This window comes from Helianthus annuus, chromosome 10 (genome assembly GCF_002127325.2).
Source record: "Helianthus annuus cultivar XRQ/B chromosome 10, HanXRQr2.0-SUNRISE, whole genome shotgun sequence".
NCBI classification, from domain to species: domain Eukaryota; kingdom Viridiplantae; phylum Streptophyta; class Magnoliopsida; order Asterales; family Asteraceae; genus Helianthus; species Helianthus annuus.
Window position 1 is genome coordinate 21,801,425 of NC_035442.2, and position 72,089 is coordinate 21,873,513.

At 37.6% G+C, this 72,089-nt stretch overlaps 2 protein-coding genes across 2 annotated transcripts; both read right to left on the reverse strand.

Annotated features, from left to right (window-relative positions):
• Window positions 1-7,865: 7,865 nt before the first annotated feature.
• LOC110884166 (probable indole-3-pyruvate monooxygenase YUCCA10) lies at window positions 7,866-18,587 on the reverse strand. Its single transcript, XM_022131849.2, has 4 exons — window positions 17,829-18,587; window positions 8,461-8,694; window positions 8,211-8,339; window positions 7,866-8,128 (listed from the first exon to the last, which is right to left on the reverse strand). Exons 1-4 carry the CDS (start codon window positions 18,459-18,461, stop codon window positions 7,958-7,960), a joined length of 1,167 nt encoding a protein of 388 aa, XP_021987541.1. The 5' UTR covers window positions 18,462-18,587; the 3' UTR covers window positions 7,866-7,957.
• A 39,605-nt stretch (window positions 18,588-58,192) lies between these two features.
• LOC110884165 (probable indole-3-pyruvate monooxygenase YUCCA10) lies at window positions 58,193-60,149 on the reverse strand. The gene is made up of 4 exons (XM_022131848.2): window positions 59,411-60,149; window positions 58,786-59,019; window positions 58,569-58,697; window positions 58,193-58,485 (listed from the first exon to the last, which is right to left on the reverse strand). The coding sequence occupies exons 1-4, from the start codon at window positions 60,029-60,031 to the stop codon at window positions 58,321-58,323; spliced, it is 1,149 nt and encodes a 382-aa protein (XP_021987540.1). The 5' UTR covers window positions 60,032-60,149; the 3' UTR covers window positions 58,193-58,320.
• Window positions 60,150-72,089: the final 11,940 nt, after the last annotated feature.

The following is a 72,089-nucleotide window of genomic DNA, read 5'->3' on the forward strand; positions in this document are numbered from 1 at the left end:
TGTTTTTCAGCATAAGCGCATAATATCTCCAATCCACCTCATCTGGTAATGAATCGAACAGTTTGTCAACAAGTTCTTCATCAGAATACTTGATTTCATGTCTTGCTAATTCCAGCTTCAGATGACCGAACCTTTTTATCATTTTACAAACTGACTCATTCTTGAGACAACCAAACATATCAAACTCTTTCCTAAGAAGTTTCTTTTTACTTTTTACAATTTCAGTACTTCCTAGACATTTCTTTTCTAGCTTTTGCCAAAGATCTTTTGCATTTGAATAATCGATCAAAGATATTATGTCCTCCCGAACCGACTGAAATAACAAAGCCACACATTTTTGCTCGGCTACAAATGCATCAATCTCTTCAGCCGATCTTAACGCTTCACCATTTTTGTTTCCATTTGCATAACCGTTCTTCAAACTTTTCCAACTGGGAAATGCGAATGCCATAAGCCAATCTTCAAACTTCCTAGACCACCGACTGTACTCCTCGATAACCATAAGCTTCGGGGGTTTATTGAATGTTCCGCAGGCACTTTCCGATTCCCAAGCTTCCTTTTTCTTTTCTTTCGGCGGATTTTCATTTTCTTTGCTTGATGAAGTATCATCGTTTCCGGAATTTCCCGTGAATACGTACATGTCGCTGAACGGGTTCAAGAAAATATCATCCATTTTGAATATACCTGCAAAATCAGCAAACACTTAGACAAATTTTCGAGATTTTGAAAAATGTGACAAATAAGTGAAACAGGGTATGACTGATAAGCGAAACCAGCTTGTGACAGATAAGCGAAAGTATCACTTGAACAAATAAGCGAAAGTGTATAATGTTCAAATAAGCGAAAGTCACAGATTCGTATAAGCGGAACTATCAAAGTGTCACTATAAGCAAAACCAACTATGTTCCTTCAAGAGAAACTTATGAGCGAAAGGTCCGAATAAGCGAAACTATATGTCCTTTCGAGCGAAACCTACAAGCGAAACTTTCAAACAAGCGGAACTACTTGTCTGAATAAGCGAGACTATCAGTTTGTTTCAAGCGGAACTATGTATTTTCAAGCGGAACCTCGATGTCCGGATAAGCGGAACCTAGTTCTAACCAGTTTTCACCATGTTTTATTCCGAATTTTAACTTGAAACTTTCTAGGGTTTGTTATAACTGTATTTCACACGTAATAGTCAAAATTCAGATAATTTCATCCGTAGGAACCACTTCAAATCGAAAAAGTATGAGAGAAAGTGAGTAGAAATGAGAGATTTCTGCAGATTCAAGCTGTAGTAGTATGAACTCCTCGTCCTGAGCTCTGATACCACTTGTTGGACCGTGTTCCGACCCTGAATAGTCAGTAGAGAACGTTCATCTTCACGTACGAAGGCGGAATCAACGTAAATGAAGTAACAACAGCTTTCCTATTCAATTCCTTTCCTTTTTATTGCTTTCTGATGTAATTTTGACAGAGTTTTAGTAACAAAGCAATCACGCAGGTCCGCTTCAATGTACATGCATGAATGATCAGGTTTCGCTTCTGAGTCCTATTTATAGTCCCTATGGTTTCGCTTGAATGAAAAGCCAAATAAGCGAAACCTCATTTAACCTAATAAGTGAAACCTTATCTTGACTAATAAGCGGAACCTCTACTAACATGTTCATACAAGCGAAACTACTACAATATACATGAATTTTACTTTCTAGCTTCTAATTTGACCAATCTTGACCTAAGACTTGATGTAGACGAAGTCAACAGACATTCCATGCATCAACCCCGCTTCAATGTACATGCATGAATGATCAGGTTTCGCTTTTGAGTCCTATTTATAGTCCCTATGGTTTCGCTTGAATGACAAGCCAAATAAGCGAAACCTGATTTAACCTAATAAGCGAAACCTTATCTTGACTAATAAGCGGAACCTCTACTAACATGTTCATACAAGCGAAACTACTATAATATACATGAATTTTACTTTCTAGCTTCTAATTTGACCAATCTTGACCTAAGACTTGATGTAGACGAAGTCAACAGACATTCCATGCATCAACACCTTGTACTTTCCTTTTATAGAAACTTGTGATCCTTTATATTCGTATTCCATTTCATACTTTTTAATCCGAGACTTAAATCATAATGAAAAATGTTATCTTTTATATACTTATATGTTATGCTTTATTCATAAATATTTGGTAATTATTCATGTTTCATCTATACTTAATACTTGTTTCTATGCATATTCATACGTCCTTATACTTGTTTTACACATAAAATACATTTTTACACTCTTTTATACTTGCCCGACACTTGTACATTGCATAAATACCCTTGAAATGGCTTAAAATCAGCTAAACACAAGAAAATTGCAACATTTGGGCTTAAGCCCAGCAGCTTCGTACGAAGCTGGCCCAGCCCACTTCGTACGAAGGCCCACTTCGTACCAGCCCAGCCCAAAACTCATTTAAGCCCATTTCACCCTAAAATCCTAATTCTTTCCTATAAATACAACCCATTCTCATTCATTCCAACTTCCACTCCCACTACTTCCACTCTCAAGCTCCTGATTCAAAAACTCACTTCAAGATCTTCAAAAGTGAGATTTTCTTCCATCTTCTTCTACCTCTCTTTAATTTTTAAAAACTTTTCTCAAACATAGATTCTTCCCGAAGTTGTTGGTACATCAGCCTTGCCTTGGTAGCTGATACAAACTCTCAATGGGATTGAGGACCAACATAAGTGGAGAAAATCTATCAAAAACCTTCCTTTTCACAAACTTTTAATCATGAACGGAACCAAAACCGAGCCTCACTGAGTTCACAGCTGAGAAGGTAGCTGTGGATTTATGTTAGGACTGATTTCAGTTGATTAGAGGGTCAGTTCGAGCAAAACCAAGCTGATTTCACCTCAAGAACAGCCCCTTCATATGAAGCCACCAGTGCCTTCGTATGAAGCTGCCAGTGTGTTCGTACGAAGCCACTGATTTCAAACAACTCCTGACGATTTTCATCATCAACTATTGCTATATTTGATGCTGATGATTCTGGACACAACTAATATTTACTTATTCCTGTAATTTCCTTTCTGTAAACATGACCAACCGATTAGTTCCACTGATTTGTGCTTTGGTGTTAAATAACGAGGTGAAATAACCTCCATGCATGACTTCTGTGATACGTATGACTATTAATATACGTATAACTTCCATAACAGACTAACAAAACACTCGAACATAACTAACAGATAGTTAAAAGATTCAGAATAGAAGTTGGTCGACGAACAGTCAGTTCGTACGAAGGCACTCCCTTCGTACGAACCCACCATACTGCCTTCGTACGAACCCAACTCCCTGCCTTCGTACGAACCCACCCTTCTGCGTTCGTACGAATGCACTGTTTATGAACTGTTTGAGATTTCCGTTTCGTATTCTGACTCAGTGTTATTCATCGCTGTTAGTTAGGGTATGCTTCTGTTTTCCACTGTAACTTTTGCTTATACTCTGTCCATAAATTCTGTACAATCTCCAACTCCAACTCACACCTTCATTCCCCTGACCTAAAATAACTCGCCACTCGCGGATAATCGGAAAACACATGCAAATTTGTGAGTACACTTGACCCATTTTCATTTTAACACTTTTTAGGTGCAATATGTTAACCTTAACAAAAATCACGACACTTTATGCTTTATGCAAATTCACGAAACAATCCAAATACATGGAAACTACTTGTTATGCTTGATACATATACTTGGGTGATTCTTATGTGATTCCATAGTCATTAGCTTTGTACGAGCCTCCATTTAACATGTATAGCGCTATAGGATTAACGCACCACCCGTGAACCAGAGGTCATGTTAAATTTCATTCTTTATTGCATAAACAGAGGGTTGACTAGAGATATTGCATGCCATGATATGCTGATCTTGAATAACTTAGGTTGCCATGTGGATTCGTTTTAAACTTTTTATACTTATACTTATTTACTTAAACTTGTGTACTCGTCAATGCATTTTTGTGTTGAACTATACTTTGTTAACATGTTGCAGGTTGATGATGTTGAAACTAGAGTAGTGATGATACCTTAGATACACATTTAGAAATCGTAGGATTGAATATGTTGTATCAAATTTTGTACTTGTTGTTGTATCGATTTCTTGTACTTGAACATGTCGTATTTTGTGTTTCATTGTATTGTAACCTACTTTGAATGAAATGAAATCCGTTTATCTTAATTCTGTTGTCACTTTAGTGTTATGATGCAATGAGCAATCTATTTCGTCTCACTCCGATGATTCCGCCATCGGTTGGGGTGTGACGTTTTTTTTTCTTTTTTTCGACTTTAATTATGTTGTTTTCTTGATGGTGGTGGTGGCTGGGTTGTTTGATGATGTTGGTGGTTGTGTTTTTTACGGTGTTATTAGTGACAATTGTGGTTGTTGTTGTGATGGTGTTGGTGGTTGTATTAGCGGCAGTTGTGGTGGTTGCTGTGATGGTGTTGGTGGTTGTGGACTGAGATGGTAGAACATATGAATGGACATTTGAGAGATGATTTAGTTAAAATGAGTACATAAGCTTTCCGAAATGAGGTATACATTAATATGTTTATTTTAAGATAATGATGATTCTACCATAAGTAACCAATTTGGTAGCGTTACCTTTTACACAGATACTATATGAGTAACAAAGATTAAATCAAAATAAACCAATTTTTAGAACATGTTGAATTGCCATGTAAATATATCGATTTATAGCTAAGAATGACTATCGATAAGTTAAAGAATTCATGGTTATGCTATTTGGTACCGTTTAACGGAACCCGTCGCACTGTGTGCCTCGCCGCATCGCAGCGGGGTACTCATCTAGTTATATATAAATTATAAAATATTTTTAAAGTTATAATTATATCATAAAAGACGCACCCGACTTATTTTATTGCATAAAACATATTGTAAAAAAATATAATATGATATAATTGGGTTAAAGGGTCAACCTGCCAACTTGACCGGGTTGACCCGAACCTGACCCATTTAGCTAAACGGGTTCGCGGGTTCAACCTGAAACTGACCCGAACCCATTTAGACTTAACCCAAACCTGCGAATTTCGTGTTTGGTTCGTGTCATGTTTTCAGGTCATGTCAGAAACTCACACCCTTAGTTTAAAGATTTGTGTCATATCCGAGTATTTTTGGTAACTTAATTATATGTATCGTTATGTTGTTTTATGTTTTTTATCGGCAAATTTAGATCACTGGCATACTACTCGTGCAACCAGCGCAACCACCCGATCATATTCATCTCCACTAGGCTATAATGCCTATTAATACACCAATTCCGGAGAAACCTAATAAATCTGAGAAAACCCCTTTCTGGGAATCGAACTCAATAGCTCATGGTCCCTAAGCCTCATTACATCCATAAGACACCACTAGGTTATAATGCCATATGCATTATGTTATTTTATGTGATGTCCTATTGTGTGGGGGATGGCTATTTTGTTGTCACCTCAACATCATGTTTTATTTTACTTATAAATCAACATTTATTATATATATATATATATATATATATATATATATATATATATATATATACTATTAATTTTAACATTATGGTGTATTAGAAGTTGTACTTTGAGCATATATTCTTGGACAATGATTTTTTATAAAACAACTGGCTGGTGTGGGTTATTGTTTTGGGCCAACTGTCTTTAATTGTGACTCATGTTTTAATTGTGCATGCCAGGTGTTTTAATTGTGACTTATGTTTTAATAATTTTATCTTCTCATTTGAAACCATGTTTTCTCACTCTTACCATTTTCTCTAAAATCTCTCCATGTCTCTCTCTAATCTGACTTTCGAGTCAGCATTGTTGGTTGTTGTTTCGGGCCATGATTGTGGTTGATGTCACCTGAGCTTTTCCCGTGATGGTGAATCACGGTTTTTTCCGATGGTGAGGTTTGGGGTTTTGCTGTTGCCGACGGTTTATGTACTGTCTATGGCGACGGCTGTAACCGTAGTTACATGCGACTACATCGACTATGATTGTTGGTTTTTACAAGGGCTGTCGATGTTTTCAACTATGTTGATGTTTTTATGGTGTTTTTGGTGGTATGATATAACGATGGTTAAATGGCTATGATGGTTTTCTGACCCTCCGATAAGCGTTTTTGTTAACCTTTGTGTGCACTATGTTGTTTTGTTTTCGTTACTGGGTTGTACCCACATCATGGTTGTATCGACTTAAGATTGGGCGATGATGATTATGATTTATTCTTGGCGTGGCAGCTGTGATGCTTTAAATCAAGCAACCAGATTTGCAGCAATGAAATTTGAGTCTGAGCCTAAAATCTTGAGATTGAACATGTGAGGAAGAGGATTGGCTTAATGAAGAAGGCATGAAGGCTAAAAGGACGGAACGTTTAGTGATAGAAAAAGAGTAAATGTGTGACATACAACAAAATTGAAATGCAGATGAAATTACATTGGGATGTGTATGCTGTTTGGTAGAAGATAACTTGGAAAGGACTTGAGGTTTTATAAATTGAAATTTGATTTTGGGGTTCAAGTCTGTAGAAATAAAGGTATCTAATTATGGGATATGAAATGTAAAATAACAGATGTGAGAGAAGTATAAATCAGATTGAATTCAAACAATGAAATTATGGAAGGTAGTAGGTGATGTCATGACATCTAAAGATTGAAATGAAACATTGGAAAAAAAAGGTATCACGTGATGTTCTCGCATCTAAAGTGCTTTTTAAATTGAGTATTAATAATCACACATGGTAAAATCTTATTCTCACATGGTGTATACGGGCCGTATAAAGTTATACGGCAGTTTGCTTATCGGTGTAGCTAAGTTTATGGATGTGTTTAAGAACAAATAATAACCATGTAATGCATGTTTACAACATATAATAAATGAATTGGGTTGTTTTGGTTGATTTGTCATGTTAGCAATTAATATGCAAACAGGTGTACTTGGCTACACTTAATAAATCATGTTTCTGGCAAATGGCTCTATTTAGCTGTTCTTGGTGACTCATGTTGATAATCATCTTGATGTACAGAATTCATTTAAAAACAAAAACCATGAAGCAAGGCGCAACGCGCGCACAGGTAAACTCCTGGTTTATATAATTTTACAACTCCTTAACTATAAGTAACTTTGAATATTTTTGTTTTGGCCACAAAGTTTCTATATGTTTTAGTTTGAGGACCAAATTCTATTAGCTACATTGAAACTTTTATTTTGTTTTTAGTGGATAATTTTCATTTGCACCCTCTCATCTTTCGGTTTGTTAGTTTTTTTCTTTCTAGTTTTTAGTGAATAATTTTCATTTGCACCCCTCTTTAGGTTTGTTAGTATTTTTTTCTTTTTCTTTAACGATTAACAGAGTTTTTAAACGAGTTTTACGTAAAGTGAGTTATTTTTATCTACGTTTCGACGACGAGAATTTTCGTAACGGTGTTTTTAAACCAAGCGGTTGTTTTAAACATTATTTAAACCATTTGGTTTTTTAAACTGCCCGACGCTCATCTCTAAATACACAATTGCAACGTGTTTTTTTATCAACATATAAACCGACCCACTGTAATGCACGGTCGTTGTGTTTATCTAATTTATATGTGTTTTAGTGTAAAGTTGTTCGACTATCTTGACTTTCATGTACAATATAACGTAGCTTTTCCATAACTTTGAATATATCGTCGCCCATAATTTTTGTATCATCACGTTCACGATTTGCTTATTTTGATGTGTGTTTCAAACTCGCCGCAGAGGGGCGGTGGTAACCCACTAGTTATCATAAATTTACAAAGAACAATTACCCAGTTTTAGGGTTGACTAAATTAACTATAAAATTGTTATTAGGGTTGATTAAATTAACTATAAAATTGTTAAACTGAAATTTAGGTATCAAATACATAATTTATATCTTGTTTTCAACACACACACAAATAGACACATATTTACGTTGAAATTAGATTAAAAATGTCATCAGCTATCTTTTGGGCATCCATGGCAGCTCCAATGAGTCCTGTTCCTGCAAGTCCAGCACAGTAAAACCCATTCTCTCCTTTCCAGTTATTTGGAAACATTGCCTTTGATGTTCCATCTTTATTAAAATAGCAATCATTTCCCTGCACATTTGAAATGAACAAAACAAAATATAAATCATATATATCTATATTATTACAACTATACCAAAAGAATAAAAGTTACTTGAAGCCACAAAAGGGTTGATGTCTTGAATCCAGTAGCAAATATAATTGTATGAAACTGGTAACACTTCCCGTTCTCGAAAACAACTTCATCTCCTCCGCTATTTATACTTTTCAGTGCTGGCAAAACCTGTAGTCCAAGATGGTCTTAGAGTGAAACCATATGTGGCTTATATGCTCTACATGTTGCCCCTATGATCAACAAACATGTACATATATAAAACATGTTGTAAAGGTTTAGAAAACTAGACCTGAATCTTTCCAGACTTGATATTCTCGAATACACCCATATCGATGACCGGGTACTTGTTGGTTCTTACTTTGATTAAAAACGGACCTTCTTTGGGTCTTTGCATCCCATACTTGGTTATATCTCCGTACATTAGCTTGCTAGACCACACCAAGAGTGAATCCACCACATTTAGTGATAACTTTTTTAATAAAAGCAATCCGATTGTTACTGACCATTTTGATATGATATGAATCTACAATACCAACATAAACTTGTAGTTAAGTGTCATGGTCCAACACATGCAACATGAGTTGAAAGACAAAAAAAAAAAGTTAGTTATAAATCTTTTGGTTGTGGTGTCTCATTTAAAAAAGTTCATTTTTTTTTCAAGAGTTTCTTCATTAGCAACATGAGAAGGGGGATCTGTTATAGATAATTTATTTGACATTACTTTTCTTTTTTCATCAATATGGGATGGTAGGTCTTTTTACTTTCTCATCTGAAGTTAATTACTGATTTGTAGGGCTGTTCACGAGCTGAGCCGAGCCGAACCGAACCGAGCGGACCTTTGCTCATGCTTGGCTCGTTTTCAAATCGAACCGAGCGGAGCGGCTCATTTAAAATCAAGCATCAAATCAAGCGAGCATTTTTCGAGCACTAAAAATTCCGAGCGAGCGGCGAGCGAAGTTCGAGCGATTTGGACAACCATGTCGCCCAATTTAAATTTGCTGAAAGAGATAGTGACAATGTTGGGTCTCAAGTTTTTATATCTTTAAAAACATGCACATTTCATGGCATAATATTTTTCTTATAAATAACAATGCTGTGGCTGACGAGACGATGATCATATTGCACGAACATTTCGTTGAGAGCAGGAGACAATCAACTTAGGGTAACGACATGAAACATTGAGGCGATAAATAGACTATCGTTTATTGGTTTAGGGTTTAACTTTTAGTTTTGATTTTAATTTTTTATTAGTGTGGTTGGGCTAGTACGTATAGATATAGTTGTAAATTTGTATATAGTTGACCAAAATCTAATAGATTGGTACATATGAAACTATAAATTTAATTTATATTTATATATATGTATGTGTGTGTATGTGTATAGGTGTATGTGTGTATATATATGTATAATTTATATTTGTGTATATATATGTGTATATACATGTTTATAGATGTATGCGTATATGTATATGTATATGTATATATATCTAATTAAAATAATAATTCGAGCCGAACCGAGCCGAGCGGACCTTTGCTCATGCTTGGCTCGTTTACAAACCAAACCGAGCAGAGCGGCTCGTTTACAACCGAGCGTCAAACCGAACGAGTATTTTCCGAGCAATTTCCGAACGAGCGTCGAGCGAGCGACGAGCGACGAGCGATTTGAATGGCCCTACTGATTTGGGACCATAAGTTTTAGGTTTAATTAAAAAGATTTTTAAAAATATTCTGAATTAAAATCTTAAAAGGTAATTTTAAGATGTACGTGTATCTAGAGTTGTAAACGAACTGAACACGAACTTATTCCCGAACACTTACGAAATGAGATTTTATGTTCGTGTTTGTTCATTAAGGAAATGAAAATGTTCACAAACTGTTCATGAATACAAATGACCACATAAGAAATCGACGAAAGCGGTGGAGGCTAGAGGTGGATGGCGGGAGAGGTGCACAAATCGAGTTAGGGTTTCAATCCGAATCGGTTTCAAACCGGTATCTTATGATGAAAATATTCAAACAGGGTTGGCACTCAAACCGTGTTGGGTTCTAACCGATTTGGAGACAGGAGAACGGAACCCTATGAAACTGATTCGGGTTGGGTTGGGACCGGGTTAGGTTATCAAATCAGGTTCAACCCTATTGTCCAACCCTATTAATATAAATTCTCAAAAACAAATAATATACATAAATAACTTAAAATTTATACTTTATTTGTTGTATATAAGTAAGCTAAAACATAATATTATGAAAAAAAACATTACGACACCAAATACATTTTTCGCGGTCTTCGGTAGGTTCGATAAAGGAATAACCCATATTAACGGATGAATGTCATCCTTTTGATTCCATAGCGCTTTAAGAGCGTTTTTTTTTTCTTGTGTTTTTGTGCGTTTGATTTAACCAACACGTTTAAAACAGATGCATATAAACGTTTTGGATGAAAAAAGTCAGCATTTAATGTACTACATAATGGTCACAAAGCCGTTAAATAGTCATTGGGTAATAGGTACTTCCATGTATATGGACGAGTTCGTGATATCGGGTTCAAACCGGGTTGAGTGATCGTGTTGTCAACTGTCGGGTTGAAACCGGTTTGACTGTGAAATACCCAAACGAGTCCTACCCTACGGGTTGAAACTGTTCCAAACCGGGTTGGCTATAGATTGGGTTCAAACCGGGTTCGGGTAGGGTAGAGTTGTCGGGTTCAGTTTTAATCCGTTTTAGGGTTGCACCTCTAGGCGGGAGGGAGCAATTCCAGACCTTGACAAGGTGTGATGAGGGTTTCCTATTTTATTTTTAGGGTAATAAAATAGTTAGAAATTAAATAATATAATAGTAACAAATAGGGTGGTGATTAATTGGCAAAAGCAGAGTCTTTAAACACCTTTGGGATGGGAGGTTTTGGGTTTAAGTCCCACAGACGACAGGAATTAAAAAAAAATTGCGTTAAAAAATATAATAGTTATGATAAAAAAATAAATGCACAAAAATATTTATTGAACAACATAAACAAACGAACATAAACTAATGTTCACGAACACATTACTAAACATTCATGAACACAATTGAACGAGCGAGACATCTGTTCGTGTTCGTTCATTTAACTAATCGAACAAAATTTCTTGTTCATATCCGTTCATTTATTAAACGAACTTCCCACCGAACGGTTAACGAAGTATTCGCTGAACGGTCGGTTCGTTTACAACCCTATATGTACCTATCTACCTATCTTACTATTTTAAGCATTTAACCAATAATTAATTATAAGTTTAAGCTAATCAACACAAAAGAATATATCACTATGGGCACGTATTAAATGGGCAATGAAAGGCGATGAAAACTCAGCCTTTTTTCATGGAGTGTTAATAGTAGAAAAGGAAAGAACCATATACCGAGTCTGTTGGTGAATGGAGAGTGGGAGACGAAACCTACGATTGTGAAAAGGTAGGTTCTTAGTTTATATAGAAAACATTTCTCAGAAAATGTTATGGCAAGAGCAGTTTTGATATGCTCTAACATCAAAAAGATTAGTGAGGAAGCTGGTACTGAGCTCATAACTCTGTTTTCAAGAATAGAGATCAAAGAAGCTGTGTTTAGTTGTGGGTTGGACTAGGACCCGGGCCCGAATGGATGTAAATTTTGATTTATTAAGTGTTTTGGCAGTTTTTTGAGCAGGATTTCAGCAATATTATTATTATGGAGCATATTCATGGTTATGGTATTATTAGCAAAGGTTGTAGCTCATCTTTTATCACTTTAATATCGAAGAAAAGAGACCTGGTGGACCTTAGAGATTATAGACTGATTAACTTAATCGGGGCCATTAGTAAGGTAATTTCAAAATTCCTTGCTAATAGGCTAAGAAAAGTTATCGGTTTGGTAATCTCGAAAAATCAACCGACTTTTATTTAAGACAGGCTCATTCCTGATAGTCCTATGATTATGCATGAGCTTTTAGCATGGATGAAAAAAAGACAACAAAGTGTGTTCCTGCTGAAAATTGATTTTGAAAAAGCTTACGATAATGTAAGTTGAAATTTCCTTTTAGACATTATGAACCAAATGGGTTTTCCATTGGTGTGGTGCATATGGATTAAAGGAATTCTTCTTTTGGCTTAGTCATCTATTCTCATTAACGGAAGCCCTATCTTCGAGTTTCAATGCCAAAAAGGGATTCAGTAAGGAGATCCCATATCTCCGTTTCTTTTTCTTATAGTGATGGAAGCGTTTTCTGGTATGTTTCACAAGGCTGTGGAGGTAGGTGCTTTTATGGGAATCAAAATACCATTTGAGGGCCCATCGGTATCAAATCTTCTATATGCGGACGATGCTCTTATTCTTAGGGAGTGGTCTGGTGGTAACATATTGAATGTGGCTAGGCTTCTTCGCATTTTCCACCTTTGCTCGGGCCTCAAAATCAATATTAAATGTCACACCCCGCTTTCCCGGTGGGCCCGGATGTGGGGTTTAAGCGTGACGATTGTATATTAGTTTCACACGCAACGAAAATAAAGAGTTTATGTATTAAAATACAAGTATCTAAAACGTTAAATTATAATAAAACTTTATAATGCCAAATATTCGATACAAGTATCCCAAAGGTATGATCTAAAATAAAATAGACTTGAGACATCATAGGTCTTTTGCCATGGAGTCATAAATTCCAAAGCTTTTGACCGAGTCTTATCCAGCCTACTATTAAGGTTCATCACCTGTATATTAATCTTTAAAACTACGTCAGCTTCGCTGATAAATACAATTAACCGACTCATTTTGTAAAACATTTAAAATCATTTATGATTCATTGGGATTTCCTTCTTACCAAATTTACATGCTTGTCATATTTGGGATCCAGTGTTCAAAACCGGCTTATGATTAATATGCACACCATATATTTTTGTGTCTGTCAGGTGTATGTCTACACCCCGCACATAATGGTCATTACAATAAATAAATCGAGACGCCCGGATACGATACTATTAACCCTCAAAGGTTTTATGTTAATCAAGCAATACGGATTAAAATCGGGTTATCAACAATCTGAAAGCATTTGCTCATTGCAATACCCGTACCAAGTGATTTTGTACCATATCCACGTTTTTAATATAAAAGTGGTTAAAAATGTTTACTTGTACTGGCTACTCTCACAACGTATTTGGTTCTTTTACACAACCGAATTCAAAGTTATTATCCTACAATGGAAATATTTATCCATTAGAATTGTTTACGGGTCATTATAAGTCCGTTGGACTTGACCGGTTAACATAGATTTGAGCACGGGTCCGCAAGATTAAGCGTTGACCGGATAGAATGTGGTTTATAACCATACGAGTGAAGGATCTCGTGTGTCATGGTTAAATAACCTTACATTCTTATTTGAAAGTTTTTTGAGAAGGTTTTGACTCATTACAACTCGTTCATATGATTTATGCTATTATAATGAGTCGTGCGTGTAAATTCGAGTTTAGATGGTCAAATGGGTTCACGACAAGTTCAACATGTTAAAATATATTTTGTTATGTTTACAAACTATTTTGGTGTCAAAACATTAGATTACATATGTTTTATAATCATTCTTTGATATTTACATAAAGCTGCGTTTTTACCTTTTAGAAATATAAGTTTGACTTGTCATTTGACCTATTAAGACGTGATGATCACGTGATATAATTGCTGGGTATTATACCCTACATTATGATGATCACTTGGATGAATTTAATTTTAAAAGTGACTTGACTATAGTTGTGAGATTCGAAAGTCAATGGAAAAGTCAAACTATTGACAATTCCGGACTTTCGAACAAAACTAAACTATGAAACTGGCTTTTACGGAAAGAGCTAAGGAAGGAAAACTTACTTGCTTTTGAAAATTTCTTAAAACACTCAAGGAAGGCTATTGAAAGCACAAGAGAAGTAGTCTCACACTTTGACTTAGACAGTTTGGAAATGGTGTGAAGGTTACAGAGGATTAAAGGGCTATTTATAGTGAGGAATGAAGCATAGGAGGTTGCCAAGTATCCTAGGGAACTTTAGGAAGCTAATTAGTGGCATAGGAGGTGGCACAACCGGAGTTAAGTGGCAAATGTTGAAGAAAGGTGTAAAAAATGCAGCAAATGTATTTGCCAGGGATTTCTGGGGACCCCTTGCGGACCACAAGGGATTTCCCATATGGTCCGCAAGGACCATCTGCATGCAATAATTTCAAATACCCCTTGCGGACCGCAAGGGGATATTAATACAGCCTGCAAGGACCTCGAATTCTCCCAAAAATTTGCTTTTTAGGAAACCTTAGCCCCTTGACTTGGTATTCTCCTTTTTTGATGATTTTAACCCTTCTACTTCAACATTTTGAATTATATTGAGGGTCTTCAGTGTCACATTAAAAAATCAAGTTTGATGGGGATAGGGGTGGATACGGGAGAAGTGGATAATATGGCGGCTTTGTTAGGATGTTAAAAGGGTGGTAATCCATTTAATTACCTAGGTATCACGGTTGGGGCGAACATGAATAAGATAAGTAATTGGAAACCGGTATATGAAGTTTTTGAGACCTGTCTTACCTCGTGGAAGGCCTGTTCTCTCTCCATTGGGGGAAGAGTCGTCTTCATTAAAGCGGTGCTTGAAAGTCTTCCATTATATTACCTTTCTTTATTCAGAGCTCCATGCAAAGTGATTGAAGATCTAGAAGCGATGATGAGAAGGTTTTTATGGGCGGGAACAAGTAATGAAAGAAAAATTCTTTAGGTGGCCTCGAAAAGAATGGCTTCGCCAAAAGAGGTAGGGGTCTAAGAATTAGTAGATTAAAAGTGGTAAATGACACCCTTCTTGCAAAATGGGTGTCGAGATATAGAGTCCAATAGTCTATGGAAGCGGGTGATAGAGGCTTTGTTGGTTCAGACCCAAGATCACAACATAAAGCTCACTCACGTAAAAGAGAAATAATAAACAAGGTGAGGTTTCTGTAAAAAAAGACCTTTCTCGTGAGAAGTGTGAGAAGGCATAGAAATTGACATGTAGGCATTATGTTTTGGACTTAGGCATAATGTTTTGGTTTGTTTTGGCAAGAAAAACACCAAACATAACAATTTAAAACACAATGCAATGTATTGTGGGCATGAAAATTAAAAAAACAACAAAAACACACTGCTTAACACTTAAAACACATTACTTAACGTTCTTGGCATAATGTTTTAATTTTTAAGCTTATAATTCATTGCATTGTGTCTTATATTTGTTATGTTTGGGGGTTTTCTTGCCAAAACAACCCAAAACATTATGACAAAGTCCAAAATATGATGCCTACATGTCAATTTTTATACCTTCTCACACTTCTCACAAAAAGTGTCCTTTTAACAGGATCCTAAGACTAATAAACAAAATGAAAATGCTTTCTAACTCTTGCTTTATTCAAATGAAAAGTGGGTACACAAAACTTCTGCTACTCTATTATTATAATAAAGAAATACACACATGCATAAACTCAAGCTTTCAACGTGTCGTTTTTCTCAGCTAACTAACGTAAACTTTGCAATTTACTCGGTCAAACATCTAACCACTCCGTTAACTAATATTTAGATCATGTATGAATATACCCACGTTCCCATGATCCATTATTTTCTGACCCGCTAGCTGTTGACTTGACCCGTACCCGATTCGAAACAACCTGAAACATCAAGATTAAACCTAACAGGCTTGTCATAGAAACAAACAGGGATGGTCATTTTTACCCTCTAAAAAGGCTATCTTGGGATGTTGGAATGCGATTGTGCAGACGGAAGAAAAAAGATTGATTGAGGGCCGTAATATACATATATATTAAAGGTATTGTGGGTAATGGTGAGGATTTACATCTTTGAATTGACCAATGGTTGAAGGACGTACCGTTAAAAGAAGCGTGGCCGAATTTATTCTGGTTGGAAACCAATAAAATGTATAGAATTAATGAGTGTATTAACATACAAGCTCAGGATCCGACTTGGGTATGGAAATGGAAGCAAGCTCCGGCTTCATCGCTAAAAGGCTTGATGATAAAGGTGGCAGTTTCAACAAGAATTATCAGGAATGTGTCTATGGGGATGTGGTAGAGTCGATCGTCCACCTGGTTGGGTGATGCGTCTGGTTCTTTTTATGTTTCATTGTCCAAATGCGTGTGTGATATACTTTTTATCTACGTTTCTACGTAAAAACGCAGACCGCCGCAGCATGCGGGTGATTCCACAAATTTTTATTTCATTTTCATATATTTATAACTTTTTTGTATATTATTTTTAAGAAGTTTATATTTTAGGGGCCTGTATTTTATATACGCACATGGTCCACCTATTTTAAAGATTTTCGAAGACGGCCCTGTTGCAACAAAAATTAAATCTAGAACTTTATTAGCTCATGGTGCAAGTTACCGGATTTCATTATCTTTTCCTTCAGGGACCTCATGGAGATTTACAAAACGGCAAGAAGAGGAAAGGCTTAGGCGGAAGTGGTTCATGGCATTAATATTAGGTTTGTTTGTGTTTATGGAAAGCCCGAAACGAGAAGGTTCTCAAAGGAAGAATGGTTCCCACGGATGGTATTTGTAATGATATTAATTCGTTTGGATTTTTTTTTTTGGTTAAAATATAGGTCTAAGTCTGGAGGGTGTGGTTGGAGCACCCTAGGGGCTTTATCAGGCCACGTCAGCGCCACCTAGGATCCACCTCAGCCATTGAGCCCCCTTTAATTTGCATGGGATGGATGAAGCCCCCTATTAAACAAAATTTAAAAACAAAATTATTGGTTTAAATCAAGTGGGCCCCTCCTATAGCGCCCCTTCTGAATCTTTATCATGATGGAGCCCCTCATATAACGCCCCCCTTTAAATCTGAGGGTGTAGAAGGATAGCGCCCCAGGCGCTATAGATAATGAGTTGACGGGGTGGCGGCCCCACACTCTACGGCCTAAATATAAAATGCTTCGATAGAATGAGTGATGTAAATACACGTGGTACATGATGGATTCATAGGTTTTTGGTTTGATGGGTGCCTCTGCCGGATTGTGGTAGGGGCTGGCTGGCTGTTTGTTTCTGTTGGTAAAGCTAAAATCAAGTATGGTCCTCTTCTCACACATGTCACTCTTTAATTATGTCGCTCTTTAATTCGATGTAGACTATATTTGGACGTTATGTATTTCAAAATTACCATTTTAACCTGTTTGTTAAAAAACAAAAATATAAAATAATAAATCACCAACCCTCACCCTATATGTCACCCATATATCTATTATCTTCAATAACTCTTTAATTATGTCGCTCTTTAGTTTTGTTTTTCTAATAACTTCTGTTGTTTGCCATTAAAATAAATTATTACAACTTTTTTCTCGGTACTCCAGAACAGATTTGGAGAACAAAAATCATACTTTATAAGTAGGAGATTGGTTACAAGAACTAAAATCATTATATATCATATATTACCACTTTTTCTCTCCGGCTCAACCAAGTCGTCCTAGTCTAGCACTACTATGGTGTGTATAAAAGATGTCTATCTTCAAGTGATTGAGAATTATAGTCTTACATTATAAAATAGAAACTAATGTAAATTTAAAAGTAAGATTAGATTGTGTGTAAGTTATCATTTTTAGCCGGCCTAATATATATAAAAGGAAGTATATTGAAAGCGTATAGTTACCGGACTTCGAACAACGATGGAGGTTTTCGCACCATACTCGGACAGATCATGAGCAACTTCCATGCCAGAATTACCCGCTCCGACAACCAAAACATTCTTGTTCTCATATTTCTTCCCGGATTTATACCGAGTCGAATGAATAACTTCACCTTTAAACTCACTCAACCCATCAACCTCCGGTATAAACGGCTCACAATTTTCTCCGGTAGCCACCACCAAATACCGCGCCTCATAACACCGAAAACCACCACCATCACCATCAGCAACTATCTTTGTCTCCACCTTCCATATCTTCCTATCTTCATCATACTTTGCAGACTTTACCAAGTTCCCAAATTTCGGTTTAATCTCAAAACGACACGCGTAGTCGTCATAGTACTTCAAGAGCTCGGCTCTCGGGACAAACGTTGGAAGATTAGACGGAAACGGCATGTGTGCAAGCTGACAGAACCGTTTGGGTAAGTGAAGATGAAACCGATCAAATGCTTTCTTGTTGAATAAAGAAGCAATACAATCTTCTCTTTCGAGAAGTATGTATGGGATTGATAATTTGTGGAGGCTTGCGGCGGTGGAGAGGCCGGCTGGGCCGGCTCCGACAATGATCGCCACCGTTTGTTCAACGCCGGTAGTCATGGTTATCGATATTTTGAGCAAAGAGTGTGTGTGTGTGGACTAAAAGAAAGGTTTGGTAACCCTCATTGTAGAAACGTGCATGTCCCGATTTTTTACGTAGCCCTTTTGGTCCACACATTTGTTGCTCAACACGTTTCATGATTCTGGATCTTGTAATAGACAACAAATTTGTACAAACCATTCGTGATAAAGTTGTCCACTGATCTTCAAAAATCATTCGTTTAAAATTAGGTGGTGACATTTTTCTAAATTTCAAGTTCAAATTCTTTCTATGAGATTCTAGGTATAGTTCCTTCCCGCGTCACACTACAAGAAAACTGACCGCCAATAGCGGCAACACTATTAGCGGCGACAGCCAATAAGTCGCCGCTATTGGTCGTATCCGCACCTGGTGTCCCACATTAAACCCTAGCCACACGATTCTATTCATCATCCAACGGCTGGGGTTTGTCCGGGTTAATAGCGGCGATGTATTTAACCAATAGCGGCGATATGTTGTCGCCCCTATTGGTCCGACGAATAAATCAGCAAACGGCGCCAGTTCTTCCCTCCTTTCACTTTCCCAAAACCTTTCGTCTCTCTCGGTTCTTCCACTAATCGGCATCATCTTTTCAAATCGGTTAGTATTATGTTGAATTTGTTATATATGTTGTTAATTTGTTGATTCTTGGTGAATAAACAAATAGAGAAATTATATTGTATTCTAGTCCTTTCTAACTTGAACTCTTTCCTCTTGATTTTCAAACGATTATTACTTTTTCATATGTTAATAATTTTTAAAGAAATTATATTGTATTAGCGGGCATTTAAAATTTACATAATTTTGAATACCCATTAGTCCATTACGTGATTTTGAATACCCATCACACGACTATGTGATTTTAAATACCCATTACGTGATTAGTTGATGTCGTTATAGCATGTGAAACCATACTAAGTGATTACGTAATTATGTAACAATAATTGTCTATGTATTATTACGTGACTACGTGATTTTGAATACCTATTTTGTGATTACGTGATTTTATTATAGTATTATATGTGAAACCACACTGAGTGATTACGTAAAAATAAAAACATGTAATACATAACATTTCATATGGAATACCTAATATTTTAGGTCTAATCACGTATTAAGGATAAATTATATACAAAACATTAGTCAAATCAACCTATAATAACCGCATAATGCCGTGTATAGGAGATTTAATCACATAATAAAGGATAAACAATCAAGTTCTTATTATTAAATGTATAATTATGCAATAAGTATAGTTGTAATAACATCACCAAATCATATTGAATGTGTAATCAAGTAATGGATTTATATTAAATGTGTAATCACATAATGACATATGTTGAATGTGTAATCACGTAATGGATATTCAAAATCACGTAGTCATGAAAAAAGTTATAGTTGTTTAAAAATCATGGGGGGAAGTTGTTCACTTGAGATAAGACTAAATTACCATTCCCTCCAATGACACTTACCCTCCTCTCCTTATCGCGTATGCTTCTTACGAAAATTGTGTCTTGTATAGAATCCAGCCTCCACGTTTCATATATATAGAGATATTATTTCAAAAATTGCGAAGAAAATATAGACAACTTTTTTTGAATGGCAAAGAATCTCACGTGTAAATACTACGTGAAAAAGGGGCTACGACCACATATTTGGCAAAACCGCCCGGCCACACATTTGTAAAAATGTATGGCTAAAGGTCATTCGTAACATTTTAAAACACCTTTAGCCACACATTTTATTATTAATGTGACTATTTATAGCAATTCAAAACCTTCTGCCACATTTTTAGAAAACAAAGTTACATTTATTAGCCACAGCTCAAAATATGTGGCCAAATGTGATCTATGGCCACATATTTTTATTTCATGTGACAAAAAACACAAGTATTTGACACCTTTAGCCATACTTTAAGAAAAAACTGTGACATATATTAGTCACACTAGTAAAGTGTGGGTAAATGTTATCTACAATCACATTATTTGTTTTCATGTGACGAATAACATATCTATTCAAACCTTTAGCCACACTTTTAAGAAAAAAAAACTATGACACTTATTAGCCACACTAGGGATGAGATTGGCATGATACTGGTACTGTACCGGTACCGATACCGTAAATACCGTTACCGAAATTGAGGAAATGTGGATACCGATTACCGTATCGTATTTATAGATTCGGTACCGGTACGGTACCGGTATTGGTACCAGTTTTTCGGTACTTTACCACATTGGTACCGCTTTAGTGTCATCCATTGTTTTACCTAAAAAATATCATGTATGAAAGCATGTTAGAATAAAACTTTACCTAAAAAAATCTTCAAAATAGTATAAACTGAACAAGAACAAACTTTATACTTTATATTAAAATAAGACTCTGCCAAGGTCACAATGGAACATGAGTATAAAGCATATATATATATATATTATATAAATGATATTAGAGATAATAATACATGCAGTTATACTCCAAAGAAATAATTCAAAATTCAAATTATGTTCGTATTTTTGGATAATCTTCAACATAAAAAAATTTCAAAATGTTGTATTTTATACTTATATGAATTCTTTATTGTATTTCTACTATGTCACTAATTTATGTAATTTGTCACTACTATGACACTAATTTATGTAATTGTCACTGTTTGTATTTAATTTTATTTATACACTCATGATTAATGAAAGTCAAATTTTCCGGTCCATGATCTATTTTATTTGTATGATGCTGTTGATAAGAAACCGATGCAAATTGAGGAAAATTTTGGATGTTCAGTGTATAGATGTATGCCAAGTCATCAATCCAAGGAAAGACCAAGATTCCCAAGTCCTGAACCTGTGTGCTTAGTGGGATGTGGATTACAACAAGAAGTCAAGATAGCCAGAGACGGTTAAGAAAATTTAGATTGGTTGATATGGTCATGAGATGGTTTTAATCAAATATTTTACTTTTATGTTGAATATTTAATACTTCTAAAAAGTTACATTTTTAACCTTATATCTGTATACATTTACAACCCATTCGAGATAAAACACACTAACCAATTCATTTTTCAATAAACCATATGCTTATTATGCAGCATAACAATAATAATAATAATGTAATAATAACAATAATAATAATAATAATGTAATAATTAAACTTTCAATTATTGATATATCTTTAATCATTAATATATTATTGGCAAATTGGAAAATAATAATCCCATCTTTCTGAAATTGGCTGATAATAATTCCAAGTCAGTTATTAGCCAATAATAATCCGAACTCGTCCAATCTTTTTGTAAAATAGTCCGTCGTTAAAATAGCTTAAAGGAGTTAAGCTTTTTTCCGAATTACAAAACGATGTTTTAGGGCTTTTGATCCGAACGAGGATACGGGTCGATTGATGTAAAACTTTGTAGGATCGAAGTCTCGACCTAATGAGTCGATCAGAAGAGTTCTAGACCAAACCAAAGGCGGAATTCAATGATTTGGACATGATCGCAGCTTGTTTAACACTAAGAATCACTTTAACTGTCGTTTAGATTGATTTGAAAGTGATTACAGCTTGTTCGACACTTCGGCAGCACTTCGACTCTGGAATCAGAATTTTTACAAATGAAATCCCAAGACCACTATTTATAGGGAATCCAGGTCGCACCAACCATCCCCACACGACCTGGCCAGGTCGCACCAACTTGTCACTTCGTGCGAAGTGGCCAATCCACTTCGTGCGAGGTGGCTGGTCTTGACCTGTTTCTTGATTTTCTCGTAAAACATGTCCTGGTCAGTCTATCTAGTTACAAGACTCGATACAAGACGAAGTCGACAGACATATGCACCAACAAACTCCCCTTGGATGTTGACGAGTCTTCAGTACGAGTCTTCAGTACGTCGAGTCTTCAGTCTTGATCAGTCTTCTCGCTCTCTCCCAAAGTATCTATCTCTGTAAGCATCCTTCAATCTTTCTCTCTTCTTTCTCTCAGAATCCCAATCTGACTCTTCTAATTCTCTTGATCAGATCTCTTGATTCTTTAAAGTCTTCAGCATTAGCAGCTGGCGTGAACGACAGGATTTGAACCTGGCTCTAATGTTTTTGACTCCCCTTTGCTAGCAGACTCCCCCTTAAGTTGTTCCGGGATCGCAATCTGACATAGCTCTCGTTCTTAGATCGTGTCCTGGCTCAAACTCTGCTCAGGTTTAGACACGGGGATCTGCACAAATCTCTACCAAAAAGTAAATTTCATATTATAACAATTTAAATCTCTGCTTAATCACTTGTATTCGTTACATACAATTTTGGTTTCAAATTAATGAACCATTTAATCATTTCAAAATCATTTCTTATTTCAAACAAACTCTCCCAACCCTGTTGTTCATCATGTTTAGCACTCAGAATTTTGAAAATCAGCTTTCCAAACATCAGTTGTCGAAAATAAGATGAAATAAAATCTTTTTGATTTTTCAAAATTTTATGCTAAAAACACATTCTTTATGGATTTTTCTTTAAAAAAAATAGTAAAGAAATATTTACAGACAATATTTTTGTGAGTTTGCGTAAGAGGATCATATCAGTTTTTGAGACAAATCACTAACACCGTTGAGCTTTAAACACTTTGAGTTCTAAACGATTCACTTAGATTGTCAGTATATTTATCCACTTAAATTTTCACACAAAGTTCAATTGTTTCGAGATATGAGATTTAGTGTTTTTAAGCACTTAACTTATTCGCGTGTCCCACCTCTGAATATACGCGTGTCCCACCTCTGAATATACTCCCGTATCCAGACTTCTATATTCAGTCTTACAGGTGAATGCACACTAATGATATCTGTAAACGGGTAATGCGAGACCATGAGAGCTCAGGTTAGAACTTCCGTTCAGACAAAGAGATTATGGCTCGTCTTTAGATCTGTCCCATTTGGGGATCTTTTCTTCAACAGCACATGATTAGCATATTTCATTGTTTCATCATTTTTATGCTGAGGGGGGGCTTTATGATTAAAGCAGTGCAGAGTATTATACGAGGACTAGGCTATTGCTCCCGCAATATCAGAAGAAGTCCTGGTATAATACCCCAGATATCATCACGCACAAAGACCTAGTATGTCAGAAATAGAAAGCCCTTCAAACAAGATTTCGGGGGTTACCCATATATCCGAGAGATGTTCCCCACGAGATAAGTAAGTATTGATATTTAGGTTTATATCTCGAAATCAATCTACTGAATGTATAAAAACCTACTGGCACATCATCAGTGAGACCGTTTATCACATTTTGACTTTCTAATTCTTTAGCGTGTTGTGATTGTCCACTGATGTACTATCATTTCCTCTTTTTCACAACAAAACTCATTTTTAATTTTTCGATGTTTTTGGATTTTTATTTTATCATGTTTTTGGCTTTTTTAAATTTTCAAATTTTTTAATTTTTTACTCCCCCTAAAATGTCACACCCCGATTTCCACGTATCTCACCAGTGGGCCCGGTGGGGGATTACCGTGACGATGTTGGCAACAATATAGTCAAACCACACAATTATATAAATGCACAGCGGAAGCTTAAGATAAATATATAAACTTCAACCTCTGGTTGTAATATCAAATGTATTACAGAAGTTGAATATATCCACAGCGGATCAAAATAATAAATATTTGTTCATTCAGATGCAGCATCGAGTTTGCGAGACTATGTACGATGCTTAGGACGCCTATACCAGCCCATTTCGTATAGTACCTGCACTTAATCTTTTGGGGAAAATACGTCAGTTTACACTGGTAAATACATTCAACTGACACATTTGAAAATGTTTATTAAAATTGATTTGAATGCACAAGGCACAAACTCTTTTATAACTTGGGAAAATTATTGAAATCTTGTGAACGTTTTACATGTTCTTTTATGCGTTCAGTAGCCCGGGTCGTGCCGGGTTAAAGATTTATAGACACACCACATTGCGTAAAACCGTAATATAAAAACCAACGGCTACGTCTTTCAATTTAATGTCGGCAATATATACCGGGTGTACGCCTACACCGGGATGTCGATGGTCGTGGCCATTTCGTAAAATGATGCCAAGGATATCCGGGACAACGGTCATTAAACCCCCCAAAGGCTTTTAAGAAACAAAACTGTTTAAATGAGCCGATCATATTATTTAATTAACCACCTAAGCGATGGAAAAATATAATGCTCAATCAAGCGGTATTAACATACCGTAACCCAAGCCCATATAGGGGAAATAAGTTAAAGTATTTACCTTTGCAAGTATATATCCTTAGTTCGATTAAATCGCCGATAGCTTTTACCGGGGCTCCTAATCTGGAACGAAGGTTTTAATTAACCTCTTAGAATCCTAACGGGTCCTTATATTAGCCGTAGCCTAGACCGGTTGGTTCCGATATATATATATATATGGTTTAATCGCGCGAAAAGGCGAAAACCGAGAATGGAGTGTGATTCTGACCCAACAAGTTCAGAGACTTGTTTTATATGGGTTTATGGTTCACACTCTGGAATTTGGGGTTCAAATAATATAATTTGACCCGTATTGGCTAATTTATGAAAACTAGTTTCATAAGCCGAACCGTGCGCGCAATAGGCGAAACAGTTAACCATGAGAGTCTAACGCTTATTTCCTAAGTCAATATGCCTTAAGAGGTTGTGGTATCAGTAGGATACCTTCCGTGATGCCCGTAACGAGTTTAAGTTAATATCACGCCCCGTAGGGGTTTTTCGGTCATTTTAAAGACTTTTAAAGAGCTTTTCGAGTTCTACAGGAAATCTGAGTTTCCCGAACAGCTTATAAAGCTTAAAATACTTTATTTATTATTTAAAATCAGTAGCAACTGGAATCGGGTCAAAAGACCTTGTAGAACTCAAGTTTTGGCCGAAAAGGGCATATTCGGTATTTACCGAACCGTAGCCATAACCGCAGGTTATGAGCAAGGTAAAAATTATTAAAAATCTTTAAAATTCCCAACATATTATTTTAATACAGTGGGTAAAAGTTTTGGTGACGAAATCTTGGTTTAGATAGGCGTTATGCTAATCGCGCCGTTTATTACAAAAGTTTATTTAAATTACGCTAATTAGCATAACTCTCATTCTAGACCTCGGATTGACGTGAAACTTTAAGGACATGCTTATAATTTAATAAGCAAGGTTATGGTCCGTTCACGTGTCCGAAATACTCGTTTTATTTTCAAAATGGCGTTACGGTCAACTTTTAGGCGATTAACGGAAACACGTAAAAGACTCGGATAACTCATGAACCGATCACAGAGGTTTATACCAACATATGACCTGGTCCTAAGAGGGTCCTAAGGCATATCTATACCTCACTAAAACGGGTCAGAACTGAAGTCAAAGCAAAAGTCAAACTTTTGCGACATTCGGCTCCGAACCGGTTCAATATAGCAAATGGTCGATTCAAACGAGCGCAAACAAGTTTATATACTTATTATCATGTTTTATGATTATCAAAACAGGTTCCATAGCATATACATTACAGATTATGTATAAAATGGCAAAACGACTTTCTGTTGACTTTTTAAGTGCGCGTTTGACTCGATTTTTGACATAGTTAGAGTGGTGATCAGAGGGAACCCTTTTAGGGGTTTATTACCCACAGAAATACCATCTCAAAACTACTTTTGATTCGTCATAAGACTGAACCATCACTGATTTATTTTAAAGTCAAACCGTATTTACGACGGTTTGGTTTTTAGCTATTTACTAAGGAAATGTGAAACCACAAAGGGTTAGATCACTTACAGAAGCTTGAGGGAAGACATAAGAATATAGAGGATTGCTTGAGAGCTCTTGGAATGATCAGATGAGTGTGTTTTGTGTTGTGTGAATTTATGAGCATAATGTGGCTATTTATAGTGAAATTTGGGCTCTAGGATCATTACAACACATGCTACACTGAGTATGGATGATGGGCAGGTGCCCCTAAGTGATATGGGTCGAGCATAGGGTACCCATGCCTCATTTATTGGTTGTTGGTCGTTCAAAGGCTCCAAAAGGCATGTAGTTACAACTTTCTGCATCTGGGCGTTCCACGCGGCCCGCATGGACATTCCATGCCACTTTTACGCGGGCCGCCTGAGTTTAGAACCTCAGGCGCGTAATTGAGGTGGCTCGCGGCCCGCCTCAACTTAAGTCCAAACCTCACGCGGGCCGCGAGAGGTTATGATTTCAGAAATTTTAAATCTTTTGTCATGATTACGAAATCCTGGTAATTAATAACGAAATCTTTCGTAATGATTTACCTGACCTTTCGGGTTTGAAGGGGTAACTTTGCGGTTTGGCCCTCGGTTAATTACAACTAAGGACCTCGTGTTATTTACCCACGTTGTTAAGTCCCCGGTTAGTTTATTAATGATTCAGAAAGCCTTAACTTTCATTATTGACGCTTTTAACCCTTCTCCTACGAATTCGATCGTAACTTTCTCGTTTTATAACGAAACTTCGCGAAATTTACATATTATATTTTAGTGAGTGTATAATACCGTTACAAAGCCTTGGGAACGTTAAAGGGTCACTCAGAGGTATAATTAAACATGTTGACACAGTTAACCCCTGTAGCTTGTAATCTCTCACTTTCTTTCGTGTTTCGCTTTCGTACCATTTATGATACATTCGTTTGAAGGTTCAAGCATTTATTTAGGGTTACTATACAGTATATTTACCCTTGTTGACTTTTATAACCCTCGAATTTATATACTTTCAAGGTTTGTCAAAATTAGTCCTTTATTTAATATCAATGCCACGTGTAAACAAATGACACATGTTAACACATTATTGGACACAAAAATTCGAGGTGTTACATCCTCACCCCCTTAAAATAAATCTCGACCCGAGATTTACTCAAATAAATAGGGGTACTTTTCTTTCATTGTGTCTTCAACTTCCCACGTATATTCGGGACCTCTACGAGCATCCCATTTGACCTTTACAATCGGTACGTGCTTTCTTCGAAGCTTCTTCACCTGTCGATCTTCAATTGACAAAGGTTTTTCTATAAATTTTAAGCTCTCATCTATATGCACATCTGTGTGTGGAATCACCAATGATTCATCGGCGAAGCACTTTTTGAGATTGCAGATGTGGAACACATTGTGAATTCCATTGAGCTCTTCAGGCAAGTTCAACTTATAGGCAACTGACCCGACCCGTTCAATGACCTCAAAAGGTCCTATGTATCTCGGACTCAGTTTGCCTTTCTTGCCGAAACGCATCACCCCCTTCCAGGGTGATACCTTAAGCAACACTTTTTCACCTACTTCGAAGTGAAGATCCTTATGTTTTGGATCAGCGTAGCTTTTCTGCCTATCGCGGGCAGCCTTGAGACGTTCCCGGATCTGGACAATCTTGTCCGTTGTCTGGAAAACAATCTCTGGTCCTGATAATTGGACCTCTCCTACTTCCGCCCAACAAACAGGCGATCTACATTTCCTACCGTATAATGCCTCGAAAGGCGTAGCCTTTATGCTGGTGTGGTAGCTATTATTGTAGGAGAATTCGATTAGGGGTAGGTTCTTATCCCAGTTACCGCCTAAATCGATTGCACATGCACGAAGCATGTCTTCTAGCGTTTGGATAGTACGCTCACTTTGACCGTCCGTCTGTGGATGGTAAGCCGTACTAAAGTTTAAACGCGTGCCCAAAGATTGCTGGAAACTCTTCCAGAAGTGAGACGTGTACCTGGTATCCCTGTCGGAGATAATAGTCACAGGTATGCCGTGTAAAGCTACAATCTTATCAACATAAAGTTGGGCTAACATATCGGAGCTATATGTCTCCTTGATGGGTAGAAAATGAGCTGATTTAGTCAGCCTATCGACTATGACCCATATTGTATCGTTTCCTTTCCTGGTTTTGGGTAACTTGGTTATGAAGTCCATAGTTACGCATTCCCACTTCCACTCGGGAAGCTCAGGCTGTTGTAGCAAGCCAGACGGCTTTTGGTGCTCGGCTTTGACTTGAGCACAAGTCAAGCACTTTGCTACGTGGGCGGCCACAGACTTTTTCAAGCCTATCCACCAATAATTTGCCTTTAAATCTTGATACATCTTGTCAGCACCAGGATGGACCGAATATTTGGAACTATGGGCTTCCTGGAGGATAACATCTCGTAGTCCTCCATAAATCGGAACCCATATTCGTCCGTTTAATCTAAGGATTCCATCCTTGCTAAGAGTCAACTGCTCCTCAGTTACTCCTAACTTTTCATTAGGATAATTAGCTTCCAACACAGCCTCTCGCTTAAGGCATTGATTCGAATAGGTTTTACCCTTTCTTTCCTGCTTAAGGCATCAGCGACCACATTCGCTTTGCCGGGATGGTACCTGATCTCGCAATCATAGTCATTCAAGGTTTCCATCCAACGACGCTGCCTCATGTTCAACTCCTTCTGGTTGAACAGGTGCTGGAGGCTTTTGTGATCAGAATAAATCACAAATTTAATACCATAAAGGTAATGCCTCCACAATTTTAGTGCAAATACAACGGCACCCAACTCCAAATCATGGGTGGTGTAATTCTTTTCGTGCACCTTTAATTGCCGTGAAGCGTAGGCAATAACCTTGCCCTTCTGCATAAGCACACACCCCATGCCTGTGTGTGATGCATCGCAGTAAACTACGAATTCTTCTGTACCCTCAGGTAAGGTCAACACAGGTGCGTTGCTTAGCTTTTGCTTCAGTATTTCGAAGGACTCTTGCTGCTTTGGGCCCCAAATAAACTTTTCTTTCTTCTTGGTTAGGGAAGTCAAGGGCGCAGCAATCCTCGAAAATTTTTCAATAAACCTCCTGTAGTATCCTGCTAACCCCAGGAAACTACGGATTTCGGTAGGCGTCTTTGGTTCTTGCCAGTTCATGACCACCTCTACCTTAGCGGGATCCACTTGGATACCACGCTCACTTACAACGTGACCTAAAAACTGAACCTCTCGTAGCCAGAATTCACATTTCGAGAATTTGGCGTAGAGTTTCTCACGCTGTAGTAATTCGAGAATGCAACGGAGGTGCTTCTCGTGGTCAGCTTGGTTCTTGGAATATATAAGGATATCGTCGATGAAGACTATGACAAATTTGTCCAAATACGGCTTGCAGACGCGATTCATGAGATCCATGAACGCAGCCGGTGCATTTGTGAGCCCAAAAGGCATCACTAGGAACTCGTAATGACCATAGCGAGTCCTAAATGCTGTCTTATGTACATCCTCATCTCTGACCCTTAGCTGATGATAGCCCGACCTCAAGTCGATCTTCGAGAAATAGCTTGCTCCTTGCAGCTGATCGAATAGATCATCGATCCTCGGCAAAGGATATCTATTCTTTATGGTCACTTTATTTAGCTCTCGATAGTCGATGCACAACCGCATCGATCCGTCCTTCTTCTTTACAAATAGGACTGGTGCTCCCCAGGGAGATGAACTAGGTCTGATAAAACCTTTCGCCAGTAGTTCATCCAACTGGGTCCTCAGTTCTTTCATTTCCGTTGGAGCTAGCCTGTAAGGTGCTCTAGCTATCGGAGCCGCTCCAGGAATGATGTCTATTCTGAACTCCACTTGTCTATCTGGTGGCAAACCAGGTAGTTCTTCAGGAAAAACTTCGGGGTATTCAGAAATGACAGGAAGATCCTCGATCTTCGGCTTAGGTTCTTCTATTATCACCTGAGCCATGTAAATTACACAGCCTCTGTTTAAACACCTTGAAGCTTTGAGCATAGATACGTCCTCGGGTAACCCGTACTGCGTATCTCCTTGAATGGTAAGAGATTCACCACTCGGAGTCTTTAAAACTATATGCCTTTTGCCGCAAATGATTTGGGCCTGATTACGGGATAACCAGTCCATGCCTAGGACTATGTCGAAACCCGCTAGTTTGAAGGGAAGTAGAGATAGAGGAAAAGAATGGTTCCTAATGGACATTTCACATCCTTCTAGAACAGTTGAGACGGTTTCTATCGTGCCGTCTGCTAACTCTACTTCGTATTTCATATCAAGGGGTTTGATAGGCATATTAAGTAGTTGGCAAAATTTCTGGTCTACAAAGGATTTATCGGCGCCAGAATCGAATAGTACTCTTGCAAATATATTATTTACGAGAAAAGTACCTGTAAGCACGTTGTCGTTCTGGACCGCTTCCTTTGCATCCATGCGGAAAACTCTCGCATTTGACTTCTTGGTCTCCTCCGCCTTCTTGGCATACTTAGGGCAGTTACTCTTGATGTGCCCCTTTTCATTACAACCATAGCAGGTTGCATCCTTGATCTTTTTGCACTCCACAGTCTTATGATCCTTGGACTTGCATAGTCCACAGGAAGGAGTCTTTGATTGCGACTGTGAGTTCGATGCAAATCTGCATTTCCCAGAGTGGAGTTTCTTGCAGATTTTGCAGTTGGGCCTTTCACCAGTTTGCCCATCTTTCTTTGTCTCAGCCCCTTTCTTGCCGTCACCGTTTCCACGGTGCTTCTTTCCAGATCTTCGTGAGGTATCATCCTCACGTTTTCTCTTCTCAGCCTCCTTGCTCCTTAGTGTCCTCAGACGGACAGCATCTAAAGTTAGAGACAAGGAGAGGTCAGTAACTGACCTGAAGGTAGTCGGCCGAGAGGCCTTTACGCTAGCCTTTATTGCAGGCTCTAATCCCCCAATGAAACGGGCGATTCTTCTGGGTTCTGGTGTCACAAGGTATGGGACCAGGCGAGACATCGTATTGAAGCTCGTCAAATATGCCTGGCTGTCCAGGTTCGTCATCACCAGTGACACAGAGTCAGCCTCGATCTTCTCAACCTCATGCTGAGGGCAGTAGTTTTCCTTAATGAGAGCAATAAATTCCTCCCACGTCATTTTGTATAAAGCAGACTTACCAGATGCCTGCACCAACGCCCTCCACCATGCCAGGGCCTCGCCCTTAAATGACTGGGACACATACTTCACCACATCCCTCTCTGCACACCCGCTGATGTCCACAATAGTGTCCATCTCATCTAGCCAGGTGATACAATCAACAGCACCTTTCTCCCCTGTAAATTCCCGGGGCTTACAAGATACAAAGTATTTGTAGGTGCAACCCTTAGCATTTGATGCATCAGTATATTCTCTATCGCGATGAACGATGTTCTCAGTGGACGAGTGTTTGTCGTCATCTTTCTTGGGTTGAGAGGGTGGTTTGGAGTGTGTCTTTGGTTTAGAGGGTGGTTTTGATACGGTTCTGCCTTGGGACTCAGTATATTGACGATCAAGAGCTGCCTGAACAGCATTGTCAATCAGAGCCTTTAGCTGTGCGCCTGTCAGATGCACTGGCGCATTGTCGTAGTCATCTTCATTTGTATGGCTGTTCTCTCCATTGGGATCCGCCATTGTAACTTGAATCTGTTACAGAAGATAACAAAATTTTATTCAGGAGATTATTATATAATTGTCTTTTATGACAATTTGTCAACCATGGTAACAGAGACCATATTTGGTTAACTTATTACTCATTAAATCTTAGGATTTGAATATATCCTATTTTAGCTATATCAATAACATTGGCGGCATAAAGCCTAATTACGAGGATGTTTTATATTATTAGCCGAGATTTCAGAGAATCAAAGGCATAGAGATTTGAACCGTAGTTCTTTTATCTCTTTCTGACAGAGAGTCATAGACTACCACTGCCTTTTGTCTTTATAAGACAATTATTATGGCCCATAGGCACTACACCTCTAATGGATGTTTCAATATGGTTGGCCCGTAGGCACTACATCACTAATGGATGTTTCAATATGATTGGCCCGTAGGCACTACATCACTAATGGATGTTTTAATAAGATTGGCTCGTAGGCACTGCATCACTAATGGATGTTTTAATAAGATTGGCCCGTAGGCACTACATCACTAATGGATGTTTTAATATAATTGATCACCTTCATTGGTGATTTAACCCACGATTTATAAATCATTTAGTTGGGTTTTGAAATCCTTAAAGGATTATTGTGTAAGAATGACGTGCGTGATTTTAACGAATCACATCTGCCATGAATGTCAACGTGCTTGCAGCGGTTAACAGGGAATCTGAATCTTTTAATTAAGTCCTACCATCTTGACCGGATCTTAAAAGACACCAGGCTAGGTTTCACTCGTAAGATTCTTTATCTAGGCAGATCAATTTAAAAGGAATGGTTTTGATTTATTTCATACATATTAAAACAAAACTCATAACATACATTCCAAAATCTCAAATACAATTACATATTGCCCTAAACGGGTCTTTCAAATAGTACATACCTCCATAGAGGTTTAAAATAAGTGACAAGTCCACGCAGGGACTAATACAAGATAGGTGTCCATGCAAGGACTAAAAGATAAGTCCACGTAGGGACTGAAATACGATAAGTGTCCACGCAGGGACTTATTTCAAAATAGAAATTACATTAGTACAACTATTAAGGGCTAATGGTCACGCTTCTTCTTCTTGCCCTTTAGTAGGTTCGCCAAGCCTTTGAGAAATCCTCGGTGGCTCTTTTTCTCTTCTTCGAACTCCCTCTCCACATGATCTAGTCGATGGAGTATCTCTTCTTGTTCAGGAGGAGAAAATCGTGGTTGTGGCGCGTGTTGCGGAGCTGGGGGTCTGGGAGGTATTGGATACCCATGAGCTGAGTAGTCCGGTGGTCCCATGTTCCCATGAGCTCCGTCAGGGTAGCGCGCATTATATCTAGCCGACACCACATATGGGTCGCGTTCATAATTGTAGTTGTATTGTGCTTGTGACGGTTCGAACGGGTTGTAAGTCGTTGGACCCGTGTAAGCAGGTATGGGTTGGTCGTACCCAAATGGTGGCGAATTTGGTGTAGCTGGTGCGGAGTTCGCCTCCTGTATAGGACTTGAAGGTCCTTCTTCTTGTAGTGGCGGATAGTGGCTACTACTAGAGTGTCGAGGGGTGCTGAAGTGGATACCCCCTCCTCCTCGTGTGGACATACGAGCATTTGTCCTCCTACGCCTTGGCGGATCAGGCATTACTGGTTGCGCCGGTGGCGGAGGTGGTGGCGTAACTGCCTCAAAGCGTGAATCCTCAGAGGGATCCTGTGGATGTCGCGGTTGTTGTGATGTCTGTTGAGGTGGCGTGTAGTACCACTCATGTCGGTCGAACAACGCTTGGAAACTATCTGGTCCCTGATAGGGTGTGCCATGGAAGGATGACCCATCAGAGACTTCTATCGGATGCGTGGGCGTACCACGAGCAGGTTCAGTTGGATCAGTATCTTCATCCATATGGTCCTCGGAGAAGTGATCTTGTGGCCCTAATGGAACAAAGCCTGAAGGTTCCTGTATGTAGTCAGCCGGATTAAACTGACCTATGAAGTATGGAGTAGGGTCGTCGTAATTTCGGTGCGATACCGAACGTTGTAGAGGTATGAAGGAAGGTTGTGGGTTGTTGGGATCATTTTCTGAGTTTGGCCCAAAGGAGTGCCGATAAGATGGCGTCGAGCTGTGCGAGGTGGAATGCCTCGCGGGTTCGTAGAGATCTCTTCGTCGTTGCGGTTCTTCGCTCCTTGTCATTGAAGGATGTCTTGTACCTGATGGTCCAGCTTCGTTGTCGTGATGCGTCACGATATCTCCTCTGCCTCTTCTTCCCCTTCCTCTTCCTCGGAATATAACAGGTGGCATTTCCTGCTCCAAAACTTATTAAATTCCAATAATAAAAGAAAAGACAAAATTGGAATAACAAATTCGAATTTGTCCTAAGTTCTTGTCTAGACTCAAGTATGTGCAATTGTGTCATTGAGATTAAACACAATAGGATAGTGTTTAATTCACTCAACGTTGGCTCTGATACCAACCTGTCACACCCCGATTTCCACGTATCTCACCAGTGGGCCCGGTGGGGGATTACCGTGACGATGTTGGCAACAATATAGTCAAACCACACAATTATATAAATGCACAGCGGAAGCTTAAGATAAATATATAAACTCCAACCTCTGGTTGTAATATCAAATGTATTACAGAAGTTGAATATATCCACAGCGGATCAAAATAATAAATATTTGTTCATTCAGATGCAGCATCGAGTTTGCGAGACAATGTACGATGCTTAGGACGCCTATACCAGCCCATTTCGTATAGTACCTGCACTTAATCTTTTGGGGAAAATACGTCAGTTTACACTGGTAAATACATTCAACTGACACATTTGAAAATGTTTATTAAAATTGATTTGAATACACAAGGCACAAACTCTTTTATAACTTGGGAAAATTATTGAAATCTTGTGAACGTTTTACATGTTCTTTTATGCGTTCAGTAGCCCGGGTCGTGCCGGGTTAAAGATTTATAGACACACCACATTGCGTAAAACCGTAATATAAAAACCAACGGCTACGTCTTTCAATTTAATGTTGACAATATATACCGGGTGTACGCCTACACCGGGATGTCGATGGTCGTGGCCATTTCGTAAAATGATGCCAAGGATATCCGGGACAACGGTCATTAAACCCCCCAAAGGCTTTTAAGAAACAAAACTGTTTAAATGAGCCGATCATATTATTTAATTAACCACCTAAGCGATGGAAAAATATAATGCTCAATCAAGCGGTATTAACATACCGTAACCCAAGCCCATATAGGGGAAATAAGTTAAAGTATTTACCTTTGCAAGTATATATCCTTAGTTCGATTAAATCGCCGATAGCTTTTACCGGGGCTCCTAATCTGGAACGAAGGTTTTAATTAACCTCTTAGAATCCTAACGGGTCCTTATATTAGCCGTAGCCTAGACCGGTTGGTTCCGATATATATATATATGGTTTAATCGCGCGAAAAGGCGAAAACCAAGAATGGAGTGTGATTCTGACCCAACAAGTTCAGAGACTTGTTTTATATGGGTTTATGGTTCACACTCTGGAATTTGGGGTTCAAATAATATAATTTGACCCGTATTGGCTAATTTATGAAAACTAGTTTCATAAGCCGAACCGTGCGCGCAATAGGCGAAACGGTTAACCATGAGAGTCTTACGCTTATTTCCTAAGTCAATATGCCTTAAGAGGTGGTGGTATCAGTAGGATACCTTCCGTGATGCCCGTAACGAGTTTAAGTTAATATCACGCCCCGTAGGGGTTTTTCGGTCATTTTAAAGACTTTTAAAGAGCTTTTCGAGTTCTACAGGAAATCTGAGTTTCCCGAACAGCTTATAAAGCTTAAAATACTTTATTTATTATTTAAAATCAATAGCAACTGGAATCGGGTCAAAAGACCTTGTAGAACTCAAGTTTTGGCCGAAAAAGGCATATTCGGTATTTACCGAACCGTAGCCATAACCGCAGGTTATGAGCAAGGTTAAAATTATTAAAAATCTTTAAAATTCCCAACATATTATTTTACTACAGTGGGTAAAAGTTTTGGTGACGAAATCTTGGTTTAGATAGGCGTTATGCTAATCGCGCCGTTTATTACAAAAGTTTATTTAAATTACGCTAATTAGCATAACTCTCATTCTAGACCTCGGATTGACGTGAAACTTTAAGGACATGCTTATAATTTAATAAGCAAGGTTATGGTCCGTTCACGTGTCCGAAATACTCGTTTTATTTTCAAAATGGCGTTACGATCAACTTTTAGGCGATTAACGGAAACACGTAAAAGACTCGGATAACTCATGAACCGATCACAGAGGTTTATACCAACATGTGACCTGGTCCTAAGAGGGTCCTAAGGCATATCTATACCTCACTAAAACGGGTCAGAACTGAAGTCAAAGCAAAAGTCAAACTTTTGCGACATTCGGCTCCGAACCGGTTCAATATAGCAAATGGTCGATTCAAACGAGCGCAAACAAGTTTATATACTTATTATCATGTTTTATGATTATCAAAACAGGTTCCATAGCATATACATTACAGATTATGTATAAAATGGCAAAACGACTTTCTGTTGACTTTTTAAGTGCGCGTTTGACTCGATTTTTGACATAGTTAGAGTGGTGATCAGAGGGAACCCTTTTAGGGGTTTATTACCCACATAAATACCATCTCAAAACTACTTTTGATTCGTCATAAGACTGAACCATCACTGATTTATTTTAAAGTCAAACCGTATTTACGACGGTTTGGTTTTTAGCTATTTACTAAGGAAATGTGAAACCACAAAGGGTTAGATCACTTACAGAAGCTTGAGGGAAGACTTAAGAATACAGAGGATTGCTTGAGAGCTCTTGGAATGATCAGATGAGTGTGTTTTGTGTTGTGTGAATTTATGAGCATAATGTGGCTATTTATAGTGAAATTTGGGCTCTAGGATCATTACAACACATGCTACACTGAGTATGGATGATGGGCAGGTGCCCCTAAGTGATATGGGTCGAGCATAGGGTACCCATGCCTCATTTATTGGTTGTTGGTCGTTCAAAGGCTCCAAAAGGCATGTAGTTACAACTTTCTGCATCTGGGCGTTCCACGCGGCCCGCATGGACATTCCATGCCACTTTTACGCGGGCCGCCTGAGTTTAGAACCTCAGGCGCGTAATTGAGGTGGCTCGCGGCCCGCCTCAACTTAAGTCCAAACCTCACGCGGGCCGCGAGAGGTTATGATTTCAGAAATTTTAAATCTTTTGTCATGATTACGAAATCCTGGTAATTAATAACGAAATCTTTCGTAATGATTTACCTGACCTTTCGGGTTTGAAGGGGTAACTTTGCGGTTTGGCCCTCGGTTAATTACAACTAAGGACCTCGTGTTATTTACCCACGTTGTTAAGTCCCCGGTTAGTTTATTAATGATTCAGAAAGCCTTAACTTTCATTATTGACGCTTTTAACCCTTCTCCTACGAATTCGATCGTAACTTTCTCGTTTTATAACGAAACTTCGCGAAATTTATATATTATATTTTAGTGAGTGTATAATACCGTTACAAAGCCTTGGGAACGTTAAAGGGTCACTCAGAGGTATAATTAAACATGTTGACACAGTTAACCCCTGTAGCTTGTAATCTCTCACTTTCTTTCGTGTTTCGCTTTCGTACCATCTATGATACATTCGTTTGAAGGTTCAAGCATTTATTTAGGGTTACTATACAGTATATTTACCCTTGTTGACTTTTATAACCCTCGAATTTATATACTTTCAAGGTTTGTCAAAATTAGTCCTTTATTTAATATCAATGCCACGTGTAAACAAATGACACGTGTTAACACATTATTGGACACAAAAATTCGAGGTGTTACATAAAATCAAAAATATGTTTCAATTTTTGATTTTACTGGAAAATTTGAAAACAATAAACTGTACAAACATAATGAGAAACTGATGTGAATTACTTCAATTCTCCATTCTCTTGACTTAAACAATCAGAACTCCCCCTGACAACAAACTATTTTCCCATTATGATTTCAAAACACTTAAGTTTGTTTTAATTAAAATGGTTTTTCCAGAAAATTAGTTTTTTGTTATATCACAAACATGGGGTTTCATCACATTGTTTTCAAATTACCACTTGTAAGTTCACTTTTCCTTTTCTTTAATCACTTTAAATCAACAAAACTAATTTTCAAGAATGATGCCGATTCATGCTCCACGATGACCAACTTGGGAGCTCCGGCAAGTCAGGATTTTATTTTTTAAAGAATCTCACCCATGCCTGAGGAATCATGGGTGAACCATCCTCATTTGGTTTAACAATTTTTTATTCATAAAATTCTTTCACTCCTTTCACCTTCCCATCAGTCATCTTTCCAAAAATATATAACACTTTACCATTAAAAGCCTTTTCAGCATCAAATTCTTCCTTTTCAGAGAAGAATTGGTCTGAAATCTCAATTTTACCAACCTTTGATTTCAAGTTTCCATTTGACAATGGTGGAAAATTTTCATCATCCATTGTTGGAACGGAATTTTCAGTTTTTAGCACAACATGTGACTCCTCTGACTTTGACGAGTCAGATTCATTGCCAGAACTATCTTCAGATTTCTTAACTACCCATTTTTGGTTGTTAAGATTTGCTCTTCTTTTGTAAAAATGATTCGAACTTTCACCAACTTCGAAAGTCGAATTTTTGAACTCTTCAAACTTCTCTGTTGGTTATTCCTTTCTATCAACACATTTTTCTTTCAATTTAGGGTTAGAAGAAACTCCCTGTTTTGTGTTGGTGAACTTTGGGCAATTCCAAGCAATATGTCCAACCTCTTGACATTTGAAACAAGTTCTTCTTTCAACTCTCTGTTCAAATTCCTTTAACAGATTCTTTTGTTTTTCGGCGAGAAACTCCTTGTTTGACTGTCTCCAGAAAGGTTTCTCCTTCTCCTCTTTAGAACTTGTTCCTGAAACAAATTTAGTTTTTAGTTTATAAGTTTTCTCATTTTTATGATTTTCTGGTGGAATAAAACCTAATCCTTTCTTTTTGAAATTACTATTATGGTTTGGTTTCTTTCGATAACCCGAACCAGAACTGTAACCCTTTTTCTTGTTCAATCTCTGTTGATCTCTTGAAGTGTATTTTTTAGGTTTTTCCGTAAGATTTACATCTTTTATTTTAGAAATATTAATTTCTGTTAATTTGAAAACGTTGTTAATCATTTCAGTTTTAACACTTCTTATTGGAAATTCTTCATCAGAATATAATTTGTCAGAATCATTCAAAGTATATGCTACTTTGAATGTTTCGTCATTCAAATTATTTTGTGACATTAGAAAATCTTTATTATAAACCCTTTTGACCGGTGAACTCGAACTTCTGTCTGATGAACTCGATTTTTCAGATTTAGACTCTGACTTTGACTCTTCATCTTTATCCAACACCTGATCGACCACTTTCTTAATTAACTCGGACTCATGATCAGTGTCAGACGCTGTGAAGGTGACATCAATATCATCTGGTAATCCATTGATAGACTCGGATTTCAGATTCAGATTGAGTGCTTTAGCCACCTTTTCAAAGTCTCGGGGGGTATAGCCATCCCACATTGGATTTGGTACTCTGTTATAACTCAAACCAGTTTTCTTACCAGAATTTCCTTCATCATCTGCAAACTTATGAGCTGCAACGGCAGGATAGATTCGATTAATAACATACTCTGAACTTTGATAACTTCGAAGTAAATTGTTCACTCTTTCGGTTTCAATCTTCATTGCTGCCAATTCTTGTTTCAGCTCAGCATTCATCTCAATATATCCATTGATTGCAGTTTTCTTTTGAAGAACTGTTGCTTTCATAAGATTTTTCATCTGAATATCCTCATCACAAGCTCCTTTGTACAAGTTCACTTTGCTGCTTAGGAGATCATATGACTCCTTTATGCTCCTCACATTGTGCAGTAGGTTCTCTTTGAGCTTTTCCAATTCAACTAACTTTGTATCTTTCTCAGCACAATCTTTGCAAGATACTAAACACTTTGCACAAGGTTTTTCAACCTCTATGATGTGCACAAAATGCAACATATAAATTACATCAACTGTGGCATAAATCTAACCCTTTTTTAGTACTAATGTTGGGAAAAGTGTGCTTTTGTCTTCCTTTTGTATTTTCAGGATTAAATGAGCCCAAATGAACAAAAGAAGCAAAAAGACAGCTAAATCTAACATAAATACAAGAAAAGGAACAAAAGTGGCATACCCGACCTCCCGACAGCATCTTCCCAAGCAAAATAAAGAAGACAGAAGACTGAACACGCCCCGTGCTCAGTGAGCACGGGGCCGTACCCAAGTGTCAGCAGAAACGACAAAGTCATAGAAGCTTCTGTTGCCCACCACGGGGCCGTGCCCAGCGGATACGGGGGCGTGGTCAACTTCCTGCAGACGCATTTAATGAAATTGTGAATTGCAATTAATGAAGAGAGAGACGCGGATGGACACGGGGCCGTGCCCAGCGGACACGGGGCCGTGCCCGAGCTTCTGTTCAGCCTATAAATAGGAGTGTTTGGATCACTTGCAACTCATCCCTTGACACACCACCTCTCTCACACTTCACCCACCACCCACCACCATCACAACACCATCATCCATCACCATCATCCATTGTCCATCATAGAGTGTGTGAGTCGTCTCGGGATCCAAGATTGATCGTAAGAGATCTTGACAATCAAAGGCCATGTTTGCCTAAGTCTCTTACATCACTTGGTGAAGACAAGTGTTTAGTGTAATACTTTTTATTTTTAATCTTTTGCACTTTTTAATTGGTTTTGTATTAATGACTTTAATTACTAGTTTCTTATGTTGAAGGTGATTCTTCCTTATCGTTTATCCGTGGTGTCTTGGCATTATTTTACTATCTATATAAAATAAAAGATTTTCACCATTCATATCTCCACAGTCTATATGGAGGTATGTTGGCTACCTGGTCGGGGGTTAAGGGAACAGTTTGGTAAGAGTCTTGCCATTGTTCAGTGTATAGATCCTGCAAAGCACATGGGTCAAATTTAGTAGGACCTCCTTCAATACCCAAAGGTATTGGATGGCGGGGGTCCAAACTCTTTGATCCCCTCATAAGTTAAACTACTATTAAAAATTTAACCCGGCTACTTAGGACTGTATCCCTGCTGACTCAGACTACTTAGCCGAGGGTAACGTCGCCTTCAAAAGAGGGGTCTACCACATTATGCATTAATAACATAATTAATTATCTTTCAATAATCCGACCCTTTCGGATTGTATCCTTGCTGACTCAAACTACTGGGTTGAGGGTAACGTCGCCTTCAAAAGAGGGGCCTACTAAAATAACTAAGATAATCTCTTAAACAAGTGCAAAAGTGCAAAAATAATCAAAGGTTACACTACACACGAGTCGGATCCAAGTGATTCATCTTGTCTATCTGTTTTATTTTTATTTTATTTTTCAGCATTTTACTTAGTTTTATTTTCTTAGTTTAAAAACCTTTTTCTAACATTTTGATTGATTAGACGTTGAGGATAAACCGATACTAAAAGCTCTTGTGTCCTTGGACGACCTCGGTATCTTACCAACACTATACTACGTCCATGATGGGTGCACTTGCCCATATGTGTGTTTGGTGTTAGTAAATATCGTGTTTTATAAATTTAAAACTTGGCTAAAAAGTGTAAAAAGGGCTTAAAATATATACCTAAAACATATACACACTAACACGCATCAAGTTTTTGGTGCCGTTGCCGGGGACACAAGGATTTTAAGAAAGCTTAAAATCGACAGCCTAATCAGTTTTTCAAAACTTTTTCAAAACGCGCGCACATTTTTCTGCATTTTTGTTTAGTTTGCATTTACAGTAGCCTGAACACGGGGCCGTATTCACTGAACACGGGGCCGTGTTGCATATTTTCAGTTAAACACCCAGATACAGAGTCTGAACACAGGGCCGTGCTCACTAAACACGCCCCCGTGCTCAACGAGACCAGTAACTTTTATTAAAACGCCCAGATACAGACCCTGAACACGGGGCCATGTCCACCAAACATGGGGCTGTGTCCAGCCTCTGTTTCCATCTTTATCTTTGTTTTCTAGTCCCGAGACTCAGTTGTGGTCTGTTGAGTGTTCCCTATGGATCAATACTCAGGAGGCTACAACTACACCTATGAGGAGGATGATTACATGAGAGACTATTGCACTAATTGTGGTAACCCGCACTCGGTACAATGTTGTAACTTATTTCAACCATCCAATTCATACAACTATTATGAGGAGCCCAGGTACGAGCCATCGTCTTCATACACATCCTATGAAGACCAAAGGTATGAACCTTCCCCCTCATACTCATATTTTGATGAACCAAGGTATGAACCTTCATACTCATACTTTGAGGAGTCAAGATATGGGCCACCACCTTCATACTCTTATTATGATGAACCATGGCGTGAACAACCCACCTCATATGAGTACTATGAAGAACAAAATTACGACCCTTATCCGTCATATACTTACAATGAAGAACAATGGTATGAACCATCTACTTCATATGAGTACTATAAGGAACCAAGGATCGAACAACCGGATTCAAGCTTTGAGGATCCCGATCCTTTCTCTATCACCGAAGTGGCCGATAGGATAATAGAAAAACTTAAAACTATCGAACGATACATAAAAGAATCTCGCGCAAAGGAAGAGGAGTCCCGCGTGAGAGAAGAATTAAATAAAGAAACGATAGTTGAAAAGTTAAAAATGGAAGAACAAATAAATGAAAAACCGACACATGAGTTAAACAACAAAAGAGGTGAGGCCGATAATGTTAAACTTCAAGAAGAGTCTAATTTTGAAGAAATTAATCTCTTGTCACCTTCTTTTGGAAATCATTGTTTAGTATCAACTCATGCTAAGTTTTTAAAAGAGTTAAACACTAACGCAAAAATTGAGGAAATGGTAAGTGTTAAGTTAACTAATGATCAAACTTCGCTAATAAAAGAAGACCCTTTTGAAATCAACATTACACCGGTTCCATGTTTTTTTCAAAATTCATTTATTAGTAACGTCACCATTGATAAGGATCTTTATGTTAACATAATGCCTAACTACATTTTCGAAAAATTGAGTATTAGTGACTTTGCTCCACTTCAAATACCCATTTTTCTATCCAATCGGAGAGTAATAAAATCAATCAGTGTAGTTGAGGATGTCTTGGTTCAAACATATCAAATGGTAATCCCAACCGACTTTGTCATCCTCGATGACGCTCCTCTAGTGTTGGGAAGACCCTTTGTAAAAACTCACGAAGCTTTGAAAAACCGAAAGTTTAATAATCTACCTCTTCAATTAGGGGCATTCAAAAGGAGCATAGATCTTGAGTGTTCAATGAAATATCCTTTTGGCAACAATGACCCCCTAATTGAAGATGAAGATGAGCCACCCGATACAAGTGAAAAGATTGACCACTTTGTTGAAGAAGAGGTCGCCATAGAACAAACCTTTAAAGTTCTTGATCAAAATGAGCCCCAACATAAGGAGTCTCCTAAAGACCCGCCCCTTGAGCCCAAAGAACTTCCGAAAGGTTTGGAATACGCTCTTCTAGAAAAAGATGGTAATTCACCTGTAATTATTTCGTCTAAATTAAGTAGTGTAGAAAAAGAAAAATTAATTAAACTTTTGAAAAAACATAAAAATGCGATCGCTTGGAAGCTTGTAGATATAAAAGGAATAAGCCCTTCCATGTGCACGCACAAAATTCTAATGAACGATGACTACAAATCAGTAATACAACCACAATGAAGAGTAAATCCAAATGTCCAAGAAGTGGTTAAAAATGAGGTCATCAAACTACTTAACGCCGGACTTATTTATCCTATCTCCGATAGTCCTTGGGTGAGTCCCGTCCAAGTAGTTCCAAAGAAAGGAGGTATGGCGGTAATAACTAATGAAAAGAATGAATTAATACCAACAAGAACCGTGACAGGATGGAGAGTATGTATAGACTATAAACGATTAAATGAAGCAACAAGGTTACTTTCAAATTCCGATAGCGCCTGAAGACCAAGAAAAGACAACTTTCACATGTCCCTACGGAACTTTAGCTTATCGACGAATGCCATTCGGTCTATGTAATGCCCCCGTAACATTCCAACGTTGCATGGTGGCCATCTTCCATGACATGATAGAAAAGACAATGGAAGTCTTCATGGACGACTTTTCTATCTTTGGAGATTCATATGACCAATGCCTCGATAACCTTGAACGAATGCTATCCTAATGTGAGGAAACTAACCTCGCCCTTAACTGGGAAAAATGCCATTTCATGGTAACAGAGGGAATAGTACTCGGTCACAACATCTCGAGCGAAGGAATGGAAGTTGATCGAGCAAAAATAGACACAATTTCTCGATTACCTCCACCATCCTCCGTTAGAGCAATCAGGAGTTTCTTATGGCATGCCAGATTTTATAGACGATTTATCAAAGACTTTTCGAAAATTTCAAGACCTCTAACAAAATTACTTGAAAAAGATGCGCCTTTCATCTTTGACAAGGATTGCAATCAAGCATTTCTAACCCTCAAGGAAATGCTAGTCAATGCACCTATCATGATAGCGCCTGATTGGAAATTACCTTTCGAAATCATGTGTGATGCAAGTGACTTTGCCGTTGGAGCAGTCTTGGGACAAAGAAAAGAAAAGCATTTCCACCCAATTTATTATGCTAGTAAAACACTTAACGACGCAAAAGAGAATTACACAACCACTGAAAAAGAATTACTAGCTGTGGTATTTGCTTTTGATAAATTTCGTTCTTACCTTGTTCTTTCTAAAACTATAGTCTATACAGATCATGCAGCCATCCGATACCTCTTCAAGAAACAAGACGCAAAACCCCCTTTGATCAGGTGGATTCTACTCCTACAAGAATTTGATATTGAAATCAAAGACAAAAGAGGAGCCGAAAACACAGCAGCAGATCATCTTTCACGTTTAGAAGACCCAGCTTTGGAGGCAACCAGGGACGAGAAAATCAACGAAAAATTTCCAACAGAATCCCTGGAAATGGCGGAATATAGACAAGAGCAATGGTATGCCGACTATGCTAACTACTTAGCTAGCGGTATAGTCACAAAGGGATGGCCACATCACCAAAGAAAGAAATTCTTTGCTGATGTAAAGCATTACTTTTGGGAAGATCCTTATCTTTTCAAAATGTGTGCCGAGCAACTCATCCGAAGATGTGTACATGGCTACAAAGCACAAAGGATTCTCCGCCATTGTCATGAAGGTCCATATGGAGGACATCATGGTGCTGCTAGTACCGCACGAAAGGTATTTGATTCAGGATTTTATTGGCCAACCATTTACAAAGATGCGCAAAGTCTTGTCAAGACATGTGATGCTTGCCAAAGATCAGGTAATATTTCTTCCAAAAATGAAATGCCACAAAATGGCATTCTCGTTTGTGAAATTTTTGATGTGTGGGGACTCGATTTCATGGGACTTTTCCCACCGTCAAAAGGAAACAAATATATACTTGTGGCAGTCGATTACTTGTCTAAATGGGCCGAGGCCGAGGCACTTCCAACAAATAATGGAAGAGTCGTGGTAAGATTTCTGAAAAAATTATTCTCTCGTTTTGGAACACCTAAAGCATTAATAAGTGATAGAGGTACCCATTTTTGTAATCATCAACTCGAAAAATCTTAACAAGGTATGGGGTCTATCACCGGGTCTCAACAGCATATCACCCTCAAACAAACGGACAAGCCGAAGTGACTAATAGAGGTTTAAAACGAATACTTGAAAAAACCATAGGTTTAAATAAAAAGGAATGGGCCGATAAATTAGATGATGCTTTATGGGCTTTTCGAACAACTTATAAAACAACTATAGGCACAACCCCATATAAGCTCGTCTATGGAAAAAGTTGTCATTTGCTGGTAGAAATAGCTCATAAGGCCTATTGGGCAATAAAAAATGTAAACTTGGATTTAGAAATTGCAGGTAAAAATCGATTTTGTCAAATAAATGAATTAGATGAATTAAGGAATTATGCATACTCTAACTCTGAAATTTATAAGGAAAGAATGAAAAATTTACACGACAAACACATTAAACCTAATGAATTTCGAGTAGGAGATCAAGTTCTATTGTTTAATTCACGACTTCGATTATTTCCGGGTAAACTAAAATCTAGGTGGTCAGGACCTTTTTCCATCACCCATATTTTTCCTCACGGTGCAGTAGAAATTAAATCTCGGAATGGAATACCATTCAAAGTCAATGGCCAACGGCTGAAACTCTATCAAGGATCCATTGAGGATGAGGAGGAAGAGATCTCGCTTCAAACGGTCGACGAGTAAAGGCATCAACATCATACCTGGTACGTTACGAACAAGCGGGTAAACATCAAAACCGGTAAGTCTTCTAACCAAGTTTTTGGGAAAACAGGGCACTCACACGAGCACTGAAAAAAAAATTTCAAAACTTTGCTCGGCACGGAACCGTGTCCGCTGGACACGGGGCCGTGTCCGCTGGACACGAGGTCGTGTCCGCGCAACTGTCAGGATAAAACCCCTTTTTCATATCAGTTACATCATTCCATACGCCCCGTTTCCCCGAAAAACGCTCTGGTCCAGGCGATTTTCCGCAGATTTTCGACGTCTCTTCTCATTCTAACAACATCAAGGTATGATTCTATCATCATTAGTAGTTAGATTGTTTACTTGCATGTAGTTAAAACATCAAAAATTTGGGGAAAATCTAGGGTTCTTGAAGTTCATCCGGATCAAACCTCAAATTTTGCTTAAATCTATTAGCATTAGTTTAGATTAGTGTTATGGGAAGTAAACCCACTTGTATTGTTGATAGATTTGCCTGATTTCTCACAAAAAACCCAAACCCTTGTTTTTGAACCGAAAAAGATAAAATTGAAGGGGTAAACGGTTTGTTTTGGGAAAAACGGCACTTGGGGTTTCATTTTCGGGGGAAACCGCACCCACTTGGCCAAAAATTTTGAGATTTTCGGGACCGGGTCGAAAAATGGAATTTTTGAGTAACAGACGCCTGGACACGGGGTCGTGCCCGCTGAGCACGGGGCCGTGTCCAGCCCACTGTTTGCAGTTTTTCTCCGAAAATCTCATTGTTTCGTGCTAACTTTTGGTGTATTCTTTCAGATGTCGAAGAAGTTCACAAGATTCAACGCAAATGAGCTCAATGCTAGGGCCAGATATGATACACTTCAAACAAGACCCGAAGAATACCCAAGACAAGCATGCACGGACCTCTTAGCCATGGTGAACCAACTTGACCGGTTTAACAACCTCGTTACCGGCCCACTACGGGTTGCCCTAACCACTCGACTTCGATCGGTACACGAGTGCACTATGGAGTTCTACAACACCTTCACTTTCAATTCAAGGTGCGACCCTTTCGACAATAATGGGGTTGCATTTCGGTGTGGTGGAACTAGGTACTCGATCTCTATGGCACAATTCGGGGCAATAGTTGGGCTGTATATGGAGGAGGATTCGGGAAGTGAAGAGAACACTGGAGGAATGCGAGAGTTGGATGAGAACGAACGCCAAGCCGCATGGGCTCAGATTGGTGATAGGTTCTACAATCCGAGCAGCACTAAGAGCACTAAGCTGAGGGATCCGCTTTACCGCTACATTCATAGGCTCCTCGCTTACTCTCTTAGTCAAAGACATGACAGCAGCGACGTTGTTGGGTTGAGAGATTTGGTAGTCCTTCACTGCATTCACACCCGAAGACCCCTCGTTGTTCCATTTCTCCTACTCCGGAACATGCATCTGAACCGGCTTGCTCATGCACTAACCCCTATTTTCTTCGGGGGATGGGTGTACCGCCTCTTCAAGCACTTCACGAACATACCTAGGTCTTTCGAAAGGAGCCCGTGGTCAGGACGGGTCGATGTACACATTTGTCGCTCCATGAACCTAATCTATGAGGCGGAAGATGGGTCGGTAAGCTTTCAGAGGATGCAAGGTCATGCATGGAACCCGCAAGAGGCGCTAGTCCTTCACGCTCCACCTCCCCAATACCAGTACCAACCCCACGGTGAACCGGGCCCGTCCTCCTCACAAGGAGGTGGTTTTCCTAACTTTCAGAGTTTACATGATCTTTTGTAGAAAAACCTTATGTGCACCAGGAACACCTACAACCTCGCCAACAACACATACCACCGGGTCGGAGCCATTGAAAGAAACATCTCCGATATCTAAGATGACATCGGAAGCATCCGGGAGTACATGGCGGGGCATGGGGGAGGAGGTGATGACAGTGATGAAGACATGGACTAGGCGGGTGGAGTAGGAGTAGGAGCGGATGGTTGGTGATCCCACAGGTTAAATTCCGTTTTCTATCGAACAATTTCCGGCCTGCGTGTCGAAGTGTTGAACAATTTACTTTCCCTAACTTATTTTTATTTTCTGCTTTTGTTTTTATCTTTAACTTGATGGTTTGGATGTTGAACGTTGTAATCTAGGACGTTTGGTATTGTTTGGTGTGGTATTTATTGATAAAACAGGTACATACGAGGCTTAGAGTGCTAAACATTAGTACTACTAAAGCCGGGGTAGGAAAACCGGAGAAAGAAACCTGTTTTTCAACCTTGCAGACTGCCCACACGGGGCCGTGTCCGGCCGACACGCCCCCGTGCCCACCTCCCAGACCTGCTGTTTATCTAATTTATGCAGATTTTTGCCAGACACAGGGTCGTGCCCAGCCAACACGCCCCCGTATCCACCTTCTGTAAGTTTTCGTTACTGGCTGTTGAACACGGGGTCGTGTCCATCCGACACGGGGACATGTCCAGAGTGCCAGTAACATAAAATTTTGCTTTTAACACCCTTTTACACATTTAATCAACCTAAAAACTTATTTTTGGGACATATTGAGGACAATGTGTAATTTAAGTGTGGGGGGATGCTAAAACCTTGAATCATGCAAGTCCTAATAACAAGCCTTACACAAAACTCTATTGGAACTGCTAATCACCCCAAATTTTTTCAAAAATTTTCATTTTCTTTTTACTTGTCTAAGTTTAAGTTGGGAATTCAAGTTCTAACAAGGTTATATTTTTACAAGTTTACAACCGACAGCGTCGTGATAAAAAGAACCAACATAAGAAAATTATGAAACGGCATGACAAGCTTAGTTAAAATTTGATTATATATACTTGATCACATAAAAACCCTTTCCCACAAAAGTGAGTTTTGAGCCTTTATCGAGCATACAAATACATATCTTTACACTAAATGCTCATTTTTCGTTTCTTGTGTGAATAGCCACTTGGTTCGTACTACTCTAGAACTTGCCACGACAATACATTCCCGGTCCTTACCAACTTAAACCCAAGTAAGTAAATGATGGAGGCATTAGGACTAACCCTTTTTCTTTCTACACCATTATTTTTAATTTTTTTTACCACATACCCAAAATCCCCCTAGTTAATCCCTTTGAGCCTAAACCTTTTCATTTCTTAACCCAAAACAAATCACCCTTTTTACCCACCTAAAACTTTTTATTTTATCCCCTTCTTTTAGTAACAACGTTCGGTTTTCTTATGACTTGAAAAAAAAATTACATTTTGATGAAATCAAATAAACAAACAAGTTCATAAAAAATAACTTTGTTTGAAAAAGAATGGTTCATCAAAATAAAATGAAATAAAAAAATTTGAAAATATAAAAAGTCTTTCAAAAACCGACATTTTGTTACGCTTTTCGCCCTTTTACTAACCACTAACCCAACCACCCACCTTTAGCCCAAGCCTAACCCTTCACCCAAAAAGTCCTCTTGATATTTACAAAGTATATAGTTAAAAAGGAGGAGGATTGATTGCTTGGTAAGCTTATGGTAGGAGTAAGTTCCATGCCGCTCTCGAGTGATTTACTAAAAAATACACCTTCGGCCGAGTGTTGAGTGATTCCCCGTGAGGTATGTGAACTTGTATATAAATGAAATTTTAAAAAGGTATGTTATGCCCAAATAAGTAATTTCTCTTATGAAACGTTCTAAATAAATCATGACTAATATGATTGTAAATAAATAAAAAAAATAAAACCTAAATAAAGAATCTTGGAAATCCCGACACTCTATGACAAGCCCAAAAAAAACCTTCTCTTCTACCCATTCCATTTGGGAGTGAAAAAAAAGCCACATTATAAAGAGTTTTGCTTGAGGACAAGCAAAGATTCAAGTGTGGGGGTATTTGATGTGCACAAAATGCAACATATAAATTACATCTTGTGGCATAAATCTAACCCTTTTTTAGTACTAATGTTGGAAAAAGTGTGCTTTTGTCTTTCTTTTGTATTTTCAGGATTAAATGAGCTCAAATGAACAAAAGAAGCAAAAAAACAGCTAAATCTAACATAAATACAAGAAAATGAACAAAAGTGGCATGCCCGACCTCCCGACAGCATCTTCCCAAGCAAAACAAAGAAGACAGAAGACTGAACACGCCCCGTGCTCAGTGAGCACGGGGCCGTGCCCAAGTGTTAGCAGAAAAGACAAAGTCATAGAAGCTTTTGTTGCCCACCACGGGGCCGTGCCCAGCGGACACGAGGGTGTGGTCAACTTCCTGCAGACGCATTTAATGAAATTGTGAATTGCAACTAAGGAAGAGAGAGACGCAGATGGACTTGGGGCCGTGCCCAGCGGACACGGGGCCGTGCCCGAGCTTCTATTCAGCCTATAAATAGGAGTGTTTGGAGCTCTTGCAACTCATCCCTTGGCACACCACCTCTCTCGCACTTCACCCACCACCCACCACCCACCACCATCACAACACCATCATCCATCACCATCATCCATTGTCCATCATAGAGTGTGTGAGTCGTCTCGGGATCCAAGATTGATCGTAAGAGTTCTTGACAATCAAAGGCCATGTTTGCCTAAGTCTCTTACATCACTTGGTGAAGACAAGTGTTTAGTGTAATACTTTTTATTTTTAATCTTTTGCACTTTTTAATTGGTTTTGTATTAATGACTTTAATTACTAGTTTCTTATGTTGAAGGTGATTCTTCCTTATCGTTTGTCCGTGGTGTCTTGGCATTATTTTACTATCTATATAAAATAAAATATTTTCGCCATTCACATCTCCACAGTCTATATGGAGGTATGTTGGCTACCTGGTCGGGGGTTAAGGGAACGGTTTGGTAAGAGTCTTGCCATTGTTCAGTGTATAGATCCTGCAAAGGACATGGGTCAAATTTAGTAGGAGCTCCTTCAATACCCAAAGGTATTGGATGGCGGGGGTCCAAACTCTTTGATCCCCTCATAAGTTAAACTACTATTAAAACTTTAACCCGGCTACTTAGGACTGTATCCCTGCTGACTCAGACTACTTAGCCGAGGGTAACGTCACCTTCAAAAGAGGGGCCTACCACATTATGCATTAATAACTTAATTAATTATCTTTCAATAATCCGACCCTTTAGGATTGTATCCTTGCTGACTCAAACTACTGGGTTGAGGGTAACGTCGCCTTCAAAAGAGGGGCCTACTAAAATAACTAAGATAATCTCTTAAACAAGTGCAAAAGTGCAAAAATAATCAAAGGTTACACTACACACGAGTTGGATCCAAGTGATTCATCTTGTCTATCTGTTTTATTTTTATTTTATTTTTCAGCAATTTAGTTAGTTTTATTTTCTTAGTTTAAAAACCTTTTTCTAACATTTTGATTGATTAGACGTTGAGGATAAACCGGTACTAAAAGCTCTTGTGTCTTTGGACGACCTCGGTATCTTACCAACACTATACTACGTCCACGATGGGTGCACTTGCCCATATGTGTGTTTAGTGTTAGTAAATATCATGTTTTATAAATTTAAAACTTGGCTAAAAAGTGTAAAAAGGGCTTAAAATATATACCTAAAACATATACACACTAACACGCATCACTCTACAATCTTTTCAACTTCAACTATTTTCTCGACTTCATTCAACTATTTTCTCCAACACCTTTTCAATCACAATCGGTTCTTTATCAAATTCTACCTTTACTTCATTCTCTTCAACCTCGACCTTCTCTGTTGGTTTTTCTTCAACTTTTGCTTTATCAGCTTCCATCTGAACTTTAGTCTGTTCTTCAGCAACCCTTCTTGCTTCCATTTCTCTCTTTAGTCTAGCAGCCCTTTTCTCTTTCAACATTTCGATTTTATCTGCAAAAAAACAAATTAAAACTATAAGAATCCAATTGTCTTCTAGCTTTATTAATATAATCTTCCTCATCATCAGTGTCTGCATCACTTCCTAATGACTTAAAAATCAGTATTCTTCTCGGACTGTTCTTAGATTTGACTGATTCTTCTTCAAACATTCGAGCAATAAATGCTTTAGAAACTGAAGGTCTAGAAGGATCATAATCATCCCAGTTGAAATCTTTCGGAATCCTTTCATCTTCTTGGTCTATCAGACCATAACAAGCTCTCTTCTTTCCATCTTCAATTGGAATAGTATTTGAGTGTGAAGATTGTTGTTGATATGGTTGTTGAGCAACCTGATGATAAATTGCTTTTCGATGATAATCGTTGTTTCCAAAGGATCTTGTCTTCCGGTTGCTTCTCTGTTTATACACTCTCGTTTAAAATGTCCTTTTTCTCTGCAACGAAAACAAGTAACCTTTGATTTGTCAAAACCTAGCTGAGATGTAGCAGCTTCACGAAGATCATCTCTTCCTGTGATCTGTTTGAATTTCTCTGCTCTTCTCAAAACACTAGCTAAACACCACTTGATATCCATCATCTCAAGTTCTTCAGAATCAATCTGGTCATAATCCTCTTTAGTGAGCATCAGATTGCCAATTCGTCCAGCAACCAAGCTCTCGTACGACTCTAACATGGTAACAAGTGATGCCATGTGTTGCTTCGCAATATCTGGAGAGAAATTTGGACCATTTTGAATATTTAATGTAACATTGCATTGCAAAACTTGACCATTTGAGCTTTGTGATTGAGAACTTGGTGTTGAGAAATTTGGTTCAAAACTTGAATAACCATTGCTCTGATTTGTATTGTTAGCATTTGTTCCGGAAGTAACATCAGCACTGAACGCAGTCTGAATCTTCGGACTTGGAGTAGTCTCAACTTTGCTTCCTCGATAGTATAGACTAATATCTTGTTGAGCACCCGGACTTCTCATTGTAGCAGTTTTTCGCATTGCTAGCTCATGTTCTTCCAGCTTCTGGATAAACTTACTCAAATTCATATCTTCAAATTGTCGGTTATGCTTTAAAATCAACAGATATGTTCCCTATTCATTCTGTGGTAACGCATCGGCTAGCTTATCAACCCATTCATCATCTTCTTTCTTGATGTCCAATATTTTCATTTCCAGGACAAGATGACAATATCTCTCAATAATCGTTCTTGTTATTTCACCTTCAAGAGCTGTAAACATATCAAAAGATTTCTTTAGTAATGCACGTTTATTTTTATCATATCAACACTACCCTTAAACTTTTTAATCAACGCTCTCCAAATTGATCTAGCAGTTCCCTCATGTTGAAGCAAAACGAAAATATCTTCTTTTACCGCTTATTGGAGAATGTTAATCATCATCTTTTCACTGGTGTATCTTAATTTTTCTTCCGGTCTAAATTGACTTAATGGTTTTTCATTTTCAAGATCATCTTTCGGTAAAGTATAATCTTTCTCTAACGAAACCCATGCATCAAACTTATTTGCTTGCACCCAGTTTTCAAAACGATCTTATAATCCTTTAAAGTCCTCAATGTACATAAGCTTTGGAGGCTTTTGGAAAGTTCCCGTTTCATTCTCGATACCAACAGTTTCTACAACGGTAACTGGAGTAGCTGGGGCAGTAGCAAAAGCGTTGTAAAACTTGTTATCCATGTTTTGGTAAAAGATTTACAAAATCACAAAGTTCAAGCGAGCTGGAGTTTCAAACGAACTGAGTTCACACGATCTGGTTCAAACGAACTGGTTAAACTTTAAAACAACCTGATGATTTCACACGGTCTGGATTACTTCGTGCGAACTGATCAGTCTCACACGACCTGAACCTAATTTTCAAACGACCTGATGAAATTTCAAGCGAACTGAACACCTCGTGCGACTTGGATGTTCACACCGTGCGATCTGATGTTGTTTCAAGCGACCTGATCAACTCGTGCGAACTGGTTCACTAACTGATCAAACCGTGCAACTTGGCTTGTTCAACTCGTACGATCTGGACGATTCTCGAACGAACTGATATGATTTTCACGCAGTCTGGTCCATTTTACCAAGTTTTAGGTTGATTTAGGTCCTGATTTTTTCAAGGATTGATTAACACTCAATTTTACGCATTATATGTGAAATTCAGATCATTTTGACCGTAAATTCGTTAAAAATTTGAGAAAAATGTGTAGAAGAATGAGTAGAAATGAGAAGAAATCAGTTTTTTCAATGAAAACAAGCTGAAATGGTAAGAACTCCTCCTCCTGAGCTCTGATACCACTTGTAGGATCGAAGTTTCAACCTAATGAGTTGATCAGAAGAGTTCTAGACCAAACCAAAGGCGGAATTCAACGATTTGGACATGATTGCAGCTTGTTTAACACTAAGAATCACTTTAACTGTCGTTTAGATTGATTTGAAAGTGATTACAGCTTGTTCGACACTTCGGCAGCAATTCGACTCCGGAATCAGAATTTTTACAAATGAAATCCCAAGACCACTATTTATAGGGAATCCAGGTCGCACCAACCATTCCCACACGACCTGGTCCAGGTCGCACCAACTTGTCACTTCGTGCGAAGTGGCCAATCCACTTCGTGCGAGGTGGCTGGTCTTGACCTGTTTCCTGATTTTCTCGTAAAACGTGTCCTGGTCTATCTATCTAGTTACAAGACTCGATACAAGACGAAGTCAACAAACATATGAACCAACAAACTTACCTCAAAATACTGCCCCCAGCCCACGAAAACGGTGCTTCAATTCGGGTGTTTAACTTCCAATTAACAAAATTCAAGCCATTTCGAACACAATTTCCAGCTAAGTTTTACATCAATCGACTCGTATCATCGTTCTGATCAAAAGCACTAAAACATCGGTTTGTAATTCAGAAAAAAACTTAACTCCGTTAAGCTTATTTTAACGGCGGTCTATTTTACAAAAAAAATTGGACGAGGTCGGATTATTATTGGCTAATAACTGACTTGGGATCGGCCAATTTCAGAAAGATGGGATTATTATTTTCCAATTTGCCAATATTATTTCCCAACACATGCTAGATTTGAAATAAAATTTCATATTTCTTTATTCAAAAATTTAAATGTTCAACCCGTGAGTATTCACGGGTGATAATCTAGTATTATATAAATGATATTAGAGATAATAATACATGCAGTTACACTCCAAAGAAATAATTCAAAATTCAAATTATGTTCGTATTTTTGGATACTCTTTTAATAGGTTTATTGTAGCTTATTTGTAGTGATAGGATTCCAAATTTTTCATCTCTTATTTTTTCTATATATATTTGTCAGTATAAATCAAGTTTATATACCAGACACAAAACTTTTAGTATGTATATAGAAAGCTAAATCTATATTAACGTGAATGCATAAATCTTGATAATAAAGTCATTATTAAGTTCGGTATTAATACCGATATTTACCGAAAAATACCGGTACCGATACCGTTATTTACCGACATCGAATTTCGAAAAATCTATTATCGATACCGGTACCGTTTATGATCGGTACGATACGGCATTGGTATGGTACCGATATGGTACCAGTACCAATATTTCGGTAAAAAATCTCATCCATAAGCCACACTAAAAAAGTGTGGCGAAATGTGATCCACGAACACATTATTTTGATATGTTTTCAAATATTACAATTAGGTTTGAGAAAAAGATTTAAGTGACATGGTTATTGTTGTCTGTAACATGAGGCTTAGATATAGTGATTTTATACTATGCTATTTTGATATGCATTTTCAATCCATGAACGATTATTTGATCATTTGATCAGTTTTCTTAAAAATATTGGAACTAAGTGTGCTAATAAGCATTTCATGGAATACATACGGACACTAGCTTGCAATAGCTTCTTAAGTCTTAAGGTATTATTTTATTGTGGTATCTGTTTGTGTTAATTTTTGCAATCACTTAAAGGTTTTTAACGAGTACCTTACACGTTTTTTACATCAAAACGACCCTAAGGTCTTTCTTTACTAAGATCGTAAACAATCCTATATATAGGGTTAAGTTCATTTATGAACAACCTCTTTGATAATGAATTGTGTGTCTGTGTGAACTAATCCTACATGTCATGTCAGATCTGAGTAGTTGTTTAGGCATTCACTTCAAGAAGTTTCACACGTTAGCCAAAGAAATCTCCTAAATTTAAGTATTATAATATTAACAAACCTATTTTTTATATAAATATTGATGTAATGATTAATTTAATGATGTGTTTACATTATCTTATTCTAACAATGCGTTTAACATAGTTACAATAGTGTGTATATAATTATAAAATGTTGCTCCAAGTAATAGTGATAAAGATTACGAGTGTTATTAATGATTAAGACTTTTTCTTGGTTGGTTGTCCAAAAACAAGAAAATGTCTAAAATACTTCCCTTTGTGGGATACTAAAATGAATGAAATAAGAATAAGGGAAGAGTGGAGTGAGTTGAGAGAAGATCTGTCTGATCTGATGTGTCTAACAACGAACCCTTGCACCTATTTATATAGCGGGTTCTCACTCTTCCTTCGTGTGGTTGATTTGAACGTTGTGTCTATATTAGGCATGCTGCATATACCTTTACACTGCTTCAGGACTAGGAGCCTTCTTCAGGCCTAGGAGCCTTCATCTTTTCCTAACTGGGCAAAGGTTTAACATTTAACCCTACTTTATTTAGCAAACAGTAACGCCCTTTGTCTTCATCTTTTGTCCTCTTGCCCCTAACACCTTTTGGGCTGTAGACTCTGAGCTACCTCGAATGTCCTCTTGGGTTTCATTACCTTACCAAATTCAATCTGTTTTGTATGCATGTATGGTTGTAAATTGTGCTTAAGTGGTTGTACCCTAATCAAATAACGGTTTCATTATCTTACCATATTCAATCGGTTTGATCCATTCAAAGTTGTGTTGTTTTATTTGTAAATTATTATTATTATTTATAATAATCTAATTAATTTAGCCAAAATCTTGTATAAATATAATTTGCAATATATTGATGCAATGGTTATTATAATGTATGCATTATGATTTGTATAGTGGTTCGAGTCCTAGATCAACTTAGTTATTTTATTCTATGTGTTACGTTTCGGTTTAATTTCTTCGCATTAACACCGCAACTTCAGTGTCGGTGGTCGCTGACAGTAGTGTGGCATTAGTGCTCGCCCCCGCCGCAACGCAGGGGGTGTTTAGTACTAGTTAATCAACAAATGTGAAGTAACTACTTGATTAATCCCAATACCATGTTTCCTAATAATTGTTTGATAGCTCATGCGTGTTTTTAGTGCACATATATAATTATAAAATTCAGGATATATTTACAAAATGCAGAATTTTGAATATTATTTGTGAGAAAACCTACATTACACCAAGTAATGAAACTAAATCTAAGTTTGATTATTTGGTTTCTTCTCATTATGGAGGGTAATGATAACACCATATTCGCCATTGGCCAGAGGGGCCAATTGATTCTTTATCGTGTTAGGCCGGTATGGCGATACAACTGACCCAACTAACCCAATAGGTTTGGTTTATCTTTATCCAAAATTATGGTTATTGTTTCATGAATATGCTCCGGTTTCAGAGTTCGTTTTAGCCCTTTAATAGGGTTACACCTCTATTTATTTATTTTTTTTACAATACAAGATGCTTGGTGTTCTTCATACTTAGCTTAAGATAGAATATATTGAATTATAATTCTAGATTAGTTGGCCTTCAAGTTAGCAGCTTAGGTTCTCCAAGTTAACTTTAGCCTTTATAGACAGAGTTTTTCCTTGAAACTTCTCGTGCAAGACTTATGGTTGTAACATATATCAAGGTAACTGTTTAGGACACTGAAGCTCTTGCTAAATATTTATCTTCCTCACCAAATCAAAATCAAACTCCAAAACCGAAGACGAAGGGAAATGAGAGGTCGTCGTATAATACTTTGGGGCAGATACACCCACGGGCGGATCTTCTTGGTTGCCCGTGGGTGCCCCGACCTCCGCTAATTTTTCGCTCATAGTGTTATTTTTACCAAAAAAAAATTCAAAGTTTAATATTGGATAATTTTAAGTTTTCAGCCCCCACTGTATTTCCGTTCAAACTCCGCCACTAGATACACCTTCTTCTCAAAATAAAATAAAATAAAATTACAAAGAATTCAAAACAACATGATTTTCATTGTTCTTTATTTAAACAATCATAAATGTAAACATTATTCAATCATTATCCAATATCATACTGATATCATACTGTAACACATTTAGTGATATTCTTTTATATAATTAGATTAGTTTGAAAATGTGTTGGGCTATGTTTTGGGCATCCATTCCAGCTCCATATAGGCCCCTTCTTGCAAGCCCAGCACAATAAAGCCCATTTTCTCCTTTCCAATGATTTGGATACATTGGTTTCGGTAGTCCATCATTGTTTAAAAGGCAATCACCACCCTACATATTTAAATACAAAGGGTACCTATTTAATACACCTTGTAAACGAAAGAAATTAAAAATAATAAAAAATAAAAAATAACCTGAAGCCACAAATGAGTTGATCTTTTAAAACCAGTCGCAAACAAAATCACATCAAACTGATAAAATCTTCCATTTTCGAAAACAACTTCATATCCTCCACCATTAATACTTTTCAATGCCGGCAAAACCTGGTTACATGTTAAAAATATTAACAAATGTATCTTTATTTAACAAACACGTATATTATGTTGTGAAGGTTGAGAACATCGATCATACTCGTATCTCGCTAGACTTTATCTTTTCGGTTGTACCCATATCGACGATCGGATACTTGCCATATCTTACCTTGCCCGCAATCGGACCTCCTTGGGGCCTTTGAATCCCGTACCTAGTAAGATCTCCAAATATTATGTTGTTAACCAACACTAAGAATGAATCCACCAAATGCATTGGTATAATCTTTTGCAACTTCAGTCCAAGATTAAACGACCACCTTGAAAGTATATGAACCTACGTCACAAACGTAGACAACATGTATGATCATTATTGTAAATTTGTATTCATTGTGAAAAAGCGTATATTGGAATATATATATATATATATATATGTGTGAGAAAACTAAAAAAAGATTAAAAAACACACTAGATATTTTTTAACATTTTTCTAATGCAAGTCATTTTAAGATAAAAAAAATTAAAGAAAAAACAAATTAGCATTGAGTTTAGTTTTTTGATTTAATTTAGCTTTTAGAGTTAGGTTTTTGGAGGGGTTTAGAGTTTAGTTTTTAGGTGTGTGTGTGTGTGTGTGGTGGGGGGGGGGGGGGGGGTGGGGGGGAGGTTTAGGTCATTGGGGGTGTGGGTGGGGATATTAGGTTTTTTGAAGGTTTAAGGCTAAAGCTTACCGGACTTCGGACAACAATGGATGTGGTTGCACCATAGTTAGACAAATCAAGTGCAATTTCCATGCCGGAATTACCAGATCCAACCACTAAAACCTTCTTGTTCTCATACCCTTCGCCGGATTTATACTCAGTGGAATGAATAACTTCACCTTTAAACTCACTCAACCCATCAACCTCCGGTATAAACACATCACTAGTTTCTCCGGTAGCCACCACCAAAAACCTCCCTTCATATCTTTTCACCCCACCACCAACAACCTCAGCCTCCGCCTTCCATTTCTCCTCATCTTCTTCATACTTTGCAAACTTTACGCGGTTGCAAAACCTCGGATTAATCTTGAAACAAGATGCATAATCATCCAAGTATTCCAAGAATTGGGCTATTGGAGCATACGTAGGAAAACTCGCCGGAAAAGGAAGGTGAGGAAGATGACAGAAGTTTTTGGCTAAGTGGAGGTGAAGCCGGTTATATGTTTTTTTGTTGAATAATGAGGCGATGCAATCTTCTCGCTCTAGAATTATGTATGGAATTGATAGTTGATGGAGGCATGCGGCGGTGGCAAGCCCGGATGGGCCGGCTCCGACTATGATCACCACTGTTTCTTCAACGCCGGTGGTCATCTCCGGCAGAGATTAGTCGGTGACTGTTTATATGTATGTATCTTGGTATTGCAAGTGGCCGAGTGTATATATGTACATTGCACGCCACTGGAGTAAAAAGGACAACTTATTGTTGTTTTATTATTAGGTTTTGGATGAATTATACATAACATATAAACGTGATTTTGGTGGTAATATTTTATTATTATAATTGTTTTAAGCATATTATAGTTTTCGTTTATAGTTATCATAAGTATACCCTTTATAAAATTTTGAGTAAGTTTTTATGAAGTGTTTATCTTTATTTATGTTTAGATCTAACTTTTATTCAAGATCGAGTTATGAATAATAATGTTGAAAAACAAGTGTACATGACATCTAAACTAAGTAACGGTTTAGTTTTTTTCTTTTATATAATAGTGGAGGGTTCAAATGAGAAGAATTTTTTTATACGAAGAAAAAAGAAGAAGTTTCAACCAATAAGAATGCTTCATTTTACTTCATTTAATATTTGCATTTAATTTTAATATAAGGGTATATTGGTAAACTTACATTAATTGTTAATTTGTATTCTTCCCCTTTAATAACTAACTAAATTAAATTTGTAACTTCTTTTCAAAATATATATTTTTTCCAAACCAAAAAAGCAACTTAATTTAAAGTGTTGAATAAATTACTAATTGTGTAGGATAAATTACGAGTTGTGTAGGATATATTTCGAGGTGTGTAGGATAAATTTCGACTGTATAGGATAAAATTCTATAATGTGTAGGGTATATGTAGGAAAATTTTGATATGTGTAGGTTTTGTAGATTATATGTAGGATAATTAATAATTAGTTGACTAATTAATTAAAGAGATAAAAATTAATGATATGAGTTATAAATGAAATAGTATTTTACTAATATGTCCTTTCTTCTTTTTCTTCTCATATTAAATTTCTTCTCAAATGAACCTTCCCCTTATATAATAATGTGTTTATCCTTTTTGTTATTTTAGTAATATAATATAACGTCTTATAGATTTCGAATATACCATCTTGACGTGCTATTTTTTCTATGATAATGGTCAAATATAGTTGATTTATTTATTCTTTGTCGTGAAAATGGACTGATACCTCCCGAAGAACGTTAATATTGGTATTGTATTTGTTTTTTATGGTCTTCTCGGCATGGCGTATTTTAGTAATATAATATAACGTTTCATAATTCCAAATATACTGTTGCGACATACTTATTTTTTATCCACGATTCGGAACATGGTTGATTTAATTCTTTACCGTCAAAACAACACCATCACCGGCGCTATATTCATTTTTATGGTTCTCTCAACATTGCAGTATATAAACTATAGTGAGTGCCGGTACTTGAAGAAAAGTGACGAATCGAAGTGATACCGGCGAAACAACATTGATGTCGGTACCGATATTTTTTTTTGGTCAATGTAAAAACGTGTTGATATCTTGTTGGACATATCCATTTTGGTTGCTATACCTAGCGCATGCATGATACCGACATCGTAACAAATTGAACTAATAACATAATGAACCTAACCGATACATACCGAAAACCTATCGTGAAGCACGAAAAATCCCATTACTTATAACATATAATATAGCTAACTTGTTTTTCATATTTTTGACCTTACAATCCTTATTAATAAAACTATTTTAGTTGTCAGACCTTACAATCCTTATTAATAAAACTAGAAGGAAACTCGTGTGTTACGGCGGAGTTAAAAATACAAGGAGGGAACATAATTCAAGCTTGGTTTAAAAAAGCGCGAAGCACACAAAAGCGCTGAGGTCTAAAAGCGAGGCGCAAAGCGCAAAAGTGATGAGTTATTCGTATGCAAGGCGCAAAGTGATTATACAATTTATTTTATATATCTCATAGGTTTTTAGCATCCCCTACCTGTAATTTAGCTATAATCAAGTTTTATATATGTTTTAAAATGAAAAGAAAAACATAAATGTACAACATAAAACGGCTGTTGTACAACACTCGAATGCGCAAAAACAAACCATGTTTTAAGGGCGGGCGCCTCACCTGCGCCTCATGTCAATTTTTACCTTAAAAAGCGGGCCTCTCCTGCGCATTTGGACACTATGCGCCTTAGGTCGCCTCGCGCCTATGCACGCTTTTTTAACCAAGAATTCAAACATTAAAAAGATAGAAAAATCATATATAAATCGTGTGTGTATATAAATAAGGACCCGTGCTTCGCGGCGGAGTAAGTTTTTAACGACTCTAGGGAATAGTTAAATGATAGCATGCTACGTTGTATATTTGTTATGGGGTGTTTAGTTTACATTAAATATAGGAAGTGGAAATTGTAATAAAAAATGAAAAGGCATAGTCTCATTTAATTTATAAGCTTCGTCTACAAGTGTTGGTTACCTGAGACTTGTTTCCAAAGAGCACTTCTATTCAAAGACGAAAGAATAAATATATATTTATAAATACTACAACAAAAGTAATTAGAACAAATTATAGAAACCTCTTGTAAGAAAGTTGCATTCAAGCATCCAAGTACAACCAAAGGATCATCAGATGTAACAAGTTTTGTAGCTCCAAAACCACCTTTTCATTGATAAACATCATATAAAACCACTGCATGTCAAAAAAATAGCCTGATATTAGTTGATACAACAAGCATGGATAGCATACTCCCATTTGTAAAATTAAAATTTTACCTATGCATTTGTTTTATTTTTTATTTTTTTAGTTAGATTAAATAAATGCATAGACCAAAAAAGAAAAGAATGTTGTCAGAGATGTACTACAGTGCACCATATATAATTTGATTAAAGAAAAAGTTAGATTTGACATTCAAAATCAACTATAAAAACACAAGTTATCTGTTGTAAAGACACAGTCACACAAGTCAATAGCATGGAGATCAGGACACCATAAGGTAAACTCATCAATCCAGCATCACCGACTCCCTCACACCAACCAAGGTTCAAAATCTTCAACTGTCTACAATAACTACTAAGAAACTCGATACCATATTGGTCGCTAAAATCCGAGCAGCCACAGATGTTGAGCTTAGTAAGTTTCAGACAACCTCAAGCCACAGCAAAAACGGATCGATCACTCGTAACTTTGGGAGCAAGAGAAAGCACCAAGTTGTTCATGTTGTTTGTACACCTATTTATACATGACGGCCAACTTTTATAAATGTAACTAAGATGGTATGTAATAAAATATGAGTTATGTGGTGGGATGTATAGAAAGGATCCTAGCACAACCCAACCTCAACAGTATTGTCAAACAATCTCTTCAAAAACTCCTAATATATTGGATGAAATGTTTTAAGAATGGCAGATCCCTGGTGTGCAAACAGGTCTCCTACCAGTTTCAATGCCTATAAACGAATGTCTACTTTATCTGTCTATAAATGCCAAAACTTTAATCAAGTAAACTTAAATAGAGAGACTATTGATATAGTGATGCCAAATGTAAATTATGAGTGTTTGCATTTGCATTTGGAGACTGATTATTGTGACTCAATTCGAAACATGAAAAAGAGAAGATGCTCTGTGTTAACTGGTTAATTATGCGTAAAATAGCCGAGTTTGAATAATCAATTTCATACCAACTACACCAAAACTGATTATGCGTAAAATAGCCGAGTAAGATAGCACTACTTAAACTAAACAAACCGTAATGACCTGATCAATAAAATTGATGATTAATCTCTTTTCAATAATAACAAAATTAGAAGTTACATATGCCTGGAGAGTGTGGTACACAGATCGGATCCGACAGACTCCTACAATGACTGTTTCTTCCTTCCTGATATCGGCTCCAACACAGACGATTCTTTTAGAGATGCAAATTCACTTCTTTATCTTCCGTTTACGTTGGAAGCAAGCTGCCTTCAACTCAATCATACATGATATCAAGAGATCATAAAACCAAATGAATATGGATCGATTTGACACCGTAAGTTTAATAATCTGAACGAGGAAGACAATTAAGGTCACTTGAAAAGGAGAGACAAGGCGACGATCATCCAAATTCTCCATTGAGTATCACTGTGACCATGGGTACAATTCCTATACTGCCCTATAGCGTCTTAAAAGGTAGGAGGCGGTGGTCATTGGAGAGGAAATGGTAATGGTTGATTGTGGTGAACCATTTGCCTTTTGAAGAGTTACATTGATGGCTCCCTTTGAAGAGTCACATTGATGGCTAAGAAGATCCCGAATTTGGTGTAGGTATTCAATAAGTATAGTATAGATAAAAGGGAAGAGGGGTAGGAATGGAAGAAAATGGTAAAAAGTTATACATTTTAACTTGACTCTTTGTATGCCATCTTAAAAATTTGTATGGAAATGACAATTATATCCATGGAAAATGCTTTATATAGTATTATAGATTATAGATAGATTATAGATATAGATATAGATTATTTTAGTTGTCAAAATAACTATGCTGGTTTATTTTGTATGTTATTACATTTTAACAAATTTGAATTGTTATTACTACAATTTCTTGGAAGTTAAATGCTTTTTAGAAGTGTTTTAAATAGTTAATAATTTTAGTTGTTAAAATTAAATTATCAAAGTGGAAAACGAATGAAAATGCACTAATATTTGTGGTGATGTGCACAAAATGCAACATATAAATTACATTAATAATGGCATAAAACTAACCCTTTTTTAGTACTAATGTTGGAAAAAGTGTATTTTTGTCTTCCTTTTGTATTTTCAGGATTAAATGAGCTCAAATGAACAAAAGAAGCAAAAAGGCAGCTAAATCTAACATAAATACAAGAAAAGGAACAAACGTGGCATGTCCGGCCTCCCGACAGCATCTTCCCAAGCAAAAAAACAGAACAGAAGGCTGAACACGCCCCGTGCTCAGTGCGCACGGGGGCGTGCCCAAGTGTCAGCAGAAAAGACAAAGCTGTAGAAGCTTCTATCACCCACCACGGGGGCGTGCCCAGCGGACACGGGGCCGTGGTCAACTCTAAGATTCGCAGGATCTAGGGAAATCTTGATAGTACAGATACGCTTCTGCACACGGGGTCGTGCCCAGCGGACACGGGGGCGTGGTCAACTAATGCAGACAAACTGCAATTAATGAAGAAAGAGAAGGAGGATGGACACGGGGCCGTGCCCAATGGACACGGAGCCGTGCCCAAGCTTCTGTTCAGCCTATAAATAGGAGTGTTTGGATCACTTGCAACTCATCCCTTGACACACCACCTCTCTCACACTTCACCCACCACCCACCACCATCACAACACCATCATCCACCACCATCATCCATTGTCCATCATAGAGTGTGTGAGTCGTCTCGGGATCTAAGATTGATCGTAAGAGTTCTTGACAATCATAGGCCATGTTTGCCTAAGTCTCTTACATCACTTGGTGAAGAAAAGTGTTTAGTGTAATAATTTTTATTTTTAATCTTTTCGCACTTTTTATTTGGTTATGTATTAATGATTTTAATAACTAGTTTCTTATGTTGAAGGTGATTCTTCCTTATCTTTTGTCCGTGGTGTCTTGGCATTATTTTACTGTCTAGATAAAATAAAAGATTTTCACCATTCATATCTCCACAGTCTATATGGAGATATGTTGGCTACCTGGTCGGGGGTTAAGGGAACAGTTTGGTAAGAGTCTTGCCATTGTTCAGTGTATAGATCCTACAAAGGACCTGGGTCAAATTTAGTAGGACCTCCTTCAATACCCACCGGTATTGGATGGTGGGGGTCCAAACTCTTTGATCCCCTCATAAGTTAAACTACTATTAAAACTTTAACCCGACTACTTAGGACTGTATCACTGCTGACTCAGACTACTTAGCCGATGGTAACGTCACCTTCATAAGAGGGGCTTACCACATTATGTATTAATAACTTAATTAATTATCTTTCAATAATCCGACCCTTTAGGATTGTATCCTTGCTGACTCAAACTACTGGGTTGAGGGTAACGTCACCTTCAAAAGAGGGGCCTACTACAATAACTAAGATAATCTCTTGAAAAGTGCAAAAGTGCGGAAATAATCAAAGGTTACACTACACACGAGTCGGATCCAAGTGATTCATCTTGTCTATCTGTTTTTACTTTTATTTTATTTTTCAGCATTTTAGTTAGTTTTATTTTTCTAGTTTAAAAACCTTTTTCTAACTTTTTGATTTGATTAGACGTTAAGGATAAACCGGTACTAAAAGCTCTTGTGTCCTTGGACGACCTCGGTATCTTACCAAGACTATACTACGTCCACGATGGGTGCACTTGCCCATATGTGTGTTTAGTGTTAGTAAATATCGTGTTTTATAAATTTAAAACTTGGCTAAAAAGTGTAAACGGGCTTAAAATATATATAAAAACCTATAACACACGACACGCATCAAGTTTTTAGCGCCGTTGCCAGGGACACAAGGATTTTAAGAAAGCTTAAAATCGACAACCTAATCAGTTTTTCAAAACCTTTTCAAAATGCGCGCACATTTTTCTGCATTTTAGTTTAGTTTGCATTTACAGTAGCCTGAACACGGGCCGTGTTCACTAAACACAGGGTCGTGCTGCATATTTTTCATAAAACACCCAGATACAGAGTCTGAACACGGGGTCGTGCTCACTGAACACATCCCCGTGCTCAACAAAACCAGTAACTTTTATTCAAACGCCCAGATACAGACCCTGAATACGGGCCGTGTCCACTGAACACGGGCCGTGTCCAGCCTCTGTTTTCGTTTTTATTTCTATTTTCTGGTCTCGAGACTCTATTGTGGTCTATTGATTGATTCTTATGGATCAATACTCAGGAGGCTACAACTACACCTATGAGGAAGATGATTATAGGTGAGACTATTGCACTAATTGTGGTGACCCGCACTCGGTACAATATTGTAACTTATTTCAACCATCCACTTCATACACCTACTATGAGGAGCCCAGGTACGAACCATCAACTTCATACACATCCTATGAAGACAAACGTATGAACCTTCTCACTCATACTCATATTTTGATGAACCAAGGTATGAGCCTTCATACTCGTACTTTGAGGAACCAAGATATGAGCCACCACCTTCGTATGCTTATTATGAGGAACCATGGCGTGAACAACCCACCTCATATGAGTATTATGAAGAACAAAATTACGACCCTTATCCATCATATACTTACAATGAAGAACAATGGTATGAACCATCTACTTCATATGAGTACTATGAGGAACCAAGGATCGAACAACCGGATTCAAGCTTTGAAAATCCTGATCCTTACTCTATGACCGAAGTGACCAATAGGATATTAGAACACCTTAAAACTATCGAGCGCTACATAAAAGAATCTCGCGCAAGGGAAGAGGAATCCCGTGCAAGAGAAGAATTAAATAAAAAAGAGATAGTTGAAGAGGTAAAAATTGAAGAACAAATAAGTGAAAAACCGACACATGAGTTAAACAACGAAAAAGGTGAGACCGTCAACGTTGAAATTCAAGAAGAGTCTAATTTCGAAGAAATTAATCTCTTGTCACCTTCTTTCGAAAATCATTGTTTAGTACCCACTCATGCTAAGTTTTTAAAAGAGTTAAACACTAATACTAAAATTGACGAAACAGTAAGTATTAAGTTAACTAAATATCAAACTTCGCTAATAAAAGAAGACCCATTTGAAATCAACATTACACCGGTTCCATGTTTTTTTCAAAATTCCTTTATTAGTAATATCACGATTGATAAAGATCTTTGTTAACATAATGCCTAATTACATTTTCGAAAAATTAAGTATTAGTGATTTTTCTCCACTTCAAATACCCATTTTTCTATCCGATCAGAAAATAATAAAGTCAATCGGCGTACTTGAGGATGTTTTGGTTCAAACCAATCAAATGGTAATCCCAACCAACTTTGTCATCCTAGATGACGCTCCTCTAGTGTTGGGACGACCTTTTGTAAAAACCCACGAAGCTTTGAAAAACCGGAAGTACAACAATCTATCAATTCAATTAAGGGCATTTAAAAGGAGCATTGACCTCGAGCGTTCAATGAAATATCCTTTCGGCAATGACGACCCTCTAATTGAAGATGAGCCAGAACCACCCGATAAGAAGGGTCTAGCCAAGGACCCTTATAAACGTGGCTCACCACGGAGGCATTCCGCGGAACTATCCTTAGTTTTAGATTAGTTTAACTTTTATGTTTTCTAGTTTAGTTTTAATTTTCAGGAATAAAGCACACTCGAAATGGTGAAGGTTACTAAGGGAAACTTGAACCCACACCCCATGCACAAAAACAGAGCCTCCTGACAATTTTTCTTCATTACAGCAAGTTTAGCACGGGGCCGTGCTCACCCCAACACGGCCCCGTGCACGAGGTTCTGCAGAAAATGCCCAGTTCAGGTAACTGGACACGGGGCCGTGCTCACTGAACACGCCCCCGTGCCCAGCCTTCTGTTTAAATTTGATACTGGCAGTCTGACCACGGGGCCGTGCTCAGCCCAACACATCTCGTGTTCAGCTACCCAGTAACATAAAATTTTGTTTTTAACCCACTTTTACACATTTTAATCAACCAAAAAACTTATTTATAGGACACATTGAGGACAATGTGTAATTTAAGTATGGGGTGATGCTAAAACCTTGAATCTTGCAAGTCCTAATTACAAGCCTTACACAAAACTCTATTGGAACCGCTATTTTTTTTTTACTTGTCTAGGTTTAACTTGGGAATTTCAAGTTCTAAAAAGGTTATATTTTACAAATTTACAACCGATATCGTCGTGATAAAAAGAACCAACATAAGAAAATTATGAAACGACATGACAAGTTTAGTTAAAATTTAATTATATATACTTGATCACATACAAAAACCCATTCCTACAAAAAGTGAGTTTTGAGCCTTTATTGAGCATACAAATACATATCTTTAAACTAAATGCTCATTTTTCGTTTCTTGTGTGAATAGCCGCTTGGTTCTTAAGACTCTAGAACTTGCCACGATGATACATTCGGTGTCCTTACCAACTTAAACCCAAGTAAGTAAATGATGGAGGCATTAGAACTAACCCTTTTTATTTCTACACCATTATTTTTCTTTTTTTTACCACCTACCCAAAATCCCCCTAGTTAACCCTTTTGAGACTAAACCTTTTCATTTCTTAACCCAAACCAAACACCCTTTTTACCCACCTAAACCCTTTTTCATTTCAAACCCTTTATTTTAGTAACAAAGCTCGGTTTTTCTTATGACTTGGTTATGAAAAAAAAATGATGATGAAGCCAAAAGAAATAAACAAACAAGTTTATCAAAAATAAATTTGTTTGAAAGAAATGCTTCATCAAAATAAAAAGCTACGAAAAATAAAAACTCTTCCAAAAATCAACGTTTTTTACGCTTTTCGCCCTTTTACTAACCACTAACCCAACCACCCACCTTTAGCCCAAGCCTAACCCTTCACCCAAAAGTCCTCTTGATATTTACAAAGGTGTATAGTTAAAAAGGAGGAGGATTGATTGCTTGGCAAGCTTATGGTAGGAGTAAGTTCCATGCCGCTCTCGAGTGATTCACTAAAAATACATCTTCGGCCGAGTGTTGAATGATCCTCCGTGAGGTATGTGAATTTGTATATAAATGGAATTTAAAAAAGGCATGTTTATGCCCTAATAAGTAATTTATCTTATGTAACGTTTTTAATAAATCATGACAAATAGGATTGTAAATAAATAAAAATAAAACTCAATAAAGAATCTTGGAAATCCCAACACTCTATGACAAGCCCAAAAACCTTCTCTTCTACCCATTCCATTTGGGTGTGTAAAGCCACATTATAAAGAGTTTTGCTTGAGGACAAGCAAAGATTCAAGTGTGGGGGTATTTGATGTGTACAAAATGCAACATATAAATTACATCAATTATGGCATAAAACTAACCCTTTTTTAGTACTAATGTTGGAAAAAGTGTGTTTTTGTCTTCCTTTTGTATTTTCAGGATTAAATGAGCTTAAATGAAAAAAAGAAACAAAAAGACAGCTAAATCTCACATAAATACAAGAAAATGAACAAACGTGGCATGCCCGGCCTCCCGACAACATCTTCCCAAGCAAAACAAGAGAACAGAAGGCTGAACACGCCCCGTGCTCCGTGAGCACGGGGGCGTGTCCAAGTGTCAGCAGAAAAGACAAAGCTGTAGAAGCTTCTATCACCCACCACAGGGGCGTGCCGAGCGGACACGGGGCCGTGGTCAACTCTAAGATTCGCAGGATCTAGGAAAATCTTGATAGTACAGATACGTTTCTGCACACGGGGTCGTGCCCAGCGGACACGGGGGTGTGGTCAACTAATGCAGACAAACTGCAATTATTGAAGAAAGAGAAGGAGGATGGACACGGGGTCGTGCCCAATGGACACGGGGCCGTGCCCGAGCTTCTGTTCAGCCTATAAATAGGAGTGCTTGGATCACTTGCAACTCATCCCTCTATCATTAACATGTTTAACGTACAAACAATTAATCGAAAATACGTGATTTGAACATTCTACGCATACATATACTTGACTAATCATTACAATACATCACTTATGCCTTACAACACTAAATTCATGTTTAAATACTTGACAACATTTGATTTCATGTTCCTTTTTGCATATAATTATGATAATTACACCCTTAAATATCATGTAACACCTTAAGTTATGTTAAATACATTACAAAGTGCCAAATATATAACTTATATTGTCAAAAAAAAAAGAAAATTTAAATGTTGCCTAACAACTTACGGCCGCAAGTTGTATGGTTTGTTTGGTTCCTTTCTTTTTGTTGTTTAACTCCCAACTACTCCTATTTATTACACAACTAACTAAACCCTAATATCCCCAACTATAAATACATCACTTCCCCATTTGTTTTTCACTTTCCAAGCTTTCTAAACACCTTAAAAACACTCCCAATCTCATCTAATTTCCAGCAAGTTTGAGCAGAAAGTTTCAGTGAATCTAAGTGAGTTCTAACTCACTTCTTCATCTATTTCCTTCTTGTTTATTCTTCTAAAACACTTGGATAACCTATAGTAAGGTTTTCACAAGTTTGCTTGGGCAAACTAAGGTGAAACCTCACCATATTTGAGGTCCAAAGTGCACTTTATTTTCTGCTTGTTTTTATCTTCTTGTATGTTCATATTTTTGCTAATAACTTGGTGGAATCTTGTACCCACCAAGCTCACAATCAAGTCTATGGTTGTGGGTTTGTTGAGGTGATTACCATCAAAGTTATGAGTTCAAACACTCATTTTATTTCTGTTTATACATGGTAATCGAATGATGAAAGCAAACACAAGTCATTATTTTCCATATGATGAACTTGTGACTTGTGAAGTGTAAACAAATGGAAGCTTTGGCTTTCCAAACTATGTTCCACTCCTTCATTTTGAACTTGTGTATGGACATTCAAAGTGACTTACTAGAATCAACCTATGATCCACTCCTTCATTTTGGCTTCTAGACCCACTTGTTCATTTGTTTTATGCTATTGTAACGGGTCGTGCACGTAAATTTGGGTTCAAATGGTCAAATGGGTTCACGACAAGTTCAACATGTTAATATATATTTTATTATGTTTTACAAACTGTTTTGGTGTCAAAACATTAGATTACATATGTTTTAAAATCATTCTTTGATATTTACATAAAGCTGCGTTTTGACTTTTTAGAAATATAAGTTTGACTTGTTATTTGACCCATTAAGACGTGATGATCACGTGATATAATTGCAGGGTATTATGCCCTACATTCTGATGATCACTTGACTTGACTAAAGTGGTCAGAATTGAAAGTCAACAGAAACGTCAAACTCTTGACAATTCCGGACTTTTGAACAAAACTAAACTATGAAACTAGCTTCTATGGAAATAATTAAGGAAGGACAACTTACTTGCTTTAGAAAACTTCTTAAAACACTCCAGGAAGGCTATTCACACTTTGACTTAGTCTGTTTGGAAATGGTGTGAAGATTATGGAGGATTAAAGGGCTATTTATAGGGAAGAATGAAGCATAGGAGGTTGCCAAGTGTCATAGGGAACTTTAGGAAGCTGATTAGTGGCATAGGAGGTGGCATTATC

What these genes read in the sequence shown, in the direction of transcription:
- LOC110884166 (XM_022131849.2), bottom strand. Translation starts at nt 18,461, where the DNA reads ATGACTACCGGCGTTGAACAAACGGTGGCGATCATTGTCGGAGCCGGC. An exon ending in CCATCGTTGTTCGAAGTCCG is followed by an intron (nt 8,695 to 17,828) that starts GTAACTATACGC and finishes TTGGTATTGTAG; the next exon opens with ATTCATATCATATCAAAATG. An exon ending in TCAAGTCTGGAAAGATTCAG is followed by an intron (nt 8,340 to 8,460) that starts GTCTAGTTTTCT and finishes CTTGGACTACAG; the next exon opens with GTTTTGCCAGCACTGAAAAG.
- LOC110884165 (XM_022131848.2), bottom strand. Translation starts at nt 60,031, where the DNA reads ATGACCACCGGCGTTGAAGAAACAGTGGTGATCATAGTCGGAGCCGGC. An exon ending in CCATTGTTGTCCGAAGTCCG is followed by an intron (nt 59,020 to 59,410) that starts GTAAGCTTTAGC and finishes TTTGTGACGTAG; the next exon opens with GTTCATATACTTTCAAGGTG. An exon ending in CAACTCATTTGTGGCTTCAG is followed by an intron (nt 58,486 to 58,568) that starts GTTATTTTTTAT and finishes TTAAATATGTAG; the next exon opens with GGTGGTGATTGCCTTTTAAA.